Raw genomic sequence first — 72,089 nt, forward strand, 5'->3', positions numbered from 1 at the left:
TTTCTTTGTTTTGGGCTGGCTCTATTACTGGGCGTGAATTCATTTTAGGAGGCATGCTCCCTTTATACGACATGAATCTCCCTTTCTAATTGTCATGGATAGCTCTGTCTTTGCCCAATAGTCGATGTAGTCAATTTGATATTAGATATCCAATTGATATTAACTTTATTTTTTACTATTGATGTTGTCACTTCCTTCTTAGTATCCTTATGCAATGATATGGTTATAAACTCCCTTCACACGTGATAGTGTACAATGGAATACTTATATGTGACTATCTATCTCTTCCTCTGAATGAATTTTGGAGAGCCTTCATATATCTATCTCTTCCACAAATCGAAGGCATCCTCAATCCTAGTGTTACAGCTTGGACTCCTATTGTGGTCTTTGTTTGTGATCTCCTTCAACCGACATCTCATGCAATGCTACTCGTTTGATGTGAGTATGAGTCTCCATGTGCCCACATGTTTGCTATGACATTCCTGCCTGGGAAGTGAGTTGCTTTCATTAAAAACGTGGGGCCGCTATTTTTGATGTTTCTTTGTATTAAAACATAGATCTTCCCATATCTCCATCAACACAAAATTTTTGTTTCCAAACAACTGATATGGCAAACTGGTCCATTGATTATCTCAAACTGACTGGAATCCATTTTGATGACTGATTGACTATTAAAAACTTATTTCAATTATTTTCACACCACTGTGAAATCTTTTTCAGGAGGCCTATTGCCTGACTTTAAAAACTGACATAAACACCTGACCAAGCTCTGAAACTCAGGATCTCTGTTCTCTCTAGCATATTCAACAGGCCTTCTAGATCTCATTGCATGATGACATCAGGGTCAAAAGATATTGACCTCCAAAGTTGCCAACTTAACTTCACCTGCAGATAAGCATGTTAGAAAATTGGATAGTGCATCTGGAAAAGGCCTGGAAAACTGGACATATGGGCACTTGGGGATCTGGAATCTAGGGCATGAGTACATTGTCCTGAGGAGGATATGATTATATGATTTGGGCTCATGAAAGATCATGAGGAAAATTTGGCAGAGGTGCAAAGTTGGCCACTTGGATTTGCAAGAAAGTGAATACTAGTAAAATATCATTTTCTGCAAATGGAATGACCCCGATAAAGTGTGAAGACGAATTTTTCAAGGCTTGAAAACTAACACACTTGTAGTATTTTTAGTATGGAACATAGGGGAACCAACCATTTGATCCTACCAATCATGGATTCAAAGATATGACGTCTCGAACAGGGTTCCCAATCAATCTGCAAATGCTGACACCAGTAAAAAGTTACAAATTGCATTTGGAATCGCATTTGAAAACTAATCGAACGAATTTGTCAAGACTTAAAAATTGAAACATAGGAATTTTCTGATGTCTATAATGCAACGCAAAAGGAATTTCAACATTTTGGTCAACTGGTCAAAAGTTATAGCACGTCAAACAAGGCTTCCCAAAATTATGTGCATTAGCATGAAAACATTAAACTACCAACTTTGAGGGATTCAAAACCTAGCCAAACAGACTTGAAATGACTCAAAATCTAAAACATAGGTTTTTAGGTATGAACACTAGATACTCCCAAAGTGGTAAGTCCTAAAATATTTCTGGGTGCAAGATATTCAATGGTAAACATAGCCTCTTGTCGCTATTTGATACTTGGGGTAAAATGCAGAAATGACATTTGCTCAAAACAGGACTTCACCAAATGACTCAGGATGTCAATTTATCATCATGTAATGCTTAGGCAAACTAAATGAAAAGTGTTAGAAACATTGAACACCTCTGGGGCTTTACAAGTACAGTCGGGTACACAAACATTTATAGGCCTAATTTTCTCAAAAATTTTAAAATGTGACTAAAAATGAAGCATGCAATTTTTTGTCCCAACAATGGCTCTGTCTAGGGATGCATGCCCCCTACGGGCATGGAGAGATTTCAAATCTCTGGGAGAAGCAGACCACACACCTGATAGCAAAAACTCTCTCCAACAGCTTTATTGAAAACAAAGACAACTACTCCTACTATGTACAAACAGTGCCCCCGGGCCACTAAACTTAGCAAAAACTTTTACCTCTATCATATACTTGATTTTCATTTATGTCTTCATGAGGTAAACTGTGATTCTCATTCTCCTTTTTTCACCAATCAGTTCAGCATATTGAAACAAATTACTTGGCAAAACGAAACAACTTCCTTCATTCTCATAATACATACATATATCAACATTAGCCTCTACCTCATGCTCATTATGAGAAAAGAATTCAACATGCTCATTATTACACAAACTGAACTGAGAATCAAAATTCAATAATGATTCATGCATGCTGATTGAAAACACGAAGACTTCATATTCTACATCATTCACCAAGTTGCATGTACCAAAAACTTGCAACTCACCTTGTGTCTCTAGATGTGAAGAATATGTGAAATCTGATTATTGCCTACTTGCAACCATGTTACTCATCGAATCAGATTTATCCTTTGTTGAAACCTCTTCACACTCAAACAACTGATTAGTCACCAAAATTGAAAACTCATTCTGAAAGTGTTGATCTAAACTATATTGATCACTATCATTTTCTTCCTCTAACTAAATGTCGGAATAAACCTTGAAATTATCTTTACAAGACTTATCAGCACATGAAGAAAATGTATAATCTGATTGACAACCTTCATTTTTTTCCTCTTCATCACATGAAATATCAAAACTTATTGTAGCATAACCAGCATAAAAAGAATCTAAAACAGCATTAAACTTCCCTTTACTAACATAATCAGCATTCAACAAATCCTCATGTGGAAAAACGTTTGAGGTTCTGTTATATACACCTCCAAAGTCTAACAAAGATTGTTCAGATTCTACCTATTTTTCCACATCAAACTTTGGGGAATTGATTTGACTAAATGAGAAAGTATTATGAGAGAACATATGAAGATCCTTAGAAATACTTACGTGCTTTTCAAACTCACGAGTCAACAATCCTGAGATTTCATTAGAGCTCAAGAAGATTGCCTCACAAATCTTCTCCTGGCTATGGTTATCATCTGGATAACATGAAGAACTTACAACAATAGGATCCTTAGTGTAACAATATGGAAAATCAACATTATTACAACATTCTTTCTTATCATGGCAATCACTAGATCTACTGTTTTTACAACTTTCTTCAACTTCATATGTACTGTAACAAAATTTATCTTCTATTTTATATCCATCTTTTTCATGTTGATTTCTATTACCTGATTCATTAATATTTGAATCCACCTCTTCACATTCGAAAGATAGATTATCTTGCTCTATGGACTCATTGTATTCATTACTACCCTGACTTTTAGCACACTCATTATCATCAAGAGACATAACATGAAATCTACAATCATCATCTTTCATCTTCTGAATGAATCTTTCAATTTGTAAAAACCTTTGTAATCTTATAGGTGCTGGCCAATTGACTGAATTGGGTACTAGAACATCAAGGAAAACACTAGGTACGGAAGATTGTTTAGGTCTACAATGAAAAGGCATCTTACTGATTACTGATTTAGGCCTTAAATAACATTGTTCAGCACTTAAACCTTGAGTACTTCCTACCTCAATTCTTATAAGATTGACAATCCTTTTGTAGACCAGTCTATTCAACATAGCAATGTTATTATTCATAGTTTCTAAACTCTCAGAATTTGGCAAACCAATCTCAGATCTGAGATCTGACTCCATCTTAGAACAAAATTTCTACCTCTCCCTTTTAGTGCTGAAAATCACTTAATAGAGGAAACCATTTTTTTTTATGTTTGACTTCCATGAAAAGAAAACATGAAAACCAAAATACCTCAAGTGCTGATGTTGAACTTCGATCTGCTGATTTGGCACAGGTGTAAGATTGGAAATCCTTTACACCACTTATCAAACTTTGTAGAGCTGCCACCTCCTTTCAAGAGGATAAAGAGATCACTACTGTGATTCACTTTTTACATTTCAATTTCTTTATAACAAAAAATTGCAAACAACACTATAAAACTTATCAAGAATTTAAAACTTCCTTTCCAAGATCTATCAACAGTTTTAGATCTGCCCATACAACTAAAAGTCCTTCAAAATTTTGCAATGAAATCAACTAGGAACAAACTGGTGCAGAGATTTGAGAGTCGCCACTCACACTTTGTGAGAAATAAAACATAATTTGTCACTTGAAAAATCTGAACTAGACCTTCAATGTAGGAGATACTTGTAGATCACTAACACCTTAAAAAGAAAATATACTTTATAAATCGATTCTTGACTCTGAAATTTTCTCAACAGCACTTGCAAAGACTGAACTGATTGAAGATAGACTTATAACAGTCATAGCACACAATTTTCATCCAATTTCACAACATACTGTTGTCCATGAATAAAGCTTCACTGGAGATCACAAAACCTTGCATACAAAATTGAGTATGCAAAATACATCAGAGGTTTCTAGCTCCATAATTTAGGCATTTACAACCTTGTTCCCTAGCAGGGTCGCCATCTTGTTGGCTCCTAATTTAACAGTGTTTAAACAACTAAGTATGCAAGGCAAGAATGCGTCTATGGGCAACTATCTCTAATAATGGACACACTTCACCAAGAACCTAGGCCAACTATAAGGCTAGACCCTTCTTCTTCTTCAGGCTCTACAAAACCTAGGCGGGTGGACCTATAGATTATTTATATGGTACCAATTATCAAAGCATACACTAAATCTAATATGAAGCAGATAAAACCCTTGTTTCTCCTATTAACTCATGTAATAACACAAGTCTACAGTAGCTAATTGCAACTCTATGATATTCACATAAGTTGAGTGAGGGAATTCTATTATGGCTCTCCAACATGAAAGGGGAAAAGCGTTTGATTATTGATGTTGATTTTCAACAAATCCTCACATGTGCAGAAGTATAACAAGTGATCCTATAACTGAACAGTGCCTAATCCATTGGGCAATTCCATGAATTCAATACATTTATCTGTGACATCAGGACATATTTTGTATACCCAAACACCAGATCTATCTAATCACCTTGTGATTCAGACATCGATGTTCATTCAGATCTCATTCTCACAAAATATCCTTCTCAAGTAACCAGTAACCTTGTTAAACATATCAAGCATTTACTTGGCCCTTTGGTCCAACAGTAAAATACATCAAACATACAACCTGAAGGGGATGCAAATGGATCTTAGATCTTTGTTCTAAGACCACAAAAGACTTACAGATTGCTAAGACAGGAGACAAGAAATAAAATGAAACTAGTGAAATTATTGCTCATATGTATTCATTTCCTTGAAACAATACAACCAAATGCATGAAATCAAAACATGAAACAACCTAACATCTTAGAACTATCTATATTATCTTTACACTTGTTGTTCACATGAGAGAAATATGCTGAAGAATGGTGTCTCAGTATTTGGAATCCATCAAAACTAGAACCAGAATATGGTCTCATAGTAATGTGTAAATTTTTTCCAAAGAACTGGAACCTACTAGTTTCTCAATCACAAAAAATTGGAACCCTTACAATGAATGAAATATAGAAAGATATAGACAATAAAGAATTCCCGAATCTGTTATGCAACTGCCACTTGTCCACTTGAAATTCCCTCTCTTAGCAACTGAACAACCTCTTTCTTCTCTCTTCCATCTTGATTTGATCTAGTTTTTTATCATTATTGTTGTTGATCTGAGAAATATCTCTGTTGAAATGATGAAACCTTGATGAGTCATCAAAATATCATATTACTTACTGAAATGCTAAGTAAAATTCGAGCTTTTACTGAATAAATCTAAACAAATTTGACCCTAACTGCATTTCCACTACCTTTTAACCATACCCAGGTCATCATCATGTTAGGAATCAATTTTGAACTTCCATACCTGAATACAGTTTCAAAAAGGGAACCTGATAAAAAAACCTCATGTAGAATGAATCAGTGGCATCCTATGCAAAAATCAACCCTAGAATCAAAAAATTTATTTTCTCCCAGTTTCGGTGGTATATTGGAGTGCATATCTAGCCTTCTAAAAATACCCAAAATCTCAATTTGAAAAACCCTCCCCTGGTAGAACACTCAGTCTGCAACATCTTTGAAAATTAAATTTTGAAAAATTTAGATAAATCTAAAGTTAAAACTTTAGAATAAAGCCTGCTTTGATTTAAAAGTTGGATTGTACGTGCAGTATTTGTAAAAAAAAAAAAAATATCATTTTTTACTATCTCCAAATTGTTGCTCATCCTCTGAATTTAGGGTCAACCCCAGGTTTGACCCACTTGATGACACTTGTCACTCATTGATTGGCTCAGACTTGAATAGCGCCATGTGTTACATTCTGACTGGACATCCTCATCAGTGCCACATGTCATCTTCTCGCTACTTCACCATGTTATCTTCCCTGCAACTTTCCTTTAGCGAGTTAATGAGAACCCTCAGATCTGCCATGTGGCATGATCTGGTGCATCTCTAGACCTGCTCGCCACATCACTTTACCTCAAAATCTGTGCCACATGGCACCTTGTGATTTGTTAGGAAATCTACATCATCGCCATGTCATCCCCACTACGTCAACGTCACTATCTTTCCATATTAACTCTCGTACATCTTTCGCTTGGCAAGATAGCAACGACCGTCAGATCATCCACATGGCACCATCTTGTAGCCCAAAATCCACATCAGCATCTCTCTGGGAGTTGTTTGTTTAAAATTTTGTCTTTAACTGGGCCAATCTGACCACTCATGGGCCCCACTAAACCACTGGCGACTTCTAAAAGGCCCATTTCTTAAGACACAACACCTAGCAAGCATTATTGTATTTAAACATTTAAAAGGTTTCTTGTGCAAGCGATATGGGACTAATGTCTTCCTTTGTCTTTCCTTTGCAACGTTCTGCGCAACCTGTTGACTAGTAACTAGAAAAACACTACCTGTTCACTCTTCATTTTCAGGCATGATTTGTCTTTTATATTGCATGGGTTCTCCTCTTTACATTGTCGCCCTGGGTTTTCTTTTTAAAATGTGGCTCCTTTGTATGGCGTTGTCTTTCAATGTTTTGGCATGGTCTCTTTGTGCTCAACTGCCCCAGCACATTCAAATTCGACATCTAGTAGATTCTGCATTGCATGGGCATCTCTGAACCTGGCTCGTGGTGTTGCCTGTAGAAGTGGATGCTCCTTTTATGCATGGGTTCTGTTGCACATTAATTTCATCCGCAGGCTTCCTTCTACTTTGGCGGCTTGGAGCTTTTTGTGTTATGCCTACGTGGGATTCTTGTTTCTTGTTTTTAGTGTGGAGCTTCTTTTCCATTGCTCTACAATTCTCTACTAGCGTGTGTATTCTTCTATTAAAACTGTGGCTTTTCTTTGTTTTGGGCTGGCTCTATTACTGGGCATGAATTTATTTTAGGAGGCGTGCTACCTTTATATGACATGAATATCCCTTTCTAATTGTTGTGGATGGCTCTGTCTTTGTCCAAAAGTCAATGTAGTCAATTCGATATTAGATATCCAATTGATATTAACTTTATTTTTTACTATTGATGTTGTCACTTCCTTCTTAGTATCCTTATGCAATGATATGGTTATAAACTCCCTTCACACGTGATAGTGTACAATAGAATACTTATATGTGACTATCTATCTCTTCCTCTGAATGAATTTTGGAGAGCCTTCATATATCTATCTCTTCCACAAATTGAAGGTGTCCTCAATCCTATTGTTAGGACTTGGACTCCTAATGTGGTCTTTGTTTGTGATCTCCTTCAACCGGTGTCTCATGCAATGCTACTCGTTTGATGTGAGTATGAGTCTCCATGTGCCCGCATGTTTGATATGACATTCCTGCCTGAGGCGTGAGCTGCTTTCATTAAAAATGTGGGGCCGCTATTTTTGATGTTTCTTTGTATTAAAATATAGATCTTCCCATAGCTCCATCAACACATATGTCAAAGCCCTGAAGACGCTCAAGTTCATTTGATATAATGTAATCAGTCGGGCCCCAAAGTGGGTCTGACTAAAAAAGTTTTGTTTTCAAACAACTGATATGGCAAACTGGTCCATTGATTATCTCGAACTGACTGGAATCCATTTTGACCACTGATTGACCATTAAAAACTTATTTCAATTATTTCTATACCACTATGAAATCTTTTCCAGAAGGCCTGTTGCTCGACTTTAAAAATTGACATCAACACCTGACCAAGCTCCGAAACTCAGGATCTCTGTTCTCTCTGACATGTTCAATAGGCCTGCCAAATTTCATTGCATGATGACATCAGGGTCAAAAGATATTGACCTCTAAAGTTACCAACTTAACTTCACCTGCAGATAAACATGTTAGAAAACTGGAAAGTGTGTTTGGAAAAGACCTGGAAAATTGGACATATGGGCACTTGGGGATCTGGAATCTAGGGCATGAGTGCATTGTCCTGAGGAGGATATGATTATACGATTTGGGCTCATGATGGATCACGAGGCAACTTTGGTGGAGGTGCAAAGTTGGCCACTTGGATTTGCAAGAGAGTGAACACTAGTAAAATGTCATTTTCTACGAATGGAATGACCCCGATAAAGTGTGAAGACGAATTTGTCAAGGCTTGAAAACTAACACACTTGTAGTATTTTTAGTATGGAACACAAGGGAACCAACCATTCAATCCTACCAATCATGGATTCAAAGATATGATGTCTCGAACAGGACTCCCAATCAATCTGCAAATGCTGACACCAGTAAAAAGTTACAAATTGCATTTGGAATCACGTTTCAAAACTGATCAAATAGATTCTTCAAGACTTAAAAATTGAAACATAGGAAGTCTTTGATGTCTATAATGCAATGCAAAAGAAATTTCAACATTTTGGTCAACTGGTCAAAAGTTATAGCACGTCAAACAGTGCTTCCCAAAATTATGTGCAATGTGCATTAGCATGAAAACATTAAACTGCCAACTTTGAGGGATTCAAAACCTAGTCAAACAAACTTGAAATGACTCAAAATCTGAAACATAGGTTCTCAAGTATGGACACTAGATACTCCAAAAGTGGTAAGTCCTAAAACATTTATGGTTGTGAGATATTCAATGGTAAACATAGCCTCTTGTCACTATTTGATACTTGGGGTAAAATGTAGAAATGACATTGGCTCAAAACAGGACTTCACCAAATGACTCGGGATGTCAATTTATCATCATGGAACACTTAGGCAGACTGAATGAAAAGTGTTAGAAACATTGAACACCTTTGGGGCTTTACAAGTATAGCTGGGTACACAAACATTTATAGGCCTGATTTTCTCAAAATTTTCTAAATGTGACTAAAAATGAAGCATGCAATTTTTAGTCCCAACACCCTTGACCCTAGTTATTATGTTCCTCCTTGCACTAGGTGGTATTAGAGATTGAGGTTCATCCTTATGGAGTTTGGATTGTGTAGAACCATAAGTAAATTTTGGTTCTAGGGTTGCAGATCTATGGATTTGACTTATAATTTGCAGAAGGTTATGATCTCGAAAGAACTTGATTTTTAAAGACGGTTTGAGGTAGAGGAAATGCTAATGATGTAGTATTGGATACAATGAGATAGATAGCAGCCAGATTAGATGTTGTAGAGACTGCCCATAGGAGAGGAGCACATCTTGATGATGTGAGTAATGATGAAGCAGTAACACCGAACCCTAATCTAGAACCTGAAGAACATCAAGATAAGACAAGGTTGTTGAGAGTATTATCTAGGGGAAGTTCAAAGCCTATTGTAGAAGTTGTTCCTTATGATGGAAAATTGGAAACCAATGTTGTATTAGATTGGATCTCTAAAATGGAGAAGTTCTTTGACTATAAAAACACTCCTGATAATAGCAAGGTGAAGATAGCAGTTACTAGGTTGAAAGGACATGCCTCGCTGTGGTGGGAGAATTTGCAAACTGGCAGAAAAAGGAGAGGAAAGGAGAAGATCAGAACTTGAGTGAAAATGGTGAACAAGGTAAAGAACAAATTCCTTCCTATTAATTACCAAGTTATCTTGTTGAGAAAGATGCAAAATTTGAGACAAAGAGACATGACTATGAAGGACTATACTTGGAATTTTATAGATTAGACATCAAATCTCGACATGTGGATGATGATGTTGAGAAAATTGCAAGGTACATAAATGGACTGAGATATGGAATTCAAGATGAAATATTTTTAATGAAATTGGAAAGTGTGGAAGAAGCATACCAATATGTCTTCAAAGCTGAGGAGATCTTGACAAAGGAGCACCAACAAAGATAGAGAGGTAGAGGTGGTAGATTCCAAAGAGGCAGAGGTAGATCTTATGAAAAAAGTGGTAGATCTAACAATTATGTACAAGATAAGGGGAAATCTAAATGGAAGAATGATGGCATATGCAAGACTGAGTGGAAAGGTGGTGATTCTTACTAAGGAGGTACTGGTTCTTATTGAGGAAGACATAATTCTTATTCTAGAGATGGATTTCATGGTAATTATTTTAGATGTGGTAAAGAAGGGCATAGATCCTTTAAGTGTAGATCCTCTGAAAGTGGGCAAGGTAATAGAAATGATGTGATTCAAGGAGACATTGAGGGTTCACCAAGTGGACCTAAGGCTAGAGAAAATTTGATGGTGAGAAGAACCTTATGTAATAAGGGAAGTGATGAGGAACCTGTCCTTAGGAATAGTCTTTTCAAACCCAGATGTAAGATGGTTTGAAAATGTTGCAAGGTAATCATTAACAGTGGAAGTTCTACAAATTTGGCATCAGAGGAGTTGGTTAAAAAGTTGTAGTTGTAGAGGCTAAGGCATCTTAAACCCTATCATGTTTCATGGATCAAGGATGAGCATAAGATATTGGTAAGTGAGCAATGTATTGTGAAGTTCAAAATTGGACATTACTTTGATGAAGTTTTATGTGATATTATACCTATGGATTGTTGTCATATTTTGTTAGGTATACCTTGAAAATATAATAGATATGCTATACATGATGGAAGATTGAATCACTATACTCTTTGGGTGAATGGAAAAAGGCAAATATTGTTGACTTTGATTGAAATTTTAGATGAGGTTAATTGTACTACTATAAAAATTTACATGGTCAACTGGAACAATTTTTAAAAGAAATGAAAAGAAACCAAGTTTGTTTTTCTATAGTTCCTAGAGGACTGAGTTTTGGTACTAATGATCGAGTAGCAAAAACTAGTAATGATTGAGTGACAATAGAAGCTGGTAATGACCGAGTGGCAGTAGACATTGAAAAATTGTTGAATAAGTATAAAGTTATTGTTGTAAAGGATATGCCTAATGATTTACTTCCATTAAGGAGTATAATTCATTGTATGGATCTGATTCTTGGAGCTAGTTTGTCAAATAAAGCACCATATAGATTGACACCTATAGAGAATTAAGAACTTAACAGACAAATCTATGAGTTTTTACAGAAATCTTTGATCAGAGAAAGCTTGAGTATGTGTGTTGAATCTATTGTATTGGCACGCAAAAAGAATGGATAATGGATAATGTGTACTGATTCTAGAGCTATTAGCAAGATCATAGTGAAATATAGGTTCCTTATGCTGAGGATGGATGACATAATGGATTGTTTAAATGAAGCAAATTATTTTACCAAGATCAATTTGAAGAGTGGCTATCATTAGATTAGAATCAAAGAAGGTGATGAATGGAAGACTTCTTTTAAGATAAAAGATGGTTTGTATGAATGGTTGGTTATGCCTTTTGGTTTGACTAATGCACCTAGTACTTTTGTGAGATTGATGAATGAAGTTCTCAAAAGATTCTTGGGTTAGTTTGTGATTGTTTATTTGGATGATATTTTGATAATTAGTAAGACTAAGGAAGAACATCTTGAGAATGTTAGACAAGTATTTTAGAGATTGAAAGAAGAAAAGTTGATGATTAATCTAAAGAAGTGTTCTTTTATACAAGAGGAGATTGTGTATTTGGGATTTATGATTTTAGTTGATGGTTGAAGATGGATCCTGAGAAGGTAAAAGAAAATTAGGAATAGCCTACACATAAGAATGTGGGTGAGGTAAGATGATTTCATGGTTTGGCTAGTTTTTACAAAAAGTTTACAAGGAATTTCAATTATGTTTGTAATGTTATGGCTGAGATAATGAGAGGAGATAAAAAGGAATTCAAGTGGACACATGGAGCTGATAACAATTTTAAGACTTTGAAACGCAAGGTTGTTGAGTTACCTATATTGGCTTTACTTTATTTCAATAAGGTATTTCAAGTTGAATGTGATGCAAGTGGTAGTGCAATAGGAGTTGCGTTGAGTCAAGAAGGTAAACCTATTGCTTTCTTTAGTGAGAAGTTGAATGATGCTAAAAGGAAATATTTTGTGTATGATCAAGAGTTTTATGCTATTGTTCAAGCCTTGAAGAAGTGGAGACATTATTTGATTCCTAAGGAGTTTGTGTTGTATCTTGATCATAAAGCTTTACAGTACTCAAGAAGTCAACATAAATTGAATTAGAGACATATGAAGTGGGTTGACTACTTATAGAGTTTCACATTTATTATCAAGCGTAAGAGTAGAGCTACTAACAATGTTGTTGATACATTGAGTCTAAGACATTCTTTATTGACTAAGATTAAGGTTGAAGTTCTTGATTTTGATGAAATGAAAGAGTTGTATAATACTGACCCTAATTTTTCTGAGGTGTGGAGAGAGTGTAGAGCACTAAACCTAATAGATCACATAAGTGAGTATGATGATTATTCCATTCAAGAAGGCATGTTGTTCAAATGAATTTAGTTGTGTATCCCTAGAAGTGCTATGAGGTTAAGTTTGATTAAATAAAAGCATAGTGGTGGATTGGCAAGACATTTTGGAATTGATAAGACATTGAGTTGATTGAAGGAAGAGTATTACTAGCCACAAATGTATAAGGATGTTTAGAAATTTATAATGAGTTGTGGAGTTTGTTAAGTTGCAATAGGAGTAAGTCAAAATATTGGTTTGTATGCACCTATTTTTGATCCTGAGAAACATTAGAGTGACATAAGTATGGATTTTGTTCTTGGATTGCCTAAAACAATGAAGGGGTATGATTCTATATTTGTTGTTTTGGATAGATTTTCTAAGATGGCTCACTTCATACCATGTAAGAAGACATCATATGTTGAGAATGTTGCTGAACTTTTCTTCAAAGATATTGTGAGATTGTATGAGTTGCCAAGAAGTATTATTTCTGATAGAGACAATAAGTTTGTTGGTTATTTTGGAAGACTTTGTGGAAGAAGATGGGTACTGAGTTGAAGTTTAGTTCTATATTTCATCCATAGACAAATGGATAGATAGAGGTTGTGAATAGAAGCCTAGGTAATTTGTTGAGATGTTTAGTTGGAGATAAACCAAGTAATTGGGAGATGATATTGGCATAAGTTGAGTTTTCATATAATAATTCTGTGAATAGGAGTACAGGGAAAACACCTTTTGAGATTGTTATAGGAATGCAGCCTAGAGGAGTATTAGATTTGAGGGATATTGCTGGTGAAGAAAAGAGAAGTTTTGTAAAGGAAGAATTTGCTGGTTTTATGGATTCTTTGCATAAGGAAGTAAAATTGAGGATGGAACAAAGTAATTGGAAGTATAAGGAGAATGCCTATAAGTCTAGAAAACATCATATATTTTAAGTTGGTGATGAGCTAATGGTTCATTTAAAGAAAGGAAGATTTCCTATTGGAACATACAATAAGCTAGAGATGAAGAAGTTTGGATCTTGTAAGATCTTGAGGAAGATTGATAGTGGTAATGCTTATGAGGTTGAGTTAGCTGATGACATGGATATATCTCCTATATTCAATGTTGTTGATTTGTATAAGTATAATGAGTTAGATGATGAAGTTGTTGTATCTTATGATTATCCTAAGAAGCATATTGAAGAAGTTAAAAAGGTATTAGATCAAAGATTCGGTAAAAGCTTAAGAGGAAAAGATTACTATGAGTATTTGGTGAAGTGGAAGAATGGACCAGTTGAAGATGCTACATAGATTTCTCATTTTGATTTGGATTCAGCTCAAGTTGTGATACTTGCATGATTTAGGAGAATCATTTCTTCCAATCCTGTTTGTCTGATGCAAGAGCATCCTGGGTTGCCTTGTAATCTTGCACTTTTTGTTCATTTTTCTTGTTATTGTCGAGTTCCAGTTATTATCGAGTGCTAGTTGCTACCAAGTTCCAGTTGCTGCCAAGTTATCTAGTGTGTGTCAAGTTATCCAATGTGTGTCGAGCGATCCAGTGTGTGTTGAGTTATCTAGTATTGGCCTAGTGTTCCTTCATTTGTCAAGTGAGCCTATTATTTTTTGATGTTTGGTTCCTTCTTTAGCTGAGTTGTCTATGTTTTGGTTCTTAGTGGGAGCCAACTTGCATATTTAATTTTGATCATGAATTTAATGATAGGATCTTGTTTAGGGATGAGTGTTGACCATTTTAGGGTCAAAATTTCTATTATCTAATGTTCTAGAATCTTTTGTAAGTCATCTTGGCAAGTATAAATAAGGTGTTTAGGCTTAGGTTAGAGGTAGAGAAGTCGGAGTAGAAGTTAGAGGGTTTGGAAAGGGGAATGCATATGTGTCTAGAAATGTGAATTCAAAGCTAGAATGTGGATCTTGGATGTATTTTGTATCTATCCATAACCCAAAAGGCCTTACAGTTGGGCATGTATGTTGATTTCTTAAGGAATCAATAAAGTATTTTTTTCTCTCTCTTCTTGGTGTTATTCTCTATAGTTTTCTTCTATTGTGTTTACTTTGCAAGGTTGTTTGGATAGCTGGGTGTGCCCTTGGCCCTAGTTATTTTTGTTCCTCCTTGCACCAAATTGCAATAGGGGGAGTATTGATCCAAGAAGGTAGACCCATAGCTTTCTTTAGTGAGAAGCTTAATGAGGCCAAGAAGAAGTTCTCTTCTTATGACCTGGAGTTATATTCCTTAGTAAAATCACTAAGGAAATAGAGACATTATCTCCTACCTAAGGAATTTGTGGTGTTTATTGATAATCAAACACTTAGCTACATCAATACATAGGAGAAGTTGAGTAATAGGCACTTGAAGTGGATGGAATACCTACAAGCTTTCATATTCACTATCAAGCACAAAAAAAGACAACTGATGAAGGTGGCAGATGCATTAAGTAAGAGAGTGCTGACACTACAAGAGGTATAGTTGTAGAGCATTGGCATTGAAATTTTCAAGGATCTCTACAAGGATGATGAAGATTTCTCTGAAGCATATAAGGTATGTACTGATTTCCAAAATCATTTCCATAGTCAGTTCTTTGAATATACTCTACAAAGTGGCTCGTTATTTAAGGGGAATCAGTTATGTATTCCTCAATGTTCAATGAGAGAGAACCTTATTCAAGAGAAGCAAAATGGCAGTCTTAGTGGTCATTTTGGTGTTAATAAAATATTGGAGTTGGCTTAGAGGTTCTATTATTGGCCCAAGTTTCCAAGAGATATCAGAAGGTATGTAGAGTAATATGTAGTATGCATGAAAGAGAAAGGGGGATCCAGTAATGTGGGCTTGTACCAACCCCTACCTATTCCTAACAGGCCATGGGAATGCATCAATATGGACTTTTTGGTAGGTCTTCCTAAGACAAAAATAGGATTGGATAGTATTTATGTGGTGGTAGATAGGTTCATCAAGATGAGTCATTTCATTCCTTGTAAGACCACTCATGATGCTAGATACATTTCCCATTTTCTTTTCAAAGAGATTGTAAGAATCCATGGGTTGCCCCTAAGCATAGTCTTTGATAGAGATGTGAAGTTCATGAGTCATTTTGGAAGGCTCTATGGAGTAGGCTAGGAACTAAATTATCATTTGGATTAGCTTACCATCCTCAAACTAATGGTCAAATTGAGATGGTCAACAAAGTGTTAGGAAACCTTCTAGGATACCTAACCAAGGAATATGGATAGACATGGGATTTGATCATCCATCAAGATGAATATACCTATAATTATAGTGTAAAAAGGTCAACAAGGAGAAGTCCTTTTGAAATATTAAATGGCATGCACCCAAGAGGAGTGTGTGAACTCAAAGATCTAGGAGCTATGGAGTATAGAAGTGGCCATGCAAAAGATTTTTCTCAAACCATGAAAGAGATACAAGAGCATGTGAAAAAGGCCATAGCAAAGGCTACTAAAAAAGTGAAGACCAAGGTGGACATGTCAAGGAAGGACATACATTTTGAAGTGGGAGAACTTATGTTATGGTCATCTTAAGAAAATCTAGACTAAAAACGGGAGTTCCCACCAAGTTGCAAATGAAGAGAGTGGGTCCATGAAAAGTGTTAGCAAAAAATGGATAAATACCTATAGGGTAGAGCTTTCCATAGATCTGAACATTTCACTAGTGTTCAATGTGGCTAATCTATTCGAATACTAGGGGCCAATGTCAAAAGTTGGTTAGAATAGTAAGGAGGTACTGAAAGATGTTAGTATTGTAGCCCTACCTCCCAAAGTGAGCCAACAAGATGAGAGGATCTTAGAATCTAGGGTCAAGAAGTCTATAAGGCACAAGGTCTACATGGAGCATCTAATCCAGTGGAAAGGAGAACCAACAGTTGAAGCTACATTGGTAGAGAAACAAAATTGGGTGTTGACTTGTCTCTAATGTCTCCTCATGTTCCTTGAAAGTTGTGGAGAGGGGAAGAATGGTGCAGGGGCACCTAAGGATTTCTTAAGCAATATAAAAGTTTCATATTTTGTTGTGTAATTATAAGCCTCAGGGAATTTTGGATGTGGAAGATAAGGTCATGTTGACCATAGTTGGAGTACACTGGAGGGTTTTGTTCATAGGTTCTTAGGCCTTTTTCCTAGGTGCAATTAGGGGCTTGGAAGTTGTAAAGCCTTCTAATTGGCACAAGGCATGATGATAACATCATCATGAGGTCAAAAAGGTCTAGGAAGAGTTAGTGTGAGGTTTTGACCATAGTTAAGGTTTGTGGTGAAGTTTGTGAAAATAGAAAAGTCATTTAACCAAATTAAAAAAGTTGCAAAAAGTTGTAAAAGTTGCATTGTGCAACGTTGCAACTTTTAAAAAATGCTTGAGCAACTTTTTGCAAAATAGTTCCAAATGATTGGGAAGGAGTTCAAAGGATTTGATAACCACAACATAACCCTATATAAGGCTAGCGAAGACCTATGAGAAGGGTTGGAAGTTCAATGTATGGAATGTAAGTTTTGCAATGCAATCAGCATTTGAAGCATTCTTTTGAGAAAATTCTAAGTTTTTAATGACAATAGGTAGTTAGGAGTTTAAGAATCATACTATCACTTATGTATCTTTTGTTTCACATGTTTTCTTGAATCTATGTATGGATAGATAGGAATTTTGAATAGTTTACTTACCTTGTGGGAAATTACTTCGGCTATATACTATCACTAGTTTTGTTGAGGCAATTCTTAGAGATGGAGTCCTAACTCACTTCCCCACTGTTCAATTTGTATGACCTCTTGGGGATAGTTACTATAATCCATGTACATTATGTGTATAAAATCTAGGGCACTAAAATGCATAGCAACCATTTTTAAGGTCTTGCCCTAGGCAAGCCCATGGTGAGTTCAACTAGGGAAGACCACACAAAAGTGTGTCATGCTTGCAAAGGAGCAAACTCCTTTACATTGAAGAATAATCACATGAAGTAGAGAGGTCCATACCAATCCCATAAAAATCCCATAACAACCTTGCTTGCTGGACCAACCAATTAAGCCTAAAAAGCCATATTTCCACCTAATTTTGGTTAGGGTGATGGATGGTAGAGTATGACCCCAAGACCCCAAAAATATTTGAGGGTATTCCAAATGGACCAAGAAACCTAAAAAAATTTGTAGGGTTACTTTGGAAGGTGTAGGAGAAAAACCCTACTTTCTCGCTATAGGAGATGTAATGGGGGCTATTAGCTTATTAGGCCTATTTGAGAAGAAAGTGCAAGATCGGATGGGAAGATGAACTTGGTGGGATGTCAAACATACCCAATTGGTTGAATAGAAGTGTTTTTCTATACCTCCATACCTCTACAAGGCCTAGTTCAAGATTTGGGGATTTTGAGCCTTTATGTTTGCTTTAAGGGCTAGAGTGAAGGAAGTGTGAATGCATCAAATTTTGGCTTGATAAAGTGATCTATCTTGATAGTTGAGTTGGCTAGAGAAACCAAGGGATCCTTAGGCACATTAAGGTCCTGTAGGTGGCAAGTGGTGAGGAAGATTCACCCTAGAAATCTTATAGAAAGACTATGAGCATGAGTCAGTGAGTGACTTATCCAACCTTCCTATCACATGAACTAAAATTTAAATATCAAGTGATAGATATGGTATTGAGAGGTATTCCTAATAGACAACCACAAGTAAGAATGACTAAGATTATGGACATGACCTTCCAAAATGGATAAGTTGCATGCACAACTAGATACTTTTTGATGGAAGACATTCACACTACTTCATCTTTTTGTAATTGTTAGCCATTTTAGCCCCTCGCTTTTATTCTCTTGTCGCCATCATTGAAATTTGATAAGAGATATCTATTTATGGTGTGAAGGTTGCATAGCATGCCATGAATGAGGCTAGAACCTAACTAAAACCCTAGTTATTCCCTTCAATGATATAATTTTGTATTACCTTTTTGAAGGGTCAAATTACCCATGCATCACTTAAGTTGGGTCCCTTACTTAGGTTCATTCACTTTAAGTTTTGACCCCATGACCTATTCATTTAAATCATTTAAATGTTTACCTTTATATTTTCCCTAAGTTCATTTTTAATGGGACTTGGTGGTGGTGATGTGGCATTGGACAAGTGTCAAAATTCTGGGAGATCTCAATGGATCGAAGGAAGAAATCTCAAAGGCCTGCGATCAATCACAATCATTGATCTAGAAGCAGATGAACGCTTGTCCAATTCTCACTTTTTGAAGTTGCACAAAGGATAGCCAAAGAGAGAAAGAAAGTGTTTGACACATGGACATAGTGGGACCAGACTTAGGTGTAGGCCACAAAAATGAATGTGTTAGAGCAAGCTGACAGAGTGGCATATTTTGGTTGGTCAAAGACGATGACTATGACAAAAGAGCTTCAATTATATAGAAACCATTAGATCTTGTTAGATCGATGGTTGTCACATTCTCCCTTTTCAAATATGCATGAAGGATAGATAAAGTGAGAAAGAAATGAGATCACATGTGTCCTAAGGGACAAAATAACATAAGTTAACAGATTGCAGCTTCGCATGGTTAAGCTAGGAGCAATGACTTTGAGTTGGGAAAATGTGACGAGCATTTGGCAGTTAAAAGAAATGACCATCACATCATCACAAGGGTATAAATTGAAGTGAAAGTTAAGTTGTGAATGTGTGAAAGAGTAATCAAGATAGTTAGGGTCTGAGAAGTCGCAACATCACATGGAGTTAAGGCTAACCTGAGATCAGAGTAGTGAAGTAGCAGAATACTTTGATTGCATCTTTGTGGGGTTAAAACTGAGGTTAAGATTTGAGGTTGCAAGACTGCAAACAAAGAGAATGTCATAGGTTAAGGGCTAAGTGCAATATTGCAAGGTTTTATCTACAGTTAAGGTCTTTAGTTGTGAAGTAGTGAACACGAGCAAGAACATCATTGCAGGCTTGACATGGCAGTTAGAATACTAGATGATCTAGTGGAACGCTTCATAGATATAAGGCCATGTGGTAGGGTTGACCATTGACTCAATGACATGACTAACTTGGCATTGTTGTTGACACTATCAAAGGTGGCTCATTGATGGCAAAAAAATCCTTTGATCACCTACAACCATCTTTTGGTATTGTCAATGTCTAATAAATGTAAATTTTATTCTATTGCCATTGTGGTTATCCATCTACCAATCAAAGCAGTTATGGTCATTGTTCCTATCTCTTTAGGGCTTGAGTTTGCATGTAAAAATCAGGTTTTTTGCATATGGATGTGCATCTAATCAAATATTCCTTGGATCAGTAGTTATTGTTCTCTACAACTTGAAGACAATGGTTGAGTTTTAAGGTTTTAGTTGAAGTCTTCCCATTTATGCCTTAGCTACAAAGGAAAAAATTGTAACTCTTTCAAGGTTCGATCTGTTCTCTGATTCTTTATTAATTGTATTTCATACTATGCTACTTTAATTACATTTGCCTCTAAGTGAAAGTATTTCTTTGTTGTACCTCTTTCTTCCATTAATACATGTGCAAAACCTTCTTACCTTTTGTTAATGTATTGCTTTTGTTCTTCAAGTTGTATGTTGTATCCATTTTGCCTTTGAATGATATAGAGTAAAGTTCCTTCCTTATAACATTCTATTAGTTTCATATCTACATGTGGTTGTTGAGTTAAAGAAAATATTGAATCTGTGTATTTTGGGGTTATATTGATGAACTGTGTAATTCTAGGCAAAGATAAGACTGAATGTACTATTTGGTGTATCACCCCTCTAGATTAGACTAGGTAGTTTGATTTCATGCATTTTCTTCTCCCTTTTCCTTCAAAGAAGTAGTTAGGTGCATCTTGATAGTAAGGAAGCTAACCTTCTCCAGTGACTTAATCTCATTGTTCAAGTCCAACAACTTGGAGATTATTTCCATGTTTCACAGGGTTGCCTTTAGGTCAAACTTCAGGAAAGGGTGCAAACTTTTGTGATAACATTTTTTGGCACACCCGATGGGATAGATATTGAAGCTCTTTTGAAGTCTACTAATTCACTAGTGTCAAGAAAGGAACTTCAAACTTATGTTGAGGAGATAGTGTTGCTCTTAACATTTCAAACCTTCCAAATGCTCTCATTCAAAGCACTTGGTGACTCCATCTCTACATCTTGGTTTCCAGACTAGAATTGTTGTAATTCATGCCCAAGGTTTAAACAAGGGCATCTTCTAGACGTATTTTTAAGTTTTGTGAGCTTTCATTTTCAAACCCTAGAAGAAAGTGAAATAGACTCTCTATCACTAGTTAGGAGTTTAGAAGTAGCACATATGCCTCTTAGGTCTCTTTATATTCATCCAATTGATAGATTACAACCTAGAGTACCATCTTTTCATCTGAATATATTATTATTCCACATGGCCCTCCCTAGGAATTAGGTTTCGCTACTATAATGCCCTGCCCAGAGATCTTTGGAACAAGGATCTATAAAAGCTAACATATTTTTTTATAGAATTATGGATGCACATGCCAATCAACATACAAGGATCACAATCATTGCAATGGAAGACTTAGCCAACAATCCCAACATCCAACAAATCTCCAAGTGCCACTACCAAACTGACATGCTCAAACTAAAAGAGAAGAACCAAAGATGACGACAGAACATAAAATTTATGATCTATTGAAGCCTAGAAATACAAATAATCCTATAGGGTACTTGAAACACCAAAATGCATTCCCCAAAAAATAATAGAGATATCCCATGTTTTTCGTGCAAGGAAAGACAACCATAGTCTTGCATGAGGAAGTACACCTTTGCATGAGAAAGTGTGCCATGCTATGCAAGGAACTACCTTCTCGCATGAGGAAATGCTTTGGAGTAGCCAATAATACTCTTTGCTCTATTGTTGAGATTCACACAAGAATGCCCAAAACTATGTGAGGAAGTGCCAAGTCTCATGTGGGAGAGAATACAATCTCACACGAGCTTCCTCTACACTTCATCAAAGAATGCCTTCTAGCATGAGAGAACACATTGTCACATGAAAGGGCACTTCTCTTATGCAAGGAAGTATAATAGCAACAAGGAAAAATGAAAGACAAAAAGGCCAGAAAAATTGTTCCTCCACGCCATGGAGTACTAGATCCACAAATTGAGGCTTGGACACTCGAACAAAATAAAAGCATGACAAAATTACAACTAACCAACTAAACCATAGCACTATAAGGAAACATACTAAAAGAAACATCCCAGTGAACACAAAAATGACTAAACTCTTATGTGGTTCCTCCCAACCATAATAACATCTTGAGAACTTGAAGGTTCTAGCCATCCCCCATGCATAACATCTCAACTACCAACTAGATAGTTAGAGCTGCCTTATGAGGGCATCACTACTAAAATGTAATAACATCATAAGAATAAGGAAATTTAACATGATAATTCAGTAAAGCAATAGATACTCCAACTAAGTAAATCACATCACTTAATCGTATGTTAAATATCATAATAAAGGAATGCATCAAATGAAAGCTAACATAATCTAAACATGATATTCATACATTCCAATGAAAGCATAAATCACAAGGAAACATACTCTAGAATCTTGAGTATACCAAGTGAAACATCAAGCATTGGTCGTACTGGAATAATAGGCCATCTTTGTACACTGATCCTCAATAGTGGTATAGGTAGCTACGCCTCCCAACCACATGGAACCCATAGGTCCACTCCCATTGTGTTGATGGAGATAATGATCCAACCAACAAACACACATAAATAAAATGTCCATGGCTAATACACACACCAGACTGTAAAGAGAATTGCAACCAAGATCATGAGATAATGCAAGTACAATAGGTCCTAGTTAGACACTCAATGGGTCAACTATGTAAAGACTCGCTGGAGGGTAAATCGCTTGGCATCGCATAGACCAAGCTAGTATCATGTGGCATCAACTCCCCAATGAAAGGCACACACACTATGTCCTTAGACGAACACCAAGTGCTCACATATCATTTTATTATCTTGAATTTATTACCCAATAATTTATTTAGTTATCACTTAATTAAACCTTCTTCATGCCAACCTAGTAAATAGTCACCAAGGTTGTGGTAGAAGCCCCTCCATGGTGCTACCCTACCCTACCCATACTCATCCAATGATGAGCACCCATAGGCATGCATATTCCCAACCCAACCCCAAATAAACATTACTCCACTTAAAATACAACTGGTAGTTTGGGCCTCCCAAGTCACCCAATAAATGCAAATGCACATGTTTGTGTGTGGGTGCACAACCATCATGAAGATCAAAACACAAGGGTTGGATGACATCATAAGTAAAATCACACTCAATTGAATATAAGCTCAAGAGTACAGATGTGGTATGCATCCCAATGCAACATAAAAATGCAACAATGGTTTGACTGATATCCTATGGATAATCCAAGTCCACAACCAACATCGTGCATAGAAAACTCAAGAAAACTAGGTGGCACACAAATCAAGGTAAAAACCACAAAACTCAAAAAAATCAAAACTAAAACTCATTTGGTCTTAGGGCAAAAAAGCCACAAAAATCCAATAAAATTTAGGTTCATACACCGTATGCAAAAATGACCAACATAATGGTGTGAAACCCCAAGCCCTCATCCTAAAAATTAGGGAAACATTCATACATGTCCAACCAAGTAGAACTAATAATTAGAAATGGAGAGGAACACTAGTTCTTAGCCTCCTAACATATAGCTACCAGAAACAAAGTTGAAACATAAAAATTAGAGAGCCCTAGCTAACAGTCAAAAGGGCCAAGATGAGAATCAGCTAGATGAAATAAATATTTCACAGAAGCTATTGAAAGTCATGACAAACCAAGATCTCCCTAAGCTGAATCTGACGAGACCGATCTTGCTAAGATTCCACACTCGTAACTCTCATAATGAACATAAACGCAAACCTCCAGAAGAGGATTTTGGAAAAAGCTCTCAATTTTCTAATTTCCAAAAGTGAGAAGTGAGGAATAAATTTCCTCTTTGGATACTTATTCACTTTTTGAGTGAATAATCAATTAGGGTATATAACCAAGTAACTTAGTTAAACCCTGAATCAACCCAAATAAAAACATGTTAATCCAAGTAATTAAAATTCATATATGGCAAACATGCTAGAAATTAAACTTAATTAAAATAAAGCCCAAAAACCCTTAAACGAAAAACATAGAAAACTTTATAAAATTTCATGATAATGTGAACCTCTAAATGCACATACATGTTTATAGGTCTAATCACATAATGCAAATGAGTCCATATTTATTAAATCAATAGAAGGCTTAATTTAAATAATCAAATATGATACATCGACCATACAAGGATGACATTGCTTAAATATGAACAACTAAATAGCTAACTCCATGTGTCACTGCTAGGGATATAAATCCTGTACACAAAAACACATGATCAAGAGAAATTGCATATAATAACATGGACAAAGTAATAAATGCATTAAATAACCTAACTTAATCATTTATTTAATTATACTAAAATAATCTATTTACATCACTCACATTTGCATAAAGCATAACAAAGAAAGAATGAAGCTAATTGTCATAGCATTAAATCCAACATATAAGATAATCAGAGATATGTCCAAATACTAGATAACCAGATATCATCATAAAACATATTGTCATCTCAAAATGGCATCATCATGCAAATATGACCAACTGAACAACATAGTAATCTAAAATCTATGATACTGGAAATCAAAGTATAACATCTGACCCTTAGGTCATCTCAAATATATAAATAACATGAGTAACAAGTATCTGTTGGATCAAAATATAACAAGGTATAGACTACAAACACGAGAGGCACTACATCCTCCCCCACTAGGCATAAGCTTACTCTTGGAAGCTTGCAAACAAATAGGGGTACAATCCTCTCAATTGTGTGGCATCCTCCCAGGTAATAGAGGTATCATCACTCAAGTCCCACTAGACCCTTACCTGCTCTAAGTTCCAACCTCTCAAAGTTAGTCTCTAATGTTGAAGGATACGAATGGACTCAAAAGTAAGTTTCTCATCCTCCACCTGTAAACCATCCCAATCAAGAACATGGGTCACATCAAGAATATACTATCTCAAAATAGAAACATGAAAATATATCATGGATGTGTGATAGGCTAGGTGGCAATATTAGTCAATAAGAAACATGACTAATCCTCTCAAGGATCTCAAATGGTCTAGCAAAATGTGGTGCCAACTTAGAGCCTTTCCCATAATAGATGGGGCTCTTCCTCAGACACACTGTCACCAATAGAAAAGTGATGATCCAACCTATGGACATCTACATACTTCTTCTACCCATCCTAAGTAGTAACCAGATGCCCTCTAATATGAATAACCTACTACTCCATATCCTGAAGCATCTCTGGATCTAGAAGTACTTGGTCTTCCAAAAAATCCCAAATCAAAGGGGTATGACACAATCTACTATACAAGGCCTGAAAAGGTGACATGCCAAGAGAACTATGATACCCATTGTTATAAGAAAACCCAATAATGTATAAATAATCCTCCCACTTCTCCTACATGTTCATCACATACATGAAAAGCATGTCTTCTAGAACTTGGTTCACTCTCTCTATCTAACCGTAAGTCTCTAGGTGGCAAGCCAAACTAAAATTGAGCTATGTACCCAAAGCATGTTGGAGAGACATCCATAGTGCTAAAGTAAACACTAGATCTCTATTTGAAATAATTTGATGAGGGATCCCGTGCAAATGAACAATATTCTCCAAAAAAACATGTGCTAGAGAAGAAGTTGGGTAGGATTTCCTCATGGGTGAAAAATGTGCCACCTTGGACAAGTTGTCCACTATCACCATAATACAATCATGTTTTCGTGATAACATAGGCAACCCTATGATGATATCAATAGATATCATATCCCATTTCCACTCTGGAATAACATGCAGCTACAAAAAGACCCACCAAATGATGATGCTCTGCCTTCACTCTCTTGCACTCGAGACATCGAGCAACAAAGTCAACAACATTGTGACTCATCCCTACCTAAGAGTATAACTATTTAAGATTGGCATGCATCTTCTTGACACTAGGATGTGTGGAATATAGTGCATGATGTGCTTCTAACAAAACCAAGGTACAAAGAATACCAAACACTAGTACATAGATACACCCCAAGTGTCGCAATAGCCCATCATACTCAAGAAAATAACTTGAAAACCTCCCCTCAAGGGTACGTCTAGACTTGATCTCTTCGCTCACCTCCTAATACCATGTGTCACTAGGCAAGGCCTCTAAGATACAACCTCACAAATCCACTCCCAATGATAAGGCTGATCTCTCATGTCGCCTCCTACTCAAGGCATCCATGATGAAATTTTCTTTCCCTTTAATGTAGTGAAAATCAAAGTCATACTCACACATGAACTCCATCTAATGATGTTATCATGCATTCAGGTTTGGCTAAGTAAAGATATACTGCAAGCTCCTATGGTCGCTATGTAGCTCAAACCTGTGTCCCAAAAGGAAATGCTTCCAATGAACAAGGGCATGTACTATGGCCGCAAGTTCCAAATCATGAGTGGGGTAGTTAAGCTCATGATCCTTGAGTTTCCTAGACTCATATGAAATCACATGATCATCCTGCATCAACACCACCCCCACACCTTCCAATGAAGCATCCATACAAACCATAAAATTGCCTATAAGATTAGGCACTACAAGGATTGGTGCACTGGTCACACATTTTTAAGAGCAATAAATGTTGCCTCACACTGGTCTGACCAAACATACTTCTTCCCTCTTTGCTGAAGAGAAGTGATGGGATGAGCTACTCATGAGAAATCCTTCATGATAATGATATGCCCCAAATTGTTTACCTCTGATTGGAAGAATCTACATTTACCCAAGTTGTCATACAACTGATGATCTCGCAAGCATTGCAACACCTGGTGACCTCATGTTCCTCTATAGTCTTTGAATAGATCAATATGTCATCCAAGAATATAGTGACACACCAATTGAGGTACATGAGAAATATTTCATTCATTAGACTCATGGACACTGATGGTGCATTGGTTAACCCAACGGGTACAACTATGAACTCATAATGCCCATATCATGTATGAAAAGTTGTCCAATGAATGTTGGCCTCATGAATACGAAGTTGATGGTATCTTGACTTAAGATCAATCTTTGAGAACACTCATGCTCCCTTCATTTGATTGAACAAGTCATCTATCCTCGAAAAAGGGTATTGGTTCTTCATTGTCACCTTATTCAATGATCAGTAGTCAATGCATAAACACAATGATCTATCTTTCTTCTTCACAAAGATGATTGGTGCACACCATGGGGATATACTAGGACAAATATGACCCTTGGCCAACAATTCCTCTAGCTACAATCTAAGCTCACTCAACTCCTGAGTAGTCATGCAGTAAGGAGATCGTGATATCGGTTCCACTCCTAGTATGAGATTGATCTAGAAATCAATGTTATGCTATGGTGGCATACCTAGTATCTTATCAGAAAACACATCTGCATACTCACAAAGGAGTGGGTGATCATCAAGTATCACCATACAACTCTTAGCCTCCTCAAGATCACTAATAAAAACTATAAACATCGTACATCCCTCCACACACTTGGCTTTAGTTGATTAGCCAAAATCATCCAAAGTAAGACTAGTTTGTGCACCCCTAAAAGTTCCACCTTCCCACCTGTTTCATCCACATAAAGCACCAACTTATGGAAACAATCCATATTTGTCTGATGGGAAGCTAACCAATCCATGCCCAACACAATGTCATACGATCCTAGAGGTAGGATATAAAGATCCACTATGGTGGTAAAGGTACCCAAGTTCAAACTACAAACACTAACCAAGGAGTGTACAACCACTTTTGATATTGTGCCTAACTCAACTTACCACCTATCAACCTGACGTGTTTCCACTAGCCCACATTGTTGAACAAGAGATGGTGAAATAAAAGAATGTAAAGCACTTGAGTCAAATAATGCTAAAGATGAAATGCCATGTAATGTACCTATAGCCTTGACTACACTACCGTGGTGCTTGGCTTAATGGTTATCAGCCATCACAAAGACTCAATGACTTCTACCAACATCTTCCATGGTAGGATCTAATCTAGTTGCACCTCTACTAGGTGTTGAAGAAGGCTTAATAGGACAACTAGCTACCTTATGGATGAGTTGGCCACAAAAGTAACACTCTCCTGTAACCTGAAACTCAACCCACGTCCACCCTAAACAACACTAGAATATGGAGCACTTCCCTTGCTAGATTTCTACTGACTACTTTGACGGGGGCAATTCTATTAAGATTTCTAGCCACGGCTTTGGTCATCTCCTTTCTCCCCTAAGGCACCTGAATTCTATCCACCCTTTGATCAATTTCCTTTTTGTCAATTTCCACAATGATATCCACCCTAAGAGGGTGTTGACTGGGTTTGGCCCTTTACAAAGAACTAAGTAAACTGTGTATCTTGCCTTGCACTATGGTTTTGAGAACTTGATTTACCACTGAACCCTCTAACCAAATTACTCTCTACAATCCATGCCTTATCCACAATAAGTATAAGAGTCCTAGGGTGATGTATCTAAACCTCTCCAATAAGGGAGTCCTTTAGACCTTAGACAAAATCTTGAGTAAGGAGTATTTCATCATGATTATAGCATGAGTATTGCCTAAGGTAAAAGAATATGATCTCATATTGATATAATGACATTTTCCCTTGTTTAATCTAATGGAACTCATCAACAAGATCATCTCTAAACTAAGGAGATACAAATCTTTCTCTTAATATCTCCTCAAAGATCTCCTAGTGAGATCTGTGATGTTGATCTAGAGCTTCTGCCCCTATTTTAGTTTTCCAGGCTATCCCTTGTCTGCCTCAGTAAGGATTCCTCATGAAGGAAGGATGACAAGATTTGAACCTGTGACATTTTATGCAAGTAGCCCCCCAGCTTCCACACAATATACTATTTATGCGAGTATTTGGAAACCCCATTTGAATAGCTCTCATTTCATTAATAGACGAAGAAACCTCATTGATAATTTAATTTAATGATAGATAAATAATTTCATTTGTGATGATCTTTCCAAACAACACTGAACTCATCTTTGGGCTTTCTCGAGGCCCACATCCAATCTGTAACACTTTTTCCCCACGTCTCTAGAAATTGGATTTGGCTTAGGATTGCCCATGATGTGTGGTCCCTCAGCTACATAACTGTACAATGAGCCCTCAGATTGGTTTCATATGGATAAGTGGAAAAGAAACATTCCATATGGATACATGGAAAAGCAACATTCCATCTTCAATAACCAAGCCTCTGTCCTGAGGCCACCTCCCTTACCATCATAGAATGGTGGTTTCAACTACTAAAGAGATTTCAAAATGTCCAGATGGATGGATACTTCACCATTGTGGTCCCTACCACCCCTATGGTGCCTTCTACTACCAGGTGGTGTATGAGAACATTCACACTCATGCTCCTCCTCTCTATGCTAATACATGTGGGAATATCCTGACGAGATCCCTCTTCCTAGCCATGGTCACATTGGTTTTCCTCTACAAAAGGTCCCAATTGAGCTATGATCTCTTGCAACAAAGACATCAGTGCCCCAATGCCACCCTGATCATTGTTACCCTGTTCTCCCTTGCCATCTTGGCATTCCTCCTCATGGTGTTCTTCTTCATGGTTATTTCATCGGTTACTATCGTGACCACCAGGTCTACATGCAAGAGACATCACTATGGTAGAAACAGGATAAGGTCACAAATATATGAGTCATAAGCATAAGAGTCAAAAGAAAGAACCTCAACAAAATATCAAAATAGAAAACATAAGATAACATTATACATACTGAAAACAATAAGATAGTGGAAGCATAGCACAAAGATCCCAATGTTGCAACCTAGCTCTTATACCAGATGTAATGCCCTGCCCAGAGATCCTTGAAACAAGGATCTATAAAACTCAAGATATTATTTTCATAGAAGTATGGATGCACACAACAACCAATAGACAAAGATCACAATGATCACAATGAAAGACTTAACCAACAATCTCAACATCCAATGAATCTTCAAGCACCACTGCCGAATTGACACACTCAAACTGAAAGACAAGAACCAAAGATGACAACAAAACATAAAATCTTTGATCTGTTGAAGCCTGGAAATATAAGCAATCCTAAAGGGTACTTGAAACACCAAAATGTGTTCCCCAAAAAACAATGGACATACCCCCTACTTTTCACGCGAGGAAAGACAACCACAATCTCGCATGAGGAAGTACACCTTTGTGTGAGAAAGTGCACCACACCATGCAAGGAACTACCCTCTCACAGGAGGAAATGATTTGGAGCAAACAACAATTCTCTCTACTCCATTATCAAGGTTTGTGTGAGAGAATGCCTAGAATTACATGAGGAAGTGCCAAGTCTCTCATGAGAGAGAATACAATCTCGCACAAGCTTCCTCTACACTTCACACAAGAGAATGCCTTTGGGCATGAGAGAACACATTCTCATGTGAAAAAGCACTTCTCTTCCTCGAGGAAGTATAGCAACAACTTACAAAAATGAAAGACAAAAAGGCTAGAAAAATAGTTCCTCCACATTGGGGAGTACCAGATCCATAAATCAAGGCTTGGAAACTTGAACACAGTAAAAGCATGATGAAATTACAACTAACCAACTAAACCATAGCAGTATAAGGAAACATATTGAAAGAAACATCATAATGAACACAAAAATGACTAAACTCTTGCGCAATTCCTCCCAACCATAATAGCATCATGAGACCTTGAAGGTCCTAGCCATCCCCTATGCATAACATCCCAACTACCAACCAGATAGTCAAAGCTACCTTATGAGGGCATCATTACTAAAACATAATAACATCATAAGAACAAGGAAATCTGACATGCTATTCCATTAAAGCAATAGATACTTCAACTAAGTAAATCACATAATCTAATCTTATGCTAAACATTACAATAAAGGAATGTGTCAAATGAAAGCTAACATCATCTAAACATGATATCCATACATTTCAATGAAAGCATAAATCACAAGGAAGCATACTCTAAAATCCTGAATATACCAAGTGAAACATTAAGCACTGGTCACATTGGAATGATAGATTGTCTCTATACACCAGTCCTTAGTAGTGGTAGTGGTAGCTACACCTCCCAACCACGTGGAACCCATAGGTCTACTCCCACCATGTTGATAGAGATAAGGATCCAACCAAAAAACACACATAAAGAAAATGTCCATGGCTAACACACATGCCAAGTAGTAAAGAGAACTACAACCAAGATCATGAGACAATGCAAGTACAAAGGTCCTAGTCAGACACTCAATGAATCAACTATGTAGGGACTTGTTGGATGGTAAATCACTTGGCATCACATAGCCCAAGCTAGTATCATGCGGCATCAACTCCCTAATGGAAGGCACATGCACTGTGTCCTCAGACTAACACTAGGTGCTCACATATCAATTTATTATCTTAAACTTATTACCCAATAATTTATTTAGCTATCACTTAATTAAGCCTTCTTCACGCTAACCTAGGAAATAGTCACCAAGGTTGTGGTAGAAGCCCCTCCATGGTGCTACCCTACCCTAGCCATACTAAACTAATGATGAGCACCTATAGGCATGCATATTCCCAAGCCAACCCCAAATGAACATAACTCCACCAAAAATACAACCAGGAGTTTGGGCCTCACAAGTCATCCAATAAATGCATGCACACATGCTCATATATGGGTGCACCACCATCATGAAGATCAAAACACAAGGGCTGGATGAGAACACAAGCAAAATCACACTCAATCAAATAAAAGCTCAAGAGTACTAATGCAGCACACATCCCAATACAATATAAAAGTGTAACAATGGTTTGATTGACATCCTATGGACAATCCAAGTCCAACACCAACATCATGCCAAGAAAACTTGAGAAAATTGGATGTTAGACAAATTGAGGTAAAACCCCCAAAACTCAAAAAATTTGAAATTAAAACCCATTTGGTCTTAGGGCACAAAAGCCACAAAAATCCAATAAAATTCATGTTCAGACATCATATGTAAAAATAGCCAACATAACAATGCAAAACCCAAAACCCTCATCCCGAAAATCAGCAAAACATTCATACCCATCCAACCAGGCAGAACTAACAATAAAAAATGGAGGGGAACACTAGTTCCCAGCTTCCTAACATACAACTACTAGAAACAAAAGTAGAAATTGAGCTAAAACATAAAAATAAGAGATCCCTACCTGATAGTCAAAAGGGCCAAAATAGGAATCAATCAAAGATCCCATGCCTGTAGCTCTCACAAAAAATAGAAACACAATCTTCCAGAAGAGGATTTTGGAAAGATCTCTCAATTTTCTAATTTTCAAAAGTGAGAAGTGAGGAACAAATTTCCTCTTTGGATACTTATTCACTTTTCAAGTGAATAATCAATTAGGGTAAATAACCAGGTAACCTAGTTAAACCCCGAATCAACCCAAATGAAAATAGGCTATTCCAAGTAATTGGAATTCATCTATGACAGAGCTGCTGGAAATTAAAATTAATTAAAATAAAGCTTGAAAACGCTTAAACCAAAATCACAGAAAACCTTACAAACTTCATGACAATGTGAACCTCTAAATGCACAAACACATTTATAGGTCTAATCACATAATACAAATGAGTCCAGATTTATTAAATCACCAGAAGGTTTAATTTAAACAATCAAATATTATACATTGACCATACAGGGATGATATTGGTTAAATATGAATGGTTGAATCACTAACTCCATGTGTCACTACCAAGGATATAAATCCCGCACACTAAAACACATGATCAAGTGCCATTGCATATAATAACATAGCTGAAGCAATCAATGTATTAAATAACCTACTTTAACAATTTATTTAATTATACTGAAATAATCCATTTGCATCACTCACATTCACATAAAGCATAACAAAGCAAGAATAAAGTAAATTACCATAGCATTAAATACAACATATAACATAATTAGAGATATGTTTGAATACCAGATAACCATATATCATCATAAAACATACTGTCATCTCAAAATGGCATCATCATGCATCAATTGAACAGCATAGTAAGCTAACATCTATGATATTGGAAATGAAAATATAACATTTGACCCTCAGGTCATCTCAAATGTATAAATAACATGAGTAACAAGTATCTCTCGAATCAAAATCTAACAAAGTACAGACTGCGAACATGAGAGGCACTACAACTACCTTCAATGGAGGGAGTCCTCTCATCTTAGCCCAAAGACATGATATCTGAGTATCTGCTCTTAAAAGTCTACTAGATTTTACTAGTGAAACTTTTATTTCCCCAATTAAATATATTCTAGAAGTTTCAAACATCTACAAAATACATTGTATTTCAGAGGATGATGTTGTTAGATTTTTACCCTCATCATTATAGGGAAAAGCTTTACAATGGTATAGGGGATTACCACATAATTATATCAATAACTGGGATGAGTTAGGAGAAGGATTATGCAAACATTTTGAAGATAAAAGTGATCACCTATCACTTTTAGAGCAACTAACTATGATTAAGAGAGCACCCCATGAATATATGATAGATTTGAATTATAGATAGAATACTTACTATAGTAAAACCTTCCCCTAATAATCTTTCTTGTATTACCTAAGAGCTTTCAATAGTGATATTGCTACTACTTTACAAGCCATGTGTGGGGATAACTTGCGAACTGCATATGAAATCACTACAAGAGAAGAAGATACATTAATTCAAGGAGGGAAGTTAGATCCAAGGCCTCCAATGCCTTTCTTTCCTGACATGCCTACTCATCAGCCTATAGTAGCCCCTATTACTACCACATCCACAAGCCAACCTCTTTTCATAACCCTAATAGCCTCTAAATCCTCCAATGAGTTAGGAGAGTTGAATAACATGATGCAAGCCCTAATGCAAATTATAGACAAGAAGTTGCAAGATCAAGATTCCAATCTAGAAAAGAAGTTGCAAGATCAAGGTTCCAATCTAGAAAAGAAGGTGGAAGACAACTTCTTAGTGGTGCAAAAGATGAGCAACAAGGTGGTGACCTTAGAAAGGAAACAAGCTCAAAACAATAGGCCTTTCCAACCTTGTCACCAAAACCCCACATATAATAATCAAGGTCAAGCCCCATGGATGCAAAATAGACCTATGGGTAATGCCTCTACTACAACTACAAGCAAAAATCTAGTAAGGACATTAATTCCTCAAAACAACCTTGCTCAAGAGCAAGATTTTTGTCCTTATTACAGTTATTTATATGAGCATTGTATATGCTATAGGGAAGAACCATCTCAAGCACTAACCACACAAGATCAAGTAGCAGGAAAACAATATAGTGACAGTCAACCTACTGATGTTTCCTACCTATAGTAGTAGGGTGATTGTTCTTTTATGAACCATCAACCAGAGGAACATTGTCATGATAACCATGATAACTATGATGTTATAGCTCATAATACTAGAAGCAAGAAAAGAGCCATTGAGAGTGATACACCTCCTCCATCAAACCAAGCTGCAACTTCAAGTGTTGGCCCTCATACGCCAATTATAAATGCACAATCAAATGTTTCTCCCCAACATAAGAAAAACATAAGCAAAAAGAGGTCTACTGAACCTTGGGTTGCTCAAATTTAGTCATCAGTTCGTACAGTCCCCAAGGCTCTAGTCAAAGCAATTGGAACTCCTCTCAACATAATAGATCAAATGAAAAGGATTAGCATTAATATTTGTATGTGGGATGTTCTCACTATACCACCATAGTTGGAGCTACTACAACAAGAGTTAAAAATTATAGAGTTGTCGAATCAGAGTGTCACCTTAGATGAGGCAACAAGTTTGGTGCAGCCAACAAAAGGAGGAGACACAAGTAAGAAAAATAGGCCTCCTCCTTTTTATGTCTCTTTGATTATAGGGGACAAAATAGTTCATAATTGCATGATAGATTTTGGAGCTAGTAGTTCAACAATGCCTAAATGTATAGCTGACCTCCTCAATGCCAAATATGAACCAATGGTTAGAGGTGTAATTTAGTTAGATGGTAGCTTTGTTACAATAGTAGGAATCCTAAAAAATGTGGAAATGGCATTGCATGCATGTCCTTGTTATACTGTCACTCAAGACATATCATTAATTGAGCTTCCTCCACATTTTGCCATCCATCTTTCCAGAGACTTCATTGCATAGATAGGTGGTTGTATTTCATCAAATTGGTCCTATATGTTCTTTAGGATAAGATATGGGACAAAAGCTTCCATAAGGGTAGAACCTCTGGCCCCTAATCACATAGAGACCTACACACCTAGCCCTATAAACATGAATTGTTTAGTCCATGAGATAGATGATAAGGGCATGACACATGAACCTGCTACTCTCTTAAAAAAAGTGCTAAATTATCTTTTAGATGAGTGAGCCACTGCTTTTCAATTTGATCCAATACAAGAAGCTGAAGAGATAGGCCTTGGTACATATTGCATATCAGAGAAAGGTTCTCCTATTCCTAATCTCATAAAAATAAAAGAGGACATTGATGGATTATGAAGCATGTTCTCTGATGGCTCAGGAAACAAGAATGGCTCAAGAGCTAGTTTGATGCTCATCTCCTCTAGTTTGGAGAAATTTTACTTCTCTTATAGGCTTCAATTCAGTTGTACTAGCAATGTAGCAGAATATAAAGCATGGATTCAAGACCTCCAACTTTCACAAAAGAGAGGGATCAAATATTTAAGGGTTTCTAGAGATAGTAAATTGGTTGTTAACCAAGTAAGGAGCAAGAACATCATAGAATAATATGCTCAAATCATACAAGCACATATTTTGAGATCTGCTTGAGGGCTTCCAAGCATTCAATGTCCAAACTGTCCATAGAAGAGATTAAAAAACATATTGGTAGACTTGCATCAATAGGTGCTCACTATGATGTACCAGAGCATTTTGAGGACAAAAGAGAGCAACACATCAAACTAGTTGTAAGACCTGCAATTCTAGATAACCATGCCAATTGGTAGGTGTTTGGCTCAATGTGCAAATTGTTAACTTTTTGCAAAGTGAAGCAAAATTCTCTAATAGGAATCAATCCAAGCTACAAAGCCAATATAGTGATCAGATCATGAACCTCAGCCCCAACAAGTTTCCTAAGGGTCTAATCACTTTAGAAGGTGTTTTCAATCCTGATGATCAAGCAAGGAGTAGGAGTCTGAACCTAGCTGCAAATAAAGATGATCACATACCAGTTGCCATTGCTAATGAAAAGGTTCTCAATTTGGGAAAGATATGCTCTAAAGCTGAACAAGAAAATTTTGTTCATTTATGTCAAGAATTTATTGATGTATTTGCATGGACATATGATGATTAAATGGACTTGACCCAAGTTTGTTTCAACATACCATAGATTTAAATAGTGATGAAAAGCCTATTAGGAAAAATCAAAGACCAATCAATCCTAAGATTGAACCTATGATGAGAAAGGAGCTATCTAAGCTGATAGAGGCTAATATTATTTTTCCTATTAAGAATTCCTATTGGGTAGCCGACCTTGTTCTTGTTAGAAAGAAGAGTGAAGAAATCACATTATGTGTAGATTTTAGAGACCTAAATAGGGCCTCTCTCAAAGATCACCATCCTCTCCCTTCCATGGAACAAATCTTATACAAGGTTAGTGGCTTTGAAAGATTTTCCTTCCTAGATGGGTTTTTGAGTTATAACCAAGTGTTAGTCCAAGAGTTTGATATATACAAGACAACCTTCACTACTAAATGAGGCACTTATGCCTATAGAAAAATGCCTTTTGGATTAACCAATGGAGGTGCTACCTTCCAAAAAGCAATGGAGGTGGCTTTCAAGAGCATGCTTGAGAAATTTGTGCTGGTCTACCTTGATGACATAACAGTCTACTCAAAGAATGTGGCAGAACACTTTGATCATCTGAGGTAGGTGTTCATCAAGTGCAGGGAATATAGTGTGTCCTTAGATCCAAACAAGTGTGTGTTTTCCACTAGTCAACAAAAGTTGCTAGGACATATTGTATCTAGGGATGGCTTAACCATTGATCCAGAAAGAATAAAAGCAATCCTTGCTCTTCCACTTCCTAGTCATGAAAAGGGGCTATAAAGTTTTCTTGGTAGAGTCAACTTTGTAAGAAGGTTCACTCCTAACCTTGCTACCATTGTCAAACCCTTTACGACCATGTTGAAGAAGAATATGGTTTTCACTTGGACAAAGGAAGGGAGAGCCAGTTTTGAAGAAATCAAAGTAGCAATAGCATCAACTCCTACCTTTATCAATCCCAACTTTAATAAGGATTTCATTCTCTATACCCTTGGGGGTGAGTTAGGCATATCATCTATCTTGACATAGTTGAATGATGCAGATCAAGAGCAACCTATAGCCTTTTTCAGTGAAGGGTTAAAGAATTATGAGGACAAATACAATTATGTGGAAAAATAAGTTCTCGCTATCATAAGAGCTTTAAAGAAATTTAGATATCTTTTATCACATAACAAGGTTCAACTCCTAATTCCACATGCAAGTGTTAAGGAGTTCCTCTTGAACAAGGATATCAACGAGAGAAGAGTTGGATGGATCACCAAGGTCATGGAATATGACGTTGACATCAAAATCGCAAAGCTTGTGAGAGGTAAAGGATTGTGTGAGCAGATGATTTCATCATATAAAATGACTGAAGAGGTTGCACTGGTATTAGAGGATGAACAACCAACAAAGGATGAAAATATGAATAGTTGGATACATGATATGACAACCTTCTTATTGGGAGGAGGATATCCACAAGGACTAGACAGAGCTAAAAGAAGACAATTCAGATTGCAATCTATTCCATTTGTCTTAGTCAATGGGATTCTTTTTAGGAGATCTCTCAATGGAGTCCTATTAAGATGCATTAACCCTAATCAAATAGATATAATGATCAAAGAGTTTCATGATGGCCCTAATGGTGGCCACTTCTCAGCTAGAACAACAACCATAAAGATAATGAGAGTTGGTTATTATTGGCTAGCTTTATTCAATGACTATCATAAAAATATGAAAAGTGTGCCTTCTTTTCAAGTAAACAAAGGTTAGCAACCCTTTCCCTTCATCCCATTCAAGTTGATCAACCATTCGCCAAGTGGGGGCTAGATTTCATTGGTCCAATCAATCCACCTTCCATCTCTGGTCACAAGTGGATCTTAGTTGCAACAAATTACTTTATAAGGTGGAAAGAAGCAATAGCTTTGAAGGATGCCACAGAGACTTCAATAGTGGAATTCCTTGATGGAATTGTTACTAGGTTGGTGTCCCTTCAACAATTATATCAGATAATGCCAAGTCCTTTGTTGGGACTCACATTTTCTCTTGGGTAGTTGACCATGGTATCTATTTGTGCACTTCCTCACATTACTATCCCTAGGGAAATGGCTTGGCTAAGTCCTCCAACAAGAACCTAATCAGGATTATCAAAAGGACAATTGAAGACAATAAGAATTGTTGAAATTCAAAGTTAAGATCAACTCTTTGGGCTGACAGGATTACACCTAAGAGAGCAATTGGGAAGTCACCCTTCATGGTAGTATATGGAAGGGAAGCAAGGCTTCCTATTTCACTAGAGTTTCGCTCTCTTAAATTAGCTCGTCAATTAGAGATAATTGAAGATAATGCCATGATAGTTAGGATAGCAGAATTGATTGAACTTGAGACATATCAGCAATAGGTCAAAAGGAGTTTTGACAAGAAGGCTAAAGTTAGGGTTTTCAAGGAAGGAGACCTTATTCTTGAGTGGGATGCAGACAGAGCTAAACCAGGCAGACACTCCAAGTTTGATGTTATGTGGAGTGACCCATATGTTATCACTGCCTATAAAGAGGCTAATTCTTTTCAGTTATCCAGGCCTAATGGTGATATTCTACCAATTCCAATCAATGGAATTTACCTTAAGCCTTGCTTTTAGGAAGGTTAAGGGTTTTTGTACATAATAGAGTAGTTTCTCAGTTTTTAATAAGTGCATGAGCATAGGCTATTTTTTCAGCTTTTTCTTTTCAATAGATTTATAATTTTAGAGAGCTTGTATATTTTCATTTGATTCCTCTTTGAACTCTTTTGTATACACAGGGTAACGATTAGGTTGTGTTACCTTGTGTGATCTTTTCTTTTCTGTTTTTTTTTTTGAAATGCTCAGGTAGTGCTTCGACTATGCTACTAGAGCTTTTGAACTTTGTTGATTAAGGGTTTCTATACATAATAGAGTAGTTTCTCAATTTTCAATAAGTGCATGAGCATAGGCTATTTCTCTATAAAATAACAAGGTTTTGAGGTTGTGCAGTTGTAGAGGTTACAATTTTTTGTTGTAGAACAGGGCCCATTTTTGTGACTTTGTACCCAATGAATTGCTTAAGGCCATTGATCCTATGCTTAGCAAGAAAGAATCCCCTCTAAGTCGCCAAAAATGTTAGCCATTTTAGCCCCCCCTTTTATTCCCTTGTTGTCATCATTGAAATCCGCTCAAAGATATCTATTCGTGGCATCAAGGTTGCATAGTATGCCATACATGTGGCTAAAACCTAATTAAAACCCTAGTTATCCCTTTCAATGATATAATTTTGTATTACCTTTTTGAAGGGTTGGATTACCCATGCATTACTTAAGTTGGGTCCCATTGTTAGGTTCATTCACTTTAAGTTTTGACCCCACACCCTATTCATTTTAATCATTTATGCATTTACCCTTATATTTTCCCTAAGTCCATTTTTAGTGGGACCCGGTGGTGGTGACGTAGCATTGGATAGGTGTCAATTTTTTGGGAGATCTCAATGGATTGAAGGAAGAAATGTCTCAAAGGCCTGCGATCAATCATGACCATTGATCTGGAAGCCCGTCAATGCTTGTCGTATTCTTGCTTTTTGAAGTTGCGTGAAGGATAGCCAAAGCAAGAAAGTGAGTGTTCAACATGTGGACGTAGTGGGACTAGATTCAGGCGTGGGCTACACAAGGAATGTGTCAAAGAAAGTTGACAAAGTGGCATGTTCTACTTGGTCAAAGGTGTCGACTATGACAAAAGAGCTTCAGTTATATAGAAACTGTAAGATCTTGTTAGATCAATGGCTATTACATTCTCGCTTTTCAAAGATGCATGAAGGATATTTAAAGAGAGAAAGCAACAAGATGACACATGTCCTAAGGGCCAAAATAACAAGAGTTAGTAGATCGCAGGTTCACATGGTTAAGCCAAGAGCAATGATTTTGAGTTGTGAAACTGCGAAGAGCTTTTGGCAGTTAAAAGAAATGACCATCGCATCATCACAAGGGTTTAATTTGAAGTGAAAGTTAAGTTGTGAATGTGTGAAAGAGTAATCAAGACAATTAGGGTCTGAGCAGTCGCAACATCACATAGAGTTAAGGCTAACCTAAGATCAGAGTAGCAAAGTAGTGGAATACTTTGATCACATCTTCGTAGGGTTAAAACTGAAATTAAGATTTGAGGTTACAAGACCATGAACAAAGAGAATGTTATAGTTAAGGGCTAAGTGCAATATCACAAGGTTTCATCTACAATTAAGGTCTTCAATTGTGAAGCAATGAACAAGAGCGAGCGCATCATCGTAGGCTTGACATGGCAGTTAGAAAAATGGATGATCTAGCATAGCGCTTCACATATGAAAGACCATGTGGTGGGGTTGACCATTGACTCGATGACACAACTAACTTGGCGCTATTGTAGACACTATCAAAGGCAACTCATTGATGGCGAACAAATCCTTTGATCGCCTGCAACCATCTTTTGGTGTTCTCGATGCCTAATAAATGTAAATTTCATTCTACTACAACCATGGTTATCCATCTACCAATTAGAGCAGTTATGGCCGCCATTCTTGTCTCTTCAGGGCCTAAGTTTACATGTAAAAATTTAGCTTTTTTGCATATGGACGTGCATTCGATCAAATCTTCCTTGGATTAGTAGTTAGTGTTCTTTGCAACTTGAAGACAATGGTTGAGTTTAGGGTTTCAGTTGAAGTATTCTCAGTTATGCCTTAGCTACAAAGGCAAATTTTGTAACTCTTTCAAGGGTCGGTCTCTTCTCTAATTCTATATTAGATGTATTGCATACTCTATTATTGTAATTCCCTTTGCTTCTAAGTGAATGTATTTCTCTGTTGTACCTCTTTCTTCCATTAATACATGTGCAAAACCTTCTCATCTTCTATTAATGTATCACTTTTGTTCTTCAAGTTGTATGTTGTATCCATTTTTCCTTTGAATGATATAGAGTGAAGTTCCTTCCTTATAATATCCTATTGGTTTCAGATCTACCTGTGGTTGTTGAGTTAAAGCAAAGATTGAATCTATGTATTTTGGGATTATATTGATGAACTATGCAGTTCTAGGCATAGATTAGATCGAATGTACTATTTGGTGTATCACCCTTCTAGATTAGACTAGGTAGTTTGATTTCATGCATTTCCTTCTCCCTTTTCCTTCAAAGAAGTAGTTAGGTGCATCTTGATAGTAAGGAAGTCAACCTTCTCTGGAGTTCAAGTCCTACAACTTGGAGATTATTTCCATGTTTCAGAAGGTTTCCTTTAGGTCAAACTTAGGCAAGGGTGCAAACTTTTGTGACAACAATAATCAGTATGGTTATAATGTTGAGATTTTGGAATAACATAATATAGTGTTCAGTGACATGTCTCTAGGTTTACCACCAAATAGAGGATTCTAATATAAAGTTGGAACCAATCTCCAAGGCTATTTTGATATCCTTTACCACTACCAAGAGATATACAAAGAATACATAGATAAAGATAGGCCATTTTAGACCTAATTTAGACCCATTCAAACAAAATATACCATGACACATAGATATGTCATTCTCAATATCGATGAATTCATTGATGAGTTGCTTGGATTAATATATTTATGAAAGACTGATCCAAGATGAGTATATCATTAGATCCATGTCCTTGATGGGGATGTGCACACATAAGTTTCTACTACTACCTTGGGTATATCGAGTTCTTATTCCTTCCATTTGAGTTCACAAATTCCACAATCACATTTTGATTTTCCACAAGTTAGGCATTTAACAATCAATTGAGAAAATTCATCTTGGTATTCTTTGATGATATATTGATAGATGATAAAACACAAGAAGGTCATCTAAGGCACTTGGATATAATAATTGGAATGCCATAACAACAAAACTTTTTTGGTAAGGAATGTAATTGTGTAATTGGGTAAAACAAATCTTATACCTAGGCTATGTCATTATAACCCAATGAATTTAAGTAGATCAATAAAAGTTTGAAGCCATCTATGATTAGTCAATTCCCACCAAGTTGATACAATTGAGAGGCTTCTTTTACATTTGTTGCTACTACTAAACATTGTTATAAGGCTTTCATAACTGAAAATACTCTTAATTGGCATGACCAATAAATGAGCATTCTCATTGATTGCCCAAGTTCATGAAGTTTTTTAAAAGTTTGAAAATGTGAGTAGTTCATGTCTTATACTTACTAAGGGAAATGACCCACTAGCCGCCCAGGCTAACTTTGCACACCTACAATTCCTAATTCATATATCAAAATCTGTCCTTTTTTTGGCAAACCTTCGTAGGTGAGTGAATAACTTAAAGCTAACCTTTCAACTTTCCCGCTTTACAAAACTCTTTGCAGTACTTGCAGAGTGTGAGGTGGTCTAAAAGTGCCATTTTAAAATATTCACCCAAAACCTGCCACTTAGATATTCACTCACCCAAAAAACTGTACCTACCACTTAGATCCACCAATATTCACTCACCCAAATAATTATACTTTTTGCACAAATGGACCAATCAGCAACCAAGAAAACTAAAAAATGAACAAAAACGAATGACTAGTGGTGTTTATGGTGATTTGTTTTGGCATGTTTGTACGCAAGTATCAAGAGTTTTTTTAGGTAGTAATAGGGGGGAAAAGGTGATGGTTAACGTGGTGGCATTGTGTACATGGGTAGCAACTAGCTCGTTTCCCTATTATAAATTTCTCACAATCATTTATTGAATGAGATGCGTCACTAGTTTGATCACAACCTAAAATTTCAAATAAACATTAATATTATTTTCCATCTCAAAGTCACCCATATAATATATTCAATTCATTTAAATTTCATATTTGAATTTGTTTTTGGTTATGTCAGCTCCACTCAATCTCATTATCTCAAAATTTTATCCCATTTTTATTTAATTAGTTAATAATAGTAGGAGAAGGTTATCGTCTTATCTTTTTAACATTTAACGCATTTGATTCCTATTACAGTAGGATTTTGACTGTTGTATACCATCCCCTTTAAAAGTCTTCCTAAGATGATGTGGTTAGGTAGCACAGCAATTACATCAAATCTAGGTAGTGAAATAATTCCAAGTCCTTTCTGAACAATAGATCCTCAGAGTAGACCGATCAATACGTTAGGTCGAAGGTCGTGACCGGCCGGTTCGGTGCACGACTGAATTCGAGTAAATCAGCTACTCCCTGTGACCAAACCGCTAGCAGCCAAGCATATGTTCTGTTTGCCGTCCTATATTATGCAATCCTACGCAACTACCATTATTCTCTAGATTTGTTAAACCTTCCGCATTGTCTGTGTTGTTCCGTTGAATTTGAATTTCGTCGAGGTTAGTCGATCCGATAGTTTCTGGGATCGATTCATGCTTTTCTGGGGTCGGGCTTAAGACAATCTTTCGTTTTTAAGTTTCCTTTTGGAGCTGCGTAGGGGCGGGTGTGCTAAAATTTTCTCTGTAAGAAGTATATTTGTCCCGGCTTTGAATTTTAAGTGTAACAATGGGATTCGAAAAGATCAAGGTTGCGAACCCAATCGTCGAGATGGACGGTGAGTATCAGATTGAATCATTTCAGTGTTAGTGGTGGGGAGATGGAATTTTACCATGTGAAATATTTATGTTTCTTGTTTCTGTAACTGGAATTTGATTCACTACGGTATCTTCGTTGGGATTGGTAATTTTGTTTATTTGTCAGATATTTCATGGTTTTGGTTCAGTTTTTTGATCCTCCGTGTTGCGATCTTCTGTTTTTGTTCTTACAGGTGATGAGATGACTAGGGTTATTTGGACGATGATCAAGGAAAAGGTAAGTTTTCTAATTAATTTTATGTTTTTGATTAATTTGTATTTATCGATTAAGAGTTTGATCGGATTATGCTCTATTTTACTTCAAGTTTCTCTGATTATTGGCTGTATAAGTATTCGGTTGTATATACACGGTGACCTGGCGTCTCATGAATTTTGACTGCGAATAGTTGTCCAGTCTCATGCATGCGTGGATGCCATATATTTAATCTTGTCTTAATTCAACTTCAAAATATGCATTCACCTGTTTTTGGGTTGTTAGTCTACTAGTTTTGCAGTCTGAGCTATTTCTAATTTTTTTCGTTTAATTTAGTCTTCTATATATAGTTTGACGAGGCAATAGATTGGTAGACTCTCTTCTTTTCTTAATCTTGTTCATATTGAACTTTTAAAAATATTCACCTGGGTTTTGGGTTTTAAATATGTCAATAGTATAATGTAGATTGTACGAGCTTGTTCTTATTCAGCTTTCCACTTATCCCTATGTTGGGCTACAAGGGGTTCTTATATTGTCCCTAATCTGTGTGTTTTTCAGCTTATTTTTCCATTTGTAGAGCTGGATATCAAGTATTTTGATCTGGGTCTTCCACACCGTGATGCTACAGATGACAAGGTTACAGTTGAAAGTGCAGAAGCTACCCTGAAGTAAGCTCACTTTCAATTGAATATATTTTAAAATTTCTCTGTACTTGTGTTTTTTGAATCACTGAGTGTTTGGATTTAAGGAACATTTTACGCAGATTTGTGATGATTTAGTTTGTAGAAGAAAATGCAATCAAGATTAATGTTATTGCGAGTCAGGATAATGCAGTATTTTTTGCTGACCTAGTCTTATTGGCTTCTGTTGTACTATTGGCTTTATCTGTTGTTTATTTTCTGTTTCAAAGCTTTCTGAATTTTGTCACAGATAAAGCTTTCGGTTCATTGAGACCCTTACTGTAATCTACAGTTGAAAAACTTGTCAATTGCATTGTGGTTCGAGAAAATGCAGTATTTTTTTGGGAACCAATTGACTTATTGGGTTCTGATCTACGATTGGCTTTAACTGATGTTTATTTTCTGCTTTAAAGTTTTGCAAATACTAGAAGGTTGTTTTGGTCATTTAGTCCTTTGCTACAATTAACTGTCTAAACTTTTAATATTGGTCTTCTGTGCAATCGGCTGAAATGAAGGAAACTTGAACATCATATCAGCCAACATGATTTTCTTACAATGTTCATTTATCTTCAGTCTCACCCGAAAAACTAGTTGTGCCCATAGTTTACTTTGGCTTATAGATCCACTTTTATGTTATAGAGAACATTCAACATACGCAAGATGCCAATAAAGAGATGAATTCTAGAATCAGGTCGAGACATTGTAAATGTATAGAGGAACTGTTTGGTTGGTTAAGATTGGTCAGTTTTCATTTTTAGGGCCTATGCTTCAGGATGGTATCTCCAGATCAATTCTTGTAGATAGGCATAAGTTTGAGTGCAGTGTCTATTTTCGGTGTCATCTAAAAATGAGTAATGGAAGTAGTTCATGGGATGTATATATGTTTTTGAAAAGTCACTATCAAAGTTGGGTAACAGGAAAATAACATATCGATATCTTATATATAGTAAATATTAAAAATGAGCAAATTTGTGAAAGCCAAAAATGTTAATGAAAAGTGAAGTATACTAATACAAATGATCAAACTATTCAATATGAATCATTGTTGGAAAACTCGACAAAGCCAAAAACTCGCCAAGGTCTAAAAATAAAATTCAGGAAAAACTTGGCCAGACTTGGGAACTTAAAAAGTTGTGTAAGTTTAATTAGAAATGCATTTTTTTTTGCAAAATTTAATGAGAGGATGCATCCAATGAGTAATATATGAGAACACAAAAGAAACAAGCTTAATCTAGATATATTTAGACATAAAGTGGATAGAAAATTGTATTCTCGTGAGGAATGTTGATGTCTGGAAGCAAAATAGTAAATAATTTTGTAAGACTAAAAGTAAATAATCATTGCAATTATATCTTCATCTTCCCATCTCTACTAAAAACTAAGGGAGAGTTAGAACTAGAGGGTCAAGTCCTAGAAGTCTGCATTGCCATGCATGTGCCCCCTCGCTCGGTATGTTTGACTTAGTCTGTGGGTCATCCTTCATCCTAGATGTAGCTCTGCCTCTAGCTTCTCCTAGCACTAGCATTGACTACACTTCCAACTCAATGTCATCTAGTGTGAAACCAAATTTATTCCCCTCCTCCATAGCCTGCCTCTCCAAATCATAGGTGTCATCCTCCTCAAAAAGCACCTCAAATCCATTTCAAATCGATAGAAATCAGTTTGCAAGTGTTGGGAAGACTATTCTCCCCCTCTCAGCAAAATAAAAGTTAAGAAATGAGAAAGTAAATTAGTTTGGGCCATGTTTTGACTTTAAGTGTTATTACAAAACTATGGCTGAGTTTTTCACTAAAACTCGCTGAGTACTTGGCGAGTTTTTGCAAAAAAAAATTGGCGAGTTTTTGGTGCCAGTAAAAGTCATAAAAACTCGCGAAGTGATATAACTCGGCCAGTTTCTGCAACTCGGAGAGTACTCTGCCAGTAGTACATCTATGATATGAATAACTAAATCCACTTGACTAAAGAAAACAAATTATTTTTCTTGATGTATTAGAGCTTAAAAAATGATAACATCACCTTTAAATCTCAAATGTATAACAGCCTCCCTGCCCTGGCCATAGAATGTAAAAGGATCAAAATAATCAAGTCAACATTTTGATACTTAGTCTTGTTTGTGTAAGAGCTACTTAGGACTGTACAGACTATAGAAGATACTTCACCTGTTTCAAGCCTTCAGGATTCACTCCCAGTCCTGTCATTTACATATCTTCCGAGGGAGCATTTTATTTGTGAATTTGTATTTATTTATCTCAGCTCTTTTCATTGATAAGTAAGAGGATTTAATCTTTATTCTATGTTCCTTTTGCAGATACAATGTAGCTATAAAATGTGCGACTATCACACCAGGTCTAGCTCTAAGTTACTTGCAATTGAATATGAGATGAATTTTGTAAAATCTGCCCTCCCAGTGCTTAATACATTTAAGTCTTACTTTCTAAAGTATCTATATAATCTGACAGATGAAGCTAGGGTCAAGGAGTTTGGACTGAAGGCTATGTGGAAGAGTCCTAACGGGACTATTCGTAACATTTTGAATGGTAAGAAAACTATTTTCAAGTTCTGTTTTCATTGAAAACAAATATATCTATCAAATTAACATTGTAGGAGAGACAAATCCTGAAGGATGTGTATCGTCTTGTAGGTACTGTGTTCAGGGAACCCATTTTATGTAAGAATGTTCCTCGGCTTGTTCCAGGTAATAAATTAGTTGGGGCTTGAAGGGAGCCTTAGTTTTTGCTTATGTTTTACAACATATAAATTGATTTTGCATTGCTTATGTCTTCTGGCGGCAGGGTGGACTAAACCTATATGCATTGGACGCCATGCATTTGGTGACCAATATAGAGCAACCGATGCAGTAATTAAGGGATCTGGCAAGCTCAAAATGGTTTTTGGTAATGATTAAATGATTTCACCCATAAATTTTGCTTCTTGTTTTTTGAACTCCACTTCTAAGGATACTTGAATTATTTCCATATCTGACAACTTGTGAACACATTGAATTTTAATTGTATTGTCTTTCAGCTTAGTGAATATCAGTGTGCTTTCACTGTCAGAGATCGGAAAACATATATTTTTTGTTTCATTAGTATTCTTTGTAGCATGCAACAGTGATTTCTGTCAATTGATGCAGTTCCAGAGAACGGAGGTGAAACTACAGAGTTGGAGGTATATGACTTTAAAGGAGATGGAGGAATAGCATTAGCTATGTACAATACTGATGAGGTATGTAGTCCTCTCTTTTACAACAAATATAATTTCCTGTTCTAAATTCTAATTGAGCAAATCTCAAATATTCCTTTCTGAGATATTATTTCTGTGCAGTCTATTCGTGCATTTGCTGATGCATCAATGGCAACAGCTTATGAGAAGAAATGGCCACTTTACCTGAGTACTAAAAACACAATTTTAAAAAAATATGATGGAAGGTATGTTTTCAAATCAATACAAGGATTGATGACCTTATTTTTACCTTTTTCTCTAACACACCTTACTTCCCATGTTATCATTCTTTATGATTCTCTAGATTAAGGATCCTCATATTCTCGGAGATTCTTTTTACATGTGACTTAAATTGGTAGGTTTAAAGATATCTTCCAGGAGGTATATGAGGCCAGTTGGAAAGCTAAATATGACGCAGCAGGAATCTGGTTGGTTTTGTTCCTTGGCACAATAATATGAAGATTGCAATGTTGATTATCTTGATTCTGTCAGGCACACAATAACTCTTTACAATGATTGATTCATGAACAGGTATGAGCATAGGCTTATTGATGACATGGTAGCCTATGCTTTGAAGAGTGATGGTGCCTATGTTTGGGCATGCAAAAATTATGATGGTGATGTGCAGAGTGATTTCCTTGCACAGGGTTAGTAGTGCAAAATACTAATTTTCATTGAATCTGGCTTTGAACTGATCATGAGATCTAATCTTTTACATATATCTATTGTTTTTGTAAGGAAGGAAACATGATTACTTTCTTTAGAAGCAAACCTGACTGGATTTTCTGTTTTCAGGATTTGGATCTCTTGGTCTGATGACGTCTGTCCTGGTGAGATTGTAATCCACTTTACTATTATATATAACTTGGTTCAATTGCCTATTTTTTTGGTGTATATGTTTTTTTACAGGTAAATCATTTTTAAACACGGGATTATTTAGTAGTGTTTATGTTATTTGTCTGCAAACATGCACACATTCATCATATTCTATACTCTCATCCTTATTCATACTTTAAGTTGGTTTAGATTTGGTTCATGAGCTGTATGCTCTAATTAAATATTTTGCTGAATTAAGCTCAAGTTTCATATCCTGTACTTAGGGGTATTGCCTATCATTTGTCATGGCGTTCATTTCCGAGCAAGCTTTTCTGCATGTACACACCATGACATCTTTACATGGACATTATGTGTTGCCACTTTTATCCATTTGTGGAACTGCATGCATTCTGTGTATTCTGTCTGCCAGATGTGTCCATGATTCTGTGTATTTTTGTAGCTGTGAAGAGCTTATATTTCAAAAGTGAAACTTTCAGAGGTTTTTAATATTTATTGTTTTGATTGAATATAAACGTGCACAATGGCATAGCTCAAGTTGGGCTCATGATTCATGTATTTCAGTTTTAAGAGGACCTGTTCTGGGTTGTTAGCCAAGATCCAAAATCCTCCATATCTGAGTTTATTGTCTCATCATTTTTCAAAATTTCAAATCTTAATCTTCTACAGGGCCAGGAGATTCCTAACAATGCAGAACATGTATTTTGTTAGAAGACTAAAAATGTTCTGGTCCATCACTAAAATTTGGATGCAGTTTTAATTCTGTCTGTTTTCATAAGTCTAATTGCATTGCCAGTTTGTTGAAGTTTCCCAAATTTAATGTCTAGATATAGAATATTATCAGTTGTTTGCAACCATTATCCCTGTGGGACTTGTAGAATAATTTGAAACTAGTAAATCCATTCTTCGCAAATCATTCCTGATTTTAGTTATTTCACAGGTTTGCCCTGATGGAAAGACTATTGAGGCTGAAGCAGCTCATGGTACAGTAACTCGGCATTTCCGTGTTCATCAAAAGGGAGGTGAAACTAGCACAAACAGCATAGCTTCTATCTTTGCATGGACACGTGGGCTTGCACACAGGTATGGGCACCTGGTTTAGAAGTTCAATGATTGATGTGTGATCCACATTCTATTTATGGCTTTGACCAACATCTACATGATAGTGTATCCACTAACTTCTTTCAGATATGACAAGCATTCATCCTAAGAATGCTCTAGATTCACGTCCAGTATCTTCGCTGTGTTTAATTGCTTTTACTGCTTTTACGGCAGGGCAAAACTAGATGAAAATCCAAGACTACTTGAATTTTCAGAGAAGCTAGAAGCTGCCTGTGTAGGAACTGTTGAGACAGGGAAAATGACAAAGGATCTGGCACTTATCATTCATGGATCTAAGTACGCCTGCATTTCATGTTTTATGATTTTCTATTGTAAAATTCCAGCCATTTGAAAATTAATGTTTTGTTGGAAATATTTAATGCAGGCTGTCAAGGGACAAATACCTTAACACTGAAGAATTTATTGATGCTGTTGCAGATGACCTGAAAGAAAGACTTTCTGCCAAACCAAAGTTGTAACTCTTGTGCTCTTTTGGTAGATTTTGACTGAAATCTGAACAATATCCATGAAGTTTTAGAAATCTAGGAAAACTGAGGATCTGTTTGTGGGAAAGTGTTTGATCATATAAAAAATACATTCTCAAAGAGAAAGGAGAAATAAATAACCAGCAACAAACTGGGATCTACTTCAGTAGTGATTCAATATTTAATACATAATTTTCCTAGTTCTTTAAGGCATAATAAATCTGGAATAATGGTTGAATTTTAGTTATTAATTTACTGGATTAGAACTTCATCTTTTTATGAGGAAATTTTGAAGCTGGCTCCAAGAAAAAGAAAGTATTTAAAGTATGCAAAACTTTGGAGGATGAAATAAAACACGTCTTTGTTGAACTCTTCAGTTACAGAACACAAACTAAGTTACTATTTATTGGCATCTTATTAAGAACTTTTTAATGTGCAACTTCTAACTGACATGTCCACCTACCATGCAGGAGTGCTTAAGGCTTTGAACTGCGTGGCGATTTTGAGTCTACAAGAGTTGTTTGGAGGACTAGGAAATATTTTCACTCACATGTTAGGGCAACTATGTAATAAAGCCCAGTAGACAATGTCAATGTTTTGATTTTTGTCCCTGTTAAAAGGCAAACAGTGTCCTATGTGTTTCCATTTTTCAATTTTCTTACTCTTGCAATTGTGGTTGTCTATATATGCTATTTCATGGGATGCAATCCTCTTAATAGCTAGCTATACTAAAGGTAAAATTGCTAGACAGTAGTCTCAGGAGTGGTTATATGAGGATACAGATAAACCCCGTGAGATTGATTTAATTTGACTTAAAGCAGAGTCCTAGCTTCAAAATCTATAGGAGCATTCAAGTCAGACTTAACATCAGCCAGTACAGAAAATAAAACATCACGGTTGGCATTTATCGCTCTAATAAGGAGCAACGACTCGCTGATGTTGGGCACTTGGAAAGTAGTTGCTAGCTATATATGTTTCTTTAATCTTAGAACTTTTAATTTTCCCTTTTATCTCTTTTTATGTGTTATGAATGCCATTGGCTGATTTAATTATGTTTTGTTTATAACAATAAACAAAAATGTTTTCAATAGAATTTTGGTGCATTTTATTAGTTTGCTGTCTAAAATAGTCTCATTAGCACGCTCGTTGAGAGTTGTTTTTGTTTAAAATCAGGTGCCTGCTTTTCTATTTGTTTTCATACTCATGCAACGTGATACACTTTCAATTGGATAAAGTTGTGTCAGTCATTTTCCATGTAAGCCTTATATTATGTTTACTGCATACCACAAACATAGACTGGTACAAATCAGGTCCACGGACAAGAGATTCTGCTTCTGATGGAAAATTGGATGGGAGGCTGCAATATAATAAACAGTGTTATCTACCAGCTATCTATAAACAATGTAGCAGAACAATTACTATGTAATCTGAGTTGAGTTCGTTAGTGTAACTAATAGCTATTTGTATAATGGACATTGCCTATTGCATATGGTACATGCTGCACATGGAGGCTGCAATAAAATAAACAGTGTTATCTACCAGCTATCTATAAACAATGTAGCAGAACAATTACTATATAATCTGAGTTGAGTTCGTTAGTGTAACTAATAGCTATTTGTATAATGGACATTGCCTATTGCATATGGTACATGCTGCACATTGTATCCGTGATTGATGCAGTGTTCTATCCTTAAATGTCTTCATGTCCACCAAGGATACATTCATCTGCCTCTTGACGTACCTGTTCTACATCATCATTAAGGACGATATCCTTCATGTCTGTTCTTTGATCTTAGCCTTTATTACCTGCGTATTGATAGCTGTCAAAATGTTTGCTTGCTCTTGCTTCCACAAAGACAGACTCGTTTTTTTCTGGTTAAATAAGTTACCCTTAAGTGCTATGCTATATGGTGAAACTGCTCGATGGTTATCATACCATTTACATCTCTCGAAATAACATATGCAAGCCCTGCTATAACTACTTACTGCCACTTCTCCAAAAGTTGTAATTATTTATAAATAAAAACATTTTGTCAAATCCGTATCCAACAAATATATTTATTACAGTATGGTGGGGAGTCTGGAAAAGTTGATGGGCATCCATCAATGCATAGTGTTGATATAACAAAAGCTTAGTGGAATCAATGCATAATGTTGATATAACAAAAGCTAAGTGGAGTTTATTGATCTTGGTTGATAGCATGGATTTAGGAAAAAGCAGGTGCGATTGGCACGAGGGGATCAGAGAAGGGAGTGAATCTGTTTCCTTTCACTCCCTCCATGACTTGATCCACATCACAGTAAGCTTGACCAACTAATTGTGGTGGACAACATCACAAGGCCTAATAGCACGCACCACTTGGGCCTTCATGCTTTTGAGAAAAGGTAGAGGCATGTAAATTGACGGGGCAATTTGAGTTCATCCCTTGGTGAGGGAAATATGATTGTCAAAAGAGGCCTAGAATGACAAGCAATGGTTATGTATAGTTAATGGTCCATGCACGTTGTTGCTAGGGGGTAGACAATGACCACTCATTTTGTAACTAGATTGGTTCAAGCTCTCATATTCTCTTCACTTGTTTAATCACAATTGCTGGTTGCAGTTGTGGGCACGGATCTTTTTATATGGATTTGTTACCGTACAGCGGCAAGAAAACAGGCAAATTAATGATTATTAAGAGGAAATGCATGCGTTTCACCTTGTACATATCCATGGATGGTTGTGGAAGGCCTTACGCCTTGACTTTGTTATGGTTATGTCTAGGGCATCTTTTGGTTACTGTAGAGTACAAGCTTTGTATGATTTGGAAAATGACTTCAAGCAAGCATATGTATGATTTGGAAAATGACTTCAAGCATAATCATATGTAATTGTATGGGTATTCTTAAGATTCTCGGCATTATGTGCTATAATTTAATGTGGTCACTTGGAGATTCCTTCCTATTAGATTGTTTCTCTTCTTTTTGAGGCTCATGAGGTGAGTGGGTGGTAAACTAGCAATCACATCTTGGTGTGCATTGGGTATGCTAGAGGTTTGGTAGGTCAATGAAGAATTTTTTTGATATTTTATTTTATACAAATCTATGTTGTACACGAGGCAAATTGGTAGGCCATTTTAGCAATTGATGTTTTAAAACATGTTTGACAAAGTTGTGAACATAGAAGTAATAGGTTCAAATTGACCATGAATCTACGTAGGAAGATATGAGCTTTGATCAAAACAAAATCTTCGAATTGTGAAGATAATTAGGCTTAATCATTGACAATCAATGAGGGAGAGATAAGAATTGAAAGATAAGTGATAAAGGGGGGAAGTGTATAGTGTGGTAAGGAGATAGATATAGAGTGGAAGATTGTATTGGAAGAGGGTAGAGCACAATAAATTTAATTGTAATATTAATTATATAAAAGATATAACATGGTAGAGTTAATTATTCAAGGCATGTCAAAGAATAGTTCATTTCAATGGTTGAACGATTCGTTGCGTATTTTAAATCACATCAGATTGATATCATCTTACCTAAAATTTAGATTTGGAATCCAAAATTTATTTTATTATGTAAAGTAAAATAGAAATTCAAAGTCTCATTTCCATGATAGGTATAATTTTAATAAGACACAAGTAATTTGATGAAATGATTTTTTTATAACTACAAAGGATTTATCAAATTTGTTTCTATATAATACATTTGCTAGTTTTCTCAATTTGTAAATTTAGAAATTATTTTCAAGCATTTGATTGGTCAAATTTGATTGAGCCTTACATATGGAATTCTCTATGTTCCATCACTGTTTAGTATTTGGTGAAATGATAATACTTTTTTTTATATAATTACTAAGGATCTATTAACTTTGTATCAATTATGATTTTTAAAATTATTATTCTATAAGCTCTTTTTCTTTACAAAATATTATAATAAAATTAAAAATATATTATATATAATATGATAGTATTATATATTTATTCCTATTCATATTTGTAAGTTATTTATTTATAATTTAATTATACATTAAAAAATATTTTTGTTCAAAAGATATTATGGAAAATATCAATTAGTCCAAGACTAAGGTTTCAATCTGTTACCAATAATTTTTTAAAATTTTATTTATTACAATAGTTAAAATATAATAATAATAATAATAATGAAAGTATTAATATGTTTAATACTAGTCATAATAATAATTATTTTGAACTATTGCTTTTACTAAAGGCACGTGTTTAGCCATTAACATAATTATTGCTTCAACTAAAGGCAAATGCTTAGCCACTAATTGACACTTGTTTCTAATTAAACTTGACACATTTTAAAATGAATGATATCAAATTTTTATATCTATAATTTAATAAACAATATTTTTTTCTAAATAGGTTTTTGAATTAATATTTGGGATCACACTCCATGTTCCCTCATATGATACTTGAGAGCTAAGAGGCAAAAAATAACTAGTTGTAGACTAAGCCCAAACTAAAATTCAGAAAGGAGAGATGACACAACATTTAGGTTCAAAGCAAAGTGATGTCCAAAGATTGATAAAAAGGAAAAATAGGGAAGGTCAATTGCTACCTACCAAGACCATTTTAAACTATGTACAAAATATAGAATCACAAGATATGTAAAATAATTGTGTATTAAAAACTTCTTAATGTATAGGTAGATATTTATAGAATTAATTAGTATATATATTTATATATTTAATCCAATACCTCATAAATAAAGGTCTTAATAATAAGCAAAAACTTTTAATTAAAAACTTACTAACTAAATTAATATAATAGATACTTTTAAAAATAACAACTAAACAAGAGACGCATTGCGTCATAGTTCTTGCCTAATGCATAATGGTTGTAGAGGTGTAGATGAGTCAGAATAAGGTTAAATAGTTCTAAATTAACATTGTGAATGCATTAATTTTTTTCTAGAAATGCATTTGTGATTTGATAGGATGGCTCATATTTTGTTGTTAAATTTTCGTCCTAGAAATGCAATTGTGATCTGAAAGGATGACTCATATTTTGTTGTTAAGTTTTCGTGTTATATTATTGTATGTTTGGGCATTTAAGTCCAATAATAAGAGGCCAAAGTCCCCAATTATGTATTATTCTCATCTTGATTATCAAATGGAAGTCACACTATTTTTAATCATTATATAGAGATAAATAGCAGTATAGAACAATAACAACATAAACATATATGCAAAGGAAAAAATGATAAATGATATATAGGAGGAAGAGGAAGAGAGATAAAATAGTAAGATAGAGCGATACCAACATAAGTTTTGTGTGTGTGTGTGTGTGTGTGTGTGTGTGTGTGTGTGTGTGTGTGTGTGTGTGTGTGTGAGACAGAGAGAGAGATAATCAAATATAATTATTTTTCTTAAGAAGATAAACAGTCAAAATAAAATGATGGTTATAATGAAAAAATAAAATATAGTATATTTTAATTAAATGAAACTAAGAATTTAATTTTTATATTAAAACTCACATTTGTATAAGAAAAAATGAAATGCATTGAAATATTAAAATATTTTATAAATAAAACTAATTGTTTAATTTTACACAGTTAGAAAAGGCTTACTATTTAATGTTTTGTATTTTCAATTATTTCATAAAATTAAGTAATTTTTAATTATAAAATAATTATGTAATTTAATATGTACATTTGTAAATAATAAATAGATGTAATACATATAAATTTGATGTTGATGAATAAATATGATGTAATAAATAAGAAATAGAATACAACTATTTAATTTGAATACATAGTTTATAAAAACTTAATAATAAATTACATATCTTTTAGAATTGAATTATTTCTATTTTGTGATTATTTTCTTTAGTATGTTATTTTATTGTAAAATATAATTATTAATTTAATAGTAAAGTATATATTTAATTTTTAAATATATTTAAACTAAATGATAAATTGTTTAAATATAAAATATTAATAATAGTATCATTTAAATATAAAATATTAATAATAGTAAATGATATAATTTAGTAATTCTAACATTTATCAATTATACATATTACAAACACTATTATAAAATATAATTAAAAAATAATATTGTTTAATTTATTTTTACAAAAATAAAATAATAGTAATAATTTAACTAATTTTATTAAAAAATCAAAGTTTAAAAAAAATTATAAATTCAAATACAAAGATATAACATATTGAAATTATATTGCTATTGAGAATTAATATTGATTAGAGATGTCATGTGAGGTGGAAGTTAAAATGATATAAAAAAAAAAAATCTTATCAACTTGTCACAAGATAAAGTTGTAATTAATGCATTCATTAATGCAAGATGAAGTTGGTAGAAAATATTTGTATTTTTGTTGAAGAAAAATAATTTTCTCCCCCATGAAAATAGTATAGACCAATAGAATGAATGAAAAAAGTGATTTATAAAATAATGAAAAATTAAAAAAAGATATAAACATTTGAAGTTTCTTATAATCTTTTAAATTCTTTGATTTGATTGGTTAGTGTTAATGTGATATTAGAATGACATGAATGCATAAGTATTATGTTATAAGAGGGTTGGCCCTTTTTCAAATATAAGGGTCCAAACACAATAGACCAATAACACAAAGATCACACAAAGTCAATTCAAAGGGCGTTGACTGAAAACAGAACTAAAAGAACAAGGCACTGAGGCCTTTTCTTGAACAAAGCGGGCCAAAAGGTGGGCGAGTTAGCATGAAATGGGATTCTTGCTGGACGACACTTTGAAGTTGCATTCATCCCTCTAGTGCTAGGGTTTTTGCAATGGTGGCACAGGTTCGGTCTGGGTGCTTCAATGGCTCCATGAATATGAAGCCGCATATTTTGATGAGTTCACAGGATGCTGTTAAGGGGCGAACAAAGGCTTTGACGCCGTTAATTGTGAGAATGAAAAGACTTGGTTTCCATTTGTTGAATGGGGAGACATTGGGTGAGTTGCGGGATGCAATAGAGTAACCTTGGAAAGGCACCTAGAGGGATGCTTTGGATGTGTATGACAGTGATCGTGCTTGCAGAGGCCCGCGTCAACAAAATTTAGCGAAGGGGTCGGGAATGGTCTGGTTTGCGCAGAATGATCCCAGCGTTGGGAAGCAAAGACATGGCGCAGGTAGATGCATGTTGAATCATACAGACAATGAGCAAAAGCTAGTGAGCTGCAGGGGCTTTGCATTAAATTCCACGTCCAAGACTATTATAGTGGATGCTAATGCGGAAGATGAAGCGGAGATTTTCACAATTTGTCAATTTTTTTAGTCCCTTACTTATGTTTTTTCAGTTAAATAATTAGATAGATTGTCTTAATCTAAAGTTTAAACATGTAATATTTAAAAGGTCTTTTATTTGATTTAAATTCTAATTTTCTATTGGTTCAAATGATTTTTGTCAGGGGTAAATTTTATTTTTAATTGCTGAAAAATGGTACAAAAATCTCAAGCAAATAAGCCTGTATTAACTGTGACAGTCAACGATGTCAGAGATCTTCGAAATGGTTGTGTAGATGCTTCCAAAGACTATAGGCCAATGTCATTTATTATGTTAGATTGATGAAGCAAAATTTTATTATTACACAAATAAGAGGTATTTACATTCGTTTCTGACTAGGTATTTGGAGATATTTCTAGTAACAACAACGATTCTAGAAACAAGATCTTTCACTCCTAGCTACAGAGAAATGTAAATTGCAGTTCATTCATTCTTTAAAATGGCATTTGGTAGTTATTGATTTCTTGTGCATAGCATGATTCCTATATCTAGGACATACTGATATCACATTTTCTCTATGACATCTAGTTTCAGGATTTATTTCATGAGGTTTGAGAGTTGCATGTGTTCTTCTGTTCAAACGAATTTGCTATCATGGATAATTCTCATATTCACGACTAATGGTGCCCTTTCGAAATTACTTGGGACTACATATGCTGTTTGGTAATATAAGCCCAAATGGATGCATTTTCCTTCTCAATTCCCAAGCCGCGACATTTGAAAAATTTCGCATTTGTAAATCCTCTTCATATTTGTTTACTAATGTTTATACCAGTAGATAAATGTAGCATTCGAAGCACAACACACTCTAACTTGTGGTGCAACCCTACATTGACTTTATGTTTATGAGCCTTCTAAAATCTTGCGGACCTGAAAGCTACACCATTAAAAGCATTTTAAAACATTGATCAGAATGCTAGCATTTATGTGAAGGTCTGATAGTGTATGGCCTCCCTAATATGTAAAGCCACCCATATTAAATTTCTTTCAAAATGAGCTCTAAAAAGTCAAAACTGTTGAAGAGAGAAACCTCAATTTATAAGTTGCTTTCAGTGGAAAATTCGAATGAATTGTTGGAAGAAGTACCATTCGTTATTTTCACATATTAAGGGAAAACACCCGAGTTTTATTCAGCGCCATAAATTGATCAGAATATTCCAACTTTAAGTGTTACAGAAATGCCCTTGTCATTAATGGTAGAATATATTTAGAAATGCATGGCTATGATTGAAGGAACTATTATTATATGTAACATGTACTTTTTGTTAGCCAAATAGTCTTGTTTTGCTTATGGAGCTCTCCTATTTCTGGTAAAACTGACCAAATGGATTTTGCAATGCATAGAAAATATGAAATTATGGACAAGGCATGGCACGTGTTTGATAAAATGCCTCAAAAAGCATCAAATCATTTTGAAACTCTGCCTCGTTTTAGAAGTTTATATTGTTATGTTTCCAACCTTGAACCTTTTTTCAACACCTTATGACACTTCATGACCGAGAAATTGGCTTTTCAACAATTCTATTTTTCCATGGAGTGTGAAATATCCTTTGTGCTACTACACCTTTCTTGTAAAAAATGAAAATTTCTAACACAGCTTTCCATGGGCTTAGAAGGTCTCTCTGTAGTTACTATGCCATAATTTTCTGGATGTATTTTTATTTGATCGGTTAGTTCCCTAGATGTATTACTTCTTGAGGGATCTGGTTCATCAAGTAATTGTTTTTATTATTTTAATTAACTTTCCCTTATCCCTTGTCACATATTCGGTTTAGTAGTCTCTTAAATACTAAATTATAATGGTATATTTAAAACAAGTAGAAATTATTTTGTTTTTCATAAACGATTCTGAATATAGATTGGAGAATTTTTAAAGCCATGGTGAGAAATGATGTATTTCCACTAATCAACAAAATCACAAGCATATGTTGCCTAACAAATGCATTTTTCTTAAGCCTATATTGTTATCAACTATTTTCTATAGTACAACTTTAAGGAAAGGTATGATCTGGTAAAGTTCATAAAATAAATTCAAAATACTAGACTATATGCCCATCTTTGTATTGGTCCATATGCATGTGCAGAGTGGACTTAATGAGTAAGTCTAGCCCAGAAGATATTATCTATTCTCGTGGTTGTATAGAAATGGTAGATGAAATCATTGTCATTTCAATTGATACATGGGTTTACCACTTTGGTTGCACCTTTATTCTTGGAGTCAAGTTCAGGACTGATAATGAACCATTCAAGGTTGGCAATTTCCTTCTTTATGCAATACAAAGCCATTTTGGTGTTGTCTTTTCACAGTTTTTACAACAAACTATTCTAATTCTAACATTAAAGTCAACATACATCTTGTCTCCTTTCAACACTAATACCAACAAAACCACTTATAACACATGTCAAACTTGACTGACCACACATAAATAAAACGTTGAACCAAATCTCTTCTAAATATTTCATGCTATACTTCTCACAAATAGAAAATTATTAATAAAAACTTGCTTCTCAAAATGGATGAATTAGCAAAGCCATATCTTTACTCCCAATTTCCTTATTCCATTTTGTTAATTCATGGTGTTTATTTCACATAGTTTGCTTGTACGCTAACATATGCTAATATTAAACCACTAAGACACATAATAGCCTCACTACATACTCCCCAAGGCAGGGACTCAAGCTCGAACAAAGCTCTTGTTTAGAGTTGGAATTAATTGGTTGTTTTTAGGGTCATTGGCTGAGTTTACATGCACTCATTCTTGGATATCTGAGCAATGAGAGCCTATCTTGGATGGTAGTGTTCAGATTTACCTTGTCACTAAAGGTTTTTTCTATTGTGGCTTTTGAAAATTTCTAGGACAAAAATAGAGTTCTATGTGTGATCATTTTTGGTGTTGGAAGGATAAACTTTCGTTGATGTTAAAACCATGACATTCAAAATTTTGTGCACCAACTTGAGAAGTTTGATAGGGTGATAATTTGGGTATGAATTTTGTGCACCAACTTGAGAAGTTTGATAGGGTGATAGTTTGGGTATAACTTTTGGACCCATCGCTTCATCTGTGGTTTGATTCTATACTGAGGGCCATTGCCAATTCTTTAGGTATATTTATGATGATTGATGATAATTCCTCAAATCTTCTTCACTCAACTTTCGTTTGTCTATCGATGGAAATGGATTTTACGAAGGGCTTTCTAGCTGAAATAACAATAAAATCTTCAAAGGGCAGCTAGACTCAAATGGTGGATTATGAGGGCATTCCCTTTAGATGTAGAAGATGTTTTGAAATAGGTCATGTGGTTGCAACATGTGAACAAAGGAGAGGCACTAAGACCTCTACATGGTGGAAAGATACAATGACCCAACACTATACAGTTGAGAAGAAAGTGGAGAAACAATACAGTTTCTCTCATGTTGTGGTTGGAGATGTTGGTTGTGAGACGACCCTTGGAAATGACTCTCCAAAAATGTTGAAGGTTAATGAAAGCATGGATGGTGGTGATGGGTAACTTGCTCATGTGGAGGTGGGAACATCATCGGGAAGGGAGAAATCTGAAATGATGGAGCAAAATGTACAAGACAAATTAGCACATGAAAAATCCCTGGTGGAGGAGGTGAGGTCGAGGGGGGGGGGGGTACGAGAATCTGGGAATGACCCTAATGAGCTTGAAGTCCTAAGATAGGCCAAGGATGCTGAAGTGGAAGAGAAAGAAGTATTAGTGTGAATGTTGATGGTATTCCTTTGGGGGAGTATCCTAAGCATTGACATAATAGTTTTAGAGATTGTTAGCATGATTAACATATTGCATTCATGATTGTGTTTGTCATTGATGTCAACACAGTATTGTTTCTGTAAAGATTGATAGAGTAGCAGACAAAGAATGAGGTTGTACAAACTGTGAAATGATGATGAGGTCAAGTGTAGTTGAGGATATGTTCTATAGTATGTCCTAATGATGTGGACAAGTGCACGTGTAGAAAGTCGAAGACATGTGAAAGTTATTTGTGATTTACAAAAGATAGTGTGCAGATAGAGTACCTGAGAAGTGGTTTCTGATGATTTGATTGTATCTCTTAACATGGATAGAATTATGATGAGTGAAGTTAGATAGTAACAATAGACAACCTGACGATGATGTTAGTGAATGTGTGAGGTCCAAGGTCACAAGTGTGAGAAGTTGTAATTATTATGAGCCGACAATATTTTTTAATTGTGAAAAGATGTAATAAATTGTAATATCTTAATGAGGTCCTATCATAATTAATTGGGAAAGCCTCAAGCTCAACTTAAAGAATTATTTTGAGGATATGGTATAAAGAAAAGTTATTTTCCTTGTGATAAAGTGTAACATGTTTAATGTGTGCAAGTATGAATTATGCAAGTGATATGCAGAGTTTGTAAATGTGAGTAAGCAATCAAAGGGATCAATGTGATGCGAATTTGAAGATCTGGTATTAAGATCTGAAAGGTATTTGGTGTGGTATTGGCGTAGTAAGAGGACAATAAAAGAGTTCGATTAGTGAAGATCAATTTCATTTCTATTATTCTCAAAGGAATAATACAGAAGCCAGTTGGATAATGAGTTTGGTGGTCTTCCCCTGAAGCTGTTTGGACAGTGGGTCCATCTGCCTTCTACAACTCCTAATAGGGACTCAAAGTCTTCTAATAGGGACTAATATGCACTGAATGTATTTCATTAGCTCCTAATAGATTCCATCCTCTTACAAGGAACTTTTGTATTAGTACATCATTTTGTGGGTACTATCCACATCGAGGTTCTCTCTCTAATCAAGGGTTTCTCTAGTTAACATATCTAGTGTTATAGTGTATGTGTATCTTCTTACGGGTGTTGATTATATTGTTCACATGTTTAAGGTTTAATAAGGTTCACAAAAGTTATATTGATCTGATAATTGATTCACCCCTCTCACCCCCCCGTATCAGAGCCTCAATCCTTGAAGGAAGAACTTAACAACTTAAGGAAATCAATGGCAGGTCATTCAGAAAAGAAATTCCTAAGATTGATGTTGTTAATATTGAAAACATAAAAATGGAGTTCCTCATTATGTACATAACAAAATATTGAGTTTCTAGATCCAAAATCTTTATGTTGCATACAGAAGAATAAACCTACTTTGTCAAGAAGTGCAAGCACCAGTGGAGATTATGCCAGTAGCAGTAGATCCCGATCTAAGGAAGATAAAAGGATTGAAGACAGAATTGCCTTTCTTGTAAGGAGAGAACTGGATGGTAAGAGAATATTTAAATGTTGGACTTGTAATGAATTTGGTCATTATGCTTCTAAGTGTCCTAAAAGAGAAAGTCTTTTTTTTTTCAAGTCTAGAAGGCCTAGAGATTATTTATATGAAAATGAAGATGATGAGTATGATAAGATAATTTAGAGTGAAAGTGATGATGAGTTAGGATTTGTAGCTATAAACAAAGAAAATCTTGGAATAGAAGTTAGAGAAGAGAAAGCTCTAGTTTCACAAGTTGAAAAGAAAGCTGATTGGATCATAAACAGTGGTTGTTCAAATCATATCTGTAATGTCCCTCCTAGAGATCCTTGGAACAAAGATAAATATAAGCCAAGATTTTTTTTAAGAAAAAGTACAAATGTACATGACAATCAACATACAAGGAACAAAAAGATCACAATAGAAGACTAACCAAACATCCAAACACCAACGGATCTCCAAATGCCACTATCAAACTGACACGACCAAACTGAAGAACAAAAACCAAATACAACATCAAAACAAAAAATCTTTGATTTGTTAAAGCAAAAATAAACTAGCATTCCTAAAGGGCACTCAAAAGTCCAAATTGCATTCTCCAAAAAATAACAGAGATGCCCCCTATTTTTTGCGTGAGAGAATTTACAACTAATAGTCTTGCACGAGGAAGTACCTCTTCATGCAAGAAAGTACATTGAGCCACACGAGGAAACACCATATTGTGTGAGGAAGTGCTAGGTTCAACAACCAAAAAACACTGCATTGGTGTTGAGGTTTGCGCAAGGAAGTGCTAGGAGCCACACGAGGAAATACAAGGCCCTGCGCAAAACTTCCACAATCTTGCGTGAGGAAGTACAATCTCACACAAGGAACCATAACAACACACTAGAAAACAAGGAATAAAAAGGCTAGAAAAGATGATTCCTCCACATCGGGGAGTACCAGATCCACAATCAAGGCATAGACACTCAAATCATAACTGAAAGATGGAAACTGAATCTAACCATCTAAATATAACAGTGAAGGAAATGAACTGAAAGCAACATCATAATGAGCTAAAAACAAAACTAAGTGTGCGGTTCCTCCCAACCATAATAGCATCATGAGACCTCGAAGGTTCTAGCCATCCCCCACGCTTAACATCCCAAACTGCCAACTAGATAGTTAGAGTTGTCTTATGAGGACGTCACTACTAAATCGTAATAACATCATAAGAACAAGGAAATCTAACATACTAACTAGTAAGCAATAGATACTCCAACTAAACAAATAACACCATCTAATCATATACTAAACCTCATAATAATGGAATGTATCAAATAAACTAACATCATCTAAACATGACATCCAAGCATTCCAATGAAAGCATAAATCACAAGAAAGCATACTCTGGAACCTGAAGTATCAAGTGAAAACATCAAGCAATGGTTGCACTAGAATAATAGACCGTCTTTGTACACTGGTACCTAGTAGTGGTATAGGTAACTATGACTCCCAACCATGTGAAAACTCATAGGTCCACTCCCCTCGTGCTGATGGAGATAATGATCCAACCACAAACACACATAAAGCAAATACCCATGGCTAACACTCATGTCAAACAATAAAGATGACTAAAACCAAGAACATGAGACAATGCAAGTAGTGCAAGTCTTGGTTAGACACTCAATGGGTTACTATGTAGGGGCTGCCAACATGGAGAGTCGCTTGGCATCGTAAGGCCCAAGCTCGGATTGTGCGGCTCAACTCCCCAACGGAAGGATCTTGTACTAAATATTTTATTAGCTTAAATTTGATTACCATCTAGTGTTTTATTTAGTTATCACTTATTTAAAACTTCCTTTGCCAACCCACAAGGCAATGGTCACTAGGCTGTGAGATAGAAGCCCCCTCCATGGTCCTACCCTGCCCTACCGATGCTCATCCAACGATGAATAACCGTAGGCATGCTCATCCAACGATGAATGACCATAGGCATGCATATTCCAAACCAAACCCCAAATGATCATAACTCCCAGAAGTACCACAAAAGATCAGGCCTTGCAAGTCACCCAAAAAATACATGCATATGTGCTCGTGTGTGGTGCACCACCATCACGAAGCTCATATCACAAGAACTAGATGAGAACACAAGAAAAATATCACTCAAACGATAACAAGTTTGGGAGGATGGATACAGTACACATCCCAATGCAACATAAAAGTGCAACAATGATCTAACTGACATCCCAACAAATGATCTAGGTCCATGACCAACATCATGCCAAGAAAACCTAGGAAAATAGGGCAACACACAAATTGAGGTAAAAACCCCGAAACTGGAAAACTTCAAAAATAAAATCCATTTGGTATTAGGGTACAAAAGCCACAAAAATTTAATAAAATTTAGGTTCAGACACCATATACAAAAATGACCAACATAACAATGCGAAACCCCAAACCCTTATCCCAAAAATAGGGAAAATTTTCATACCCGACAAATTAGGTAGAACCAATAAACAAAAACAGAGGGGAACACTAGTTCTCAGCCTCCTAACAAAAAACTACCATAAAAAGAAGTAGAAATAGAGTTGAAAGATGAAAACTAGAGAGCCCTACCTGACAGCCAAAAGGGCACAAACAAGAAACAACACAATAAAATAAATAACCTGCAAAAGCTGCCTAAAATCATGAAAAAGAAAGGTCTCTCTGAGCAAGATCCAATGAGATTGAACTCGCGAAGATCCCATGACCATAGCTCTCACAACGAATGGAAACACAATCCTCCAAAAGAGGATTTTGGAAAAATCTCTAAAATTCTCAATTTCCAAAAGTGAGAAGTGAGGAATTAATTTTTTCTTTCAATACTTATTCACTTTTCAAGTGAATAATCAATTAGGGTAAATAACTAGTTAAACTAGTTAGACCTTGAATTGACCCAAATGAAAATAGGCTATTCCAAGTAATTGGAATTCATCTATATCAAAGCTGCCAAAGATTAAAAATCAATTAAATAAAGCCTGAAAACCTTTAAACCAAAAATCAAAGAAAGTCTTAACAACTTCACAACAATGTGAAACTCTAAATGCACAGACACGTTCACTGGCCTAATCACATAATGCAATTGAGTATGAATTTATCAAATTATTGGAAGGTTTAATTTAACATTTAAATAAGATACATCGACCATACAAGGTTGACATTGGTAAAATATGAACAACTGAATTACTAAATCCATGTGCCACTGCCGGGGATATAAATCCTACACACTAAAACACATGTTCAAGTGTAATTGCATATAATAACATAGCTGAAGCAATAAATGCATTAAATACCTAATTTAACCATTTATTCAATTATACTAAAATAATCCATTTACATCACTCACATTCACATAAAGCATAATGAAGTAAATAACAATAGCATTAAATCTAACATATAACCAAATCAAAATATGTCCAAATACCGAATAACCAGATATCATCATAGAACATATTGCCATCTCAAAATGGAATCAACATGCAAATATGATCAACTGCACATCATAGTAGTATAACATCTATGATACTGAAATCAAAGTATAACATCCGACCCTTAGGTCATCTCAAATGCAAAAGTAATAACATGAATACAAGTATTTCTCAAATCAAAATATAACAAGGTACAGACTGCAAACACAAGAGGCACTACAATATTACTTGTGACATGAATAAATTTATTAAGTTTAGTAGTCATGATGGAGGTATTGTCAAAGTTGGTAACAATGTAGCTTGTCATATCAAGGGAATAAGATCTATTACTCTTGATGGGAAAACTAACACAGATAATGTTTACTTTGTTGATAGATTAAATCATAACCTATTGAGTGTTGGACAATTGGTTGATAAGGGATATCGGTTACAATTCATTGAAAATACATACATTATTAAGGATAAAGATGGTAAGTTGATTGACACTGGTACAAGATCCATAGGAATGTTTTTCACTTGAATCTTATAGAGATGACTTGTTTGGTTGCAAAAGTTGATAACAACTGGTTGCGGCATAGAAGGTTTTATCATTTAAATTTTGATAATATTGTGAAGGCAAGTAGTACATTTTCTATTAGAGATTTACCAAAAATAGTGAAGCCTACTAATGTTGTGTGCAAGGAATGTGTTATGGCTAAGCAAAAGGAAAGCTCTTTTCCTAGCAAGAAGTTTACTACAAAAATGAAATTAGAGATTGTTCATACAGATCTGAGTGATCCTACTAAGACAAGAGAATTCTATTGTGAAAGGTATTTCATGATTATTGTTGATGCCTTTACTAGGATGATGTGGGTAACATTCCTTAAAGAAAACTCTAAAGCATTTGAGAAGTTTAAATTGTTTAAGAATAGAGTTGAGAATGAGTTTGGACTGAAAATTAAATGTTTAAGATCAGATAGAGGTGGAGAGTTTACCTTGAATGAGTTTAACACCTTTTGCAAAGTGAATGACATTGAAAGAAAACTATCAACACCTAAAAGGATGCAGGAACATCCTAGGTTACCTTGTAATCCTTCTCATTTTGTTCATTTTGCTAGTTACTGCCGAGTGCGAGTTACTATCAAGTTCTAGTTGCTATCAAGTTGTCCAATATTGGATGAGTGTTCCTTCTTGTGCTGAGTGAACCTAATATTTGGTAATGCTCAGTTCCTTCTTTGACCAAGTTTATTTGTGATTGGTTCTTAGTTTTAACCAACTTATGTATTTAATTTGGATTATGAATTTAATGTTAGGATCTTATGTTGGGATGTGAGCAGACCATTTTAAGGTCAGCCTTTCTATTATGTAATGATATGCAATCTTCTATAAGCCATTTTGCAAAGTATAAATAGGGGTTTTTGGTTTAGGTTAGGTAAGGACTTAGAAAGTTGAGAGCTGATGTTTTTGGAAAAGCAAATTTGAAGGTGGATTGTGGATTTGAAGTTGTATTTTATATTTGGTGATAATCCAGAAGGCCTTATAGCTGGGCATGTATGTTGATAATTGGATGAATCAATAAAGTTTTTATTTTTCTTCTCTCCTTGGTGCTATTCTCTGTGTTATTTGCTTCCATTCTGTTACTCAACAAGGTGTTGGATAGTTATGTGTGCCTCTGGCCCTAGCTGTTTAGATCATCCTTACTTCAGGAGGTATCAAAACTTGAAGTTTATCCTTATGGATATTAGATCATGTGGAACCTTAAGTTGAATTTGGTTGTAGGGTGACAGATCTATGAATTTGACCTATAACTTATAGAGGGTTATGATCTTGTAGGAACCTATTTGTAAAGATGATTTGAGTCAGAAGAAATGTTGACACTGCTATTATGGACATGTTGAGACAAATTGTAGCCAAATTAGATGTTGTGGAGACAACCAAGAGGAGAGAAGTGCATCTTGATGATGTGAGTGATTATGAAACAATGTCACCAAACCCTAATCCAGAACCTAAGGAAGATCAAGATGAGAAAAGACTATTGAGAGTGTTATCGAGGGCACATTTAGAGCATGCTATGGAATTTATTTCTTTTGATGGAAAATTGGACACCAATGTTGTGTTGGATTGGATCTTTGATATTGAGAAGTTCTTTGAGTTTGAAGGCACTCCTGATAATAGAAAGGTGTAGATTACAGTCACTAGGTTGTAAGGTCATGCTTAACTGTGGTGGGAGCATTTGCAAATTGATAGACAGAGAAGAGGAAAAGAGAAGATAAGGACCTTGCTGAAAATGGTGAACAAGGTCAAGAAGAAGTTCCTTCTTGCTGATTACCAAGTTAGCTTGTTGAGAAAAATGCAAAATTTGAGGCAAAAGGACATGACTATAAAAGAGTATACTAAGGAATACTATAGATTGGACACTAGATCTGGAAATGTGGATGATGAGGTTGAGAAAGTTGCAATATATCTAAATGGATTTAGATCTGGAATTCAAGATGAGATAAGTTTTGTGAAATTGGAAAGTGTGGAAGAAGCATATCAATATGCCTTGAAATATGAGGAGATCTTGACAAAGAAGCAAAAAAAAAGACACAAAGGAAAGATGGTAAATTCCAGAGAGGTAGAGGTAGATCTTATGGAGAAAGTGGTAGATTTGACAAGCATGCATAAGACATAGGAAAATCTGAATGGAAAACTAATGACAAAGGCAAGACTAAGTAGAAAGGTGGTAGTTCTTACCGAGGACGTACTAGTTCTTACTAAGGAAGAAGTAATTTTTATTCTAGAGGTGGTTTTCATGGTAATTGTTTTAGATGTGGAAAAGAAGAGCATAGATCCTTTGAATGTAGATACTCTAGTGAGCACAAACAAGGTACCATAAATGCTACAATTGAAGGAGACCTTGAGGGTTCACCAAGTGGACATGAGGTTGGAGAAAGCTTGATGGTGAGAAGATCTTTGTGTAATAAAAGAGTTGATGAGGAACCTATCCTAAGGAGAAACATTTTCAAGACTAGATGTAAGATGGTAGGAAAATGTTGCAAAGTAATTGTTCACAGTGATAGTGACAGTTCAACGAATTTGGCATTAGAGGAGCTAGTTACAAAGTTGCAATTATAGAGGTTGAGACACCCTAAACCCTATCATGTGTCATGGATCAAGGATGAGCATAAATTGTTGGTAAGTGAGTAGTGTGTTGTGAAATTCAAGATTAGAAACTATATTGATGAAATTCTGTATGATATTATGCCTATGGACTGTTGCCATTATCTATTGGGTAGACTTTGGCAGTATGATAGACATGTTGTGCATGATTGTAGATAAAATAAATATACTCTTTAGGTGAATGGAGAAAATAAAATATTGTTACCTTTGATTGAGTCTCATGATGAGATAAGTTGTACTACTATGAGAATTTGCATGGTAATTAGTGGGAAAAAAATTGAGAAAGAGATGAAGAGAAATAAGGTTTGTTTCACTAATATTCCAAGAGGGCCGATTTGTGATAGTAATAGCCAAATGAAAGAGTAGAGTAATGTTTGAGCAATAGATAGCAGCTAAGCAATAGAGGATAGTAGATGTTGAGTGATAGCAAAAACTGATAGTTTTAGTCGAGTGCCAACCGAAATTGAAAGGTTGCTGAATGAGTACAAGGAGATTGTTGCTAAAGATATACCTAATGGTTTACCACCAATATTAAGTATAAGTCATTGTATGGACCTAATTCGTGGAGCTAGTTTTCCAAACAAAGCACCATATAGATTGACACCTATAGAAAATGAAGAACTTAACAAACAAATGCAAGAGTTTTTGTAAAGAGGTTTGATTAGAGAAAGTTTGAGTATGTATGTTGTACCTATTGTATTGACACCTAAGAAGAATGTAGAATGGAGAATGTGTATTGATTCCTAAGCTATTAACAAGATCAAAGTGAAATATAGGTTTCCTACGCTAAGCATGGATGACTTAATGGATTGTTTGAGTCGAGAAAAGTATTTTACCAAGATTGATTTGAAGAGTGGTTATCATCAGATCAAAATCAAGGAAGGTGATGAATGAAAGATTACTTTCAAGACTAAATATAGTTTGTATGAATGGTTGGTTATGCCTTTTGGTTTGACTAATGCACCTAGTACTTTCATGAGGTTGATGAATGAAGTTCTCGAGAGATTCTTGCATAAATTTGTGATTGTTTATTTGGATGATATTCTGATATTCAATAAAACTAAGGAAGAACATATTGAGCATGTTAGAAAAGTATTGTAGAGATTGAAAGAGGAAAAGTTAATGATTAATTTGAATAAGTGTTTGTATATGAAAGAGGAGATTGTGTACTTGGGATTTGTGATTTCAGTTGATTTTTTGAAAATGGATCCTAAGAAGGTTAAAGCAATTTTGGAATGGCCTACACCTAAGAATATGGGTGAGGTAAGATCATTTCACGATTTGGCTAGTTTCTACAAAAAGTTTATAAAGAAATTTAGTTCTATTTTAATGATATGATTAAGACAATGAGAGGAGATAAAAGGGATTTCAAGTGGACACATGGAGCTGATAAGAGTTTTGAGGCTTTGAAACAAAAGGTTGCTAAGTTACCCGTATTGGCTTTGCTTGATTTCAATAAAGTATTTCAAGTTGAATGCGATGCAAGTGGTAGTGCAATAGGAGTTGTGTTGAGTCAAGAATGTAAACCTATTTCTTTCTTTAGTGAGAAGTTGAATGATGAAAAAAATAAGTATTTGTGTATGATCAAGAATTTTATGCTATTGTTCAAGCCTTGAAGAAGTGGAGAATTTATTTGATTCCTAAGGAGTTTGTGTTGTATACTAATTGTAAATATTTTTAGTAGTTGGGAAGTCAACAAAAGTTGAATTAGAGACATATGAAATGGGTTGAGTACTTGCAGAGTTTCACATATGTGATCAATCATAAAAGTGGAGTTTCTAACCAAGTTGTTGATGCATTGAGAAGAAGATGTTCTTTGTTGACTGAGATGAAGGATGAAGTTCTTGATTTTGATGAAATGAAGGATTTGTATGGTACCGACCCTAATTTTTTTGAGGCATGGAGAGAGTGCATGTAATGCCCCACCCAGAGATCCTTGGAACAAAGGATAAATAAAAGCATTTAAAAAAAAAAAGTATGGATGTACATGACAATCAACATACAAGGATCACTAAGATCAGAACGAAAGACTTAACCAACAATCTTGATAACCAACAAATCTCCAAATACCACTACCAATTGACATGCTCATATAGAAAATGAAAACCAGAGACACAAAAATAATAATTAATCTTCGATCTGTTAGAGCCTAGAAAAAAAAAGCAATCCCAAAGGGTACTCAAAACACCAAATTGCATTATCTGAAAAATAGCAAATATGCCCCCTCTTTTTCGTGCAAGAAAACACAACTCATAGTCTCATGTGAGGAAGTGCACTAGGACATGCAAGCAAATACCTTCTCACACAAAGGAATGTTTGGCCTAGCCACCCAAAACATTGCAGTGATGCTGAGGCTCACACAAGGAAGTACAAAGAGCCATGTGAAGAAGTGCAAGCCTCCACACGAGACAATAAACTCTTACGTGAGAGAGTACAATCTCTTGCGAGGAATCACAACAACAAGAAAGTAAAACAAAGGATGAAAAGATAGGGAAAACAAATCCTCCACACCAGGGAGTACCAGATCCAAAAATTGAGGCTTGGACACTTGAACATTATAAAAGCAAGGTGAAATAAATAGTAATATGGAACAAACAACTAACCATCTAAAACATAGCAACACAAGGAAACATACTGAAAGAAACATCACAATGAACATAAATAACCAAACTCATGCGTAGTTCCTCCCAACCATAATAGCATCATGAGACCTTGAAGGTCCTAGCCATCCGCCATGT

The 72,089-nt window shown here is 35.5% G+C and overlaps 1 protein-coding gene across 2 annotated transcripts; it reads left to right on the plus strand.

Moving 5' to 3' along the window:
- Positions 1-43,411: 43,411 nt before the first annotated feature.
- LOC149568779 (isocitrate dehydrogenase [NADP]) lies at positions 43,412-51,261 on the plus strand. Of its 2 annotated transcripts, none has more exons than XM_089821673.1 (16): positions 43,412-43,692; positions 43,906-43,949; positions 44,484-44,593; positions 46,914-46,951; positions 47,065-47,142; positions 47,247-47,300; positions 47,398-47,499; positions 47,739-47,830; positions 47,930-48,033; positions 48,187-48,255; positions 48,359-48,474; positions 48,623-48,657; positions 49,602-49,744; positions 49,937-50,059; positions 50,148-50,257; positions 50,718-51,261. In XM_089821673.1, exons 1-15 carry the CDS (start codon positions 43,644-43,646, stop codon positions 50,239-50,241), a joined length of 1,251 nt encoding a protein of 416 aa, XP_089677799.1. In that variant the 5' UTR covers positions 43,412-43,643; the 3' UTR covers positions 50,242-50,257; positions 50,718-51,261. The 2 variants fall into 2 exon arrangements, with proteins under 2 accessions (XP_089677799.1, XP_089677798.1); XM_089821672.1 differs by having other exon boundaries at positions 50,148-50,234.
- The last annotated feature ends 20,828 nt before the right edge of the window (positions 51,262-72,089 follow it).

This window comes from Cupressus sempervirens, chromosome 3, assembly GCF_028749045.1.
Source record: "Cupressus sempervirens isolate cs-2001-9-10 chromosome 3, ASM2874904v1, whole genome shotgun sequence".
In the NCBI taxonomy this organism is placed as follows: domain Eukaryota; kingdom Viridiplantae; phylum Streptophyta; class Pinopsida; order Cupressales; family Cupressaceae; genus Cupressus; species Cupressus sempervirens.

Bases quoted from the DNA above. Each gene is read 5' to 3' on its own strand.
- LOC149568779 (XM_089821672.1), top strand. From the start codon at position 43,644: ATGGGATTCGAAAAGATCAAGGTTGCGAACCCAATCGTCGAGATGGAC. The intron at 43,950-44,483 runs GTAAGTTTTCTA...TGTGTTTTTCAG, and splicing joins GGACGATGATCAAGGAAAAG to CTTATTTTTCCATTTGTAGA. The intron at 48,256-48,358 runs GTTGGTTTTGTT...ATTCATGAACAG, and splicing joins TATGACGCAGCAGGAATCTG to GTATGAGCATAGGCTTATTG.